Source organism: Convolutriloba macropyga, chromosome 14 (genome assembly GCF_964194025.1).
Source record: "Convolutriloba macropyga chromosome 14, txConMacr16.3, whole genome shotgun sequence".
NCBI classification, from domain to species: Eukaryota; Metazoa; Xenacoelomorpha; order Acoela; family Convolutidae; genus Convolutriloba; species Convolutriloba macropyga.
In genome coordinates this window covers 19,945,685-20,017,773 of record NC_134481.1, presented here as the reverse complement: position 1 = coordinate 20,017,773, position 72,089 = coordinate 19,945,685, and the positions used below count along the sequence as shown (strand labels likewise).

The 72,089-nt window shown below is 37.2% G+C and overlaps 1 protein-coding gene across 1 annotated transcript; it reads right to left on the bottom strand.

Moving 5' to 3' along the window:
* Positions 1 to 28,689: 28,689 nt before the first annotated feature.
* LOC142353264 (uncharacterized) lies at positions 28,690 to 60,630 on the bottom strand. Its single transcript, XM_075405495.1, has 5 exons — positions 60,392 to 60,630; positions 51,272 to 51,339; positions 35,416 to 35,637; positions 34,170 to 34,420; positions 28,690 to 29,035 (listed from the first exon to the last, which is right to left on the bottom strand). Exons 1-5 carry the CDS (start codon positions 60,568 to 60,570, stop codon positions 28,877 to 28,879), a joined length of 879 nt encoding a protein of 292 aa, XP_075261610.1. The 5' UTR covers positions 60,571 to 60,630; the 3' UTR covers positions 28,690 to 28,876.
* Positions 60,631 to 72,089: the final 11,459 nt, after the last annotated feature.

Genomic DNA, 72,089 nt, shown 5'->3' with positions numbered 1-72,089 from the left:
TTTACTCTGTCAGTTTTTTCTCTGAAAACAATTGACTGTACGTTGTTCTTTTCAATTCTTCGTCTTATTTCAGCTGGAAGGCTCTTATCCTTCAGTGACATCAGAACTGGTTCTGCACGCTTGGGCATAGGTAAAGGGGTTAGTTTCAGCTTTCGCATTTTCTCTTCCAAAGACATGGTACAATTGAAAGTACTCCAAAAGTGAAAGGTATTTCTTGAAGGCTTCTATTTCAGCTCCAGTACAGACAATTTGCTGTTTCCTCAGTACAGTTTGACCACGACTGTCAACTTTTTCCTCTTTGACAAATGTAGCTGTTAATTGATTTTCATCCGCTATACAACTGTAAACCACCAAATTTGGGGACAAGTTCACTTGAAGTAGAGACGATGCTGCTTTCTCGGACTGTCGATTCATTCGTTAGCCACAGGTAAAAAAGTGTAGCTTTTTTTCTTGCACAGTGTTGATTTCTTTGCCGCTTAGGACAGCTTAAAATATGTAAAGTACAAATTGGTGTCTCGTAAAAAAATTTCAAATTTTCAATTTTTGGACATAATAAAATCTCTAAATTGATAACGTCCTTTTTGAGAAGTTTCTGAATAGTTTCTGTTTTTTCTGTTCCCTTCGCATAAAAAGTTGCCAAGGGAAATCGAAGTGCTATGCTATCAAAAATTTGTTGCAAATAACAATATGGATAATCTCCACTCTCCCAATTCAAACCATGGAGATATTTTGACACCCAACTGTATGATCGTCTCTCACTCGAAGACAGTATGTTGAATGAAGTTGGGGGTAAAAATGACACAGTATCGCAATAATTTTCTGTCGAAACAGCTAGTTCTTTGATAATAAAACCAGACTTTTTATGTCGAAAGCCCTCAAAATCAAGAACAACTGGTCTTGATTTCAACATTCCAGCAAACTGAATAAATTGCTTTTAAAAGTCTTTACATATAGACAGAAGGCAAGTCCTGTCACGTGACCAAGATACTCGTTTGTCACTGGACACGGTAGGACATACGAATAGCCCGGCCCTTTTTCACTATATTCAAAGACAAAACCTGAAGCGTCGTGAAGTATAGCATGCAACCTCAAAATTTTGTAAGACTTGAAATACTTGTCCAGAGACGAATTATCAATACCAATCAGTCCACCATAGGGTCTCATTTTCATCGCAATATCCAAATCAAGATCAGGATCCAAGTACTGACATGTTGCCAAGAAATAAAGAAACCTTTCACCGTATTGAAAATAATCCTTTTTCAATTCCTTGTAAATTTCGTGAATAGCTTTCAAATCAACCGTCGCTAGAGTTGTCATGGCGGAAAAATGAGTTTCAAGGCCGCCTAATCCCCTTAATCCCTTTCCGTCTAGGATAACCCCCTATTATCCCATGTTTAAGTATCGTAGGATAACCCCCCCTCTCTTGAGACAGTATTTACTTACTACTGACGGAAAGAATTAAGTCAGAGTAAAAAATGCTCAAGCCTTATTGAATAGAAAACACAATGATAGATTTCCATTCAGAGACATTTGGCTCGCATTACACTTCTCTTCAAATTTAAAAACCACCCTCATATTGTCGAATATGACAAGGAGTCCAAAAGAAGAAGACATAACAGAAGAAAAAGAAGACATATGAAGCAAAATTGCTAAACACAATGCTTAAGAAATTAACTTTTTTTCTTCTAAAAAGACAGAGACAATAAGGAGAAAAAATCCGTCATTTTCACAAAAACTAAAAGAAAGTAGAATATCTTCACTAAATATATGCTCTGGGTTAGACTACAAACTTAATTTTCAGATCACGCTTTCACACATATATTTCAAAATCCTGATTCTTTTTACTACAATTCTCAATCTCAGCCTCTTTCTATTGCTTTCTATGAAATGAATATATTGAGCATAAGATATTCCCTTAGCACTCATTTTTTGTTCTGAGCAAATATGAGTCACGATAAAGTGATTTTTCATTGAATAACGGTATTTTTGTTCACCATGTACCTTTCAGTGTTTGACAACAAAATATTGCCCTGTTCAACTAGTTGACCTTTATCGTAGTAAACGATATTTTAACTACGACTTCCTCTTTTTCTTCAAATGGCTATTGATACGGTCAATATTTGTTCATCCCGGGTTGACCATCATAAATTAAACTTACTAATCATACAACACCATATAATGGTTTTTGCGGAATCTTGCTAACCATACAACAATCATAGAAAATTTTGAGTTCGCTTGGAAATCAGTCGAAAAAACAAATCACTGTCTGAAAACAACATTTCTGTAATTAGAATGTTCGAAATACGGAACTTGATTTTTATGGTTACTTATTTACCATAAAAAGCCATAAACGAAAAGTTGTATGGCCGTTTTATGGTATCAAAGTTTCCGTAAATAACTGACTTGGTCAGAATTGCACAATTCTTCGTCAATTAGGGCGCCTACATACAAAGACCCATGTTCGGACGCGCAAAAACAAATGATGCAGAAAATTCTTTATGGTAATTTACTTACCATAAAACGCCAAAAAAGAAAATTTTTTTGGTCCATTTCATGTTTTTTAAGTTTCCAGAAACTACCCACTTGATCAGAAATAGTCTAGAAAAAGAAAAAAAAGTCGCCTTGATCGCTATTTTCATTCGTTGTTCTGAATCAGTCGGGCAAAAAAGTTTTTAGAGTTTTAAGCTATTAAAGCTCTAAATGTCAAGGAGTTGTTCAGGTCCAACCAAAAGTGGTATGCGAGTCCCACCATGTATGTAGATTTCAAAAGTGAAAACCATTTAGCTGTAGCTTGCCTAGAAAAAAATTCAGAACTTCGTTGGTTGATAATCAAAATAAGCAAATTACACGGAATTAACTTTTTTCAAATATTGTTTATTTCAAAACGTCAAAGATTGTGTTGTACATAATCATTTATTTGGTGCAGTAAAATTATTATACGATGTATTAATTTATTGATCATACTTAATCCTGTGGGGAATGTGTCAAAGTCAAGTTTAGTTCACTCATTATTTCATGTGTTTGTCTGTTACCAATATTCCCGAATCGGGAAAACTATTGTTCATGCTTGTTGTGATTTCCTAGGACCCATTTTATACTCAGTTTTCATTCTCTTAGTTTTGCACCTCGAGTACAGTTGCTCAGTTTAATTTATTTCTTGTCATTCGTATTTTTTAGCTGAGTAAAATAGACAAGTAATTGACAATCGATTCGCTAAGCGAATTCATTTATAAACTGTGTTAAGTGCACTCGCCGCACAAGTAAGCAAAACAAAATTACTGACGTGATTTGCAGCTCAAGATCAAGTACACATTACTGATTGTGTACGACATGGCGCAGTCAGCAACGCAATATTGAACCCCACTTGGCATTTAACCTTTCTGGGAAAAACCGAGTGCTGATCCTCCATTGAAGTGGGAGAAATGGCGGATTCAGGCAGAGTTGGCCCATCTTGCGAAGGAAAACATTATATTAGACATTCTGCTTAAACGAAAATCCAAAAAAATCCAACTACCGCTAGAACCAATTTACGAGAACACAATAACGGGTTCCTCAGCTCAATCGGAACGAGAAGGGTTAGCAAGAAACGCGCAATGGAGAATGAATTGGGAAAATCGATGTGAAAAACAAATGGAGATAGGAATTATGTGTGGAGACAAGCCAGGCAGACAGAAAAACTGTATCAATGCTATACCTTAGTCAGGGCACTGAAGGAAGACGGATCATATGTAGCAGAAACTGGCATCTCAAAATGGACACACTGACAACGGTAGAGCTTTGGAATATCATAGAATCTACATTCATCCGTCAGGGTAACATTACCTTTGATAGGTACACTCTTCTCACGACCAAACAGTCGAAAAGAGAATCTATTGAGCATTTCTTTGGCAAATTGAAGGAATTGTCAGAGATTTGTGACCTTGGAGATCAAGAGGATACATTGATCAGAGATCTTTTTATTGCGAATATGCAAGATCCGGAAATACAGAGAGAGTTACTTAGAGAATCTTTTGACCGCCCCAAGCTTTACGCTTGGCCATAAACATAGAACTCGGACAACAAAACCAACTACAGATTTCTAATACACAACCCGCAGCGCATGTCAATGCAATACTTCCACAACGGCCATTTCGCCAATCAAATCAACGACCAACTACTTCAACCTCTACTCGACAGCCGAACCAATTGTGCCGTAATTGTGGTCTGACTTGGTCAGCAAATCACAAGGCTAGATGTATTGCGAAAGGCAAGACATGCAATAATTGTGGTTTGAAAATCATTTCTCACGAGTTTGCCGAAAGCCGAAGTCTACCACAAATAAGCCTACTCGTGCTATTGTTAACTCAATTGAGGAAACTACGACTGACCAGTCTGTAAATGCAATTCAAAATACTGATTAAAATCCTCAATGCGCATCTGACTATGATAGTTCAGATAATAATATGGTGGCTAGCATTGCTAGCAACATAATTCAAATCGAACCCAAGAATACCACTTTACAGATCGGTAATGCTCAAGTCGGACTTCTCATTGACTCTGGCAGTGTGTGTAGTATTTTGAATGAACTTCTCGCTACGGAAGTGGTCAACAACTCTTCTCTTGCACGATGGCTGACAACAACACCCGCTCAAGAAATTAAGACATTTGCTAATGAACCAAAACCTGTTATTGGAATGAAGCAAACACCGATCGAAAGTAATGGGTGGCGGATTAAGGATGCCGAATTTGTGGTGGTTAAAGACGGACTGAAACCACCGATCGGCAGAGACTTACTTGAAGCTCTTGGAATTTCAATCACCCAAACTCTACGTTTAATTGACGGTAGTATGGTCAACACAATCACAACTCAGTGCCCATTCAGAACTTGCATAGCAAATCAATTTCATCAACTTATTTCACGTATTGGCAGATCAAAAATCCACTTTGTCAAATCTAAGTTTCACAAAAATTTCAACCCAAACATCAAAAAGGTAGAAAAGTACCTATTAATTTACAAGACCGACTCATAAGTGAAATTAAAAAACTTCTTGAAGAAGGACACATAGAAAAATTTAATAATTGCTCTGATCGATATTTTATTTCGACTATTGTAATTACAGTTAAAAGAGACCAAACAATAAAACTAGCATTGGATTCCAAAATTCTTAATAAATCTATACATAAAAATAAGTATCAAATGCCGAATATTGAAACACTTATGGACTCCCTATCACAAATCACAACAGATTCGGAAACAGAACCAACCAGTGGATAAAATCTATATCTCTACTATAGATCTTAAGTACGCGTATAGTCAACTGAATCTTCATCCTGAGACAGCTAAACATTGTAACTTTAATATTGTGAGTGGTGACGCGACAGGCACGTTTCGTTTTAAAACAGGGTTTTATGGACTTACGGATATGCCTGCCAAGTTTCAAAAGGCAATTGACTATACGTTAATCGGCCTTAAAAACACATTTTGTTTTTCAGACGACATATCGATTGTAAGTAAAGGCTCAGAAAAAGATCATTTTAAACTCGTACTAGATTGCCTTAAGAAACTGGATGCGGTTAATCTTCCGATCAATCTTCCAAAATGTCATTTTGCGAAACAAAAATTTTCCTGATTGGGCTATAATATAAACCAATCAGGAACATCAGCACTCGAAACTAAAACCTCGGCAATCCCGTCACTACAACCACCTAATACACTTAAAAAATTACGTTCATTTTTAGGTTCGTTTCATTACATTTTGCACAAGCTAGCCCAACGTTGTCATCCACTCCGACCCCTTCTTCGTAAATCTACCAAATATATTTGGACTGACGAACACACTAAACATTTTAATGCAAAAAAACGCGAATTGCGAATCACAAAGAAAACATTTAACATAATCCGCAACTCGAAACACGTATAAAATGCGATGCTCCTCACTCTGGTCTTGGAGCATCATTAGAACAATTGAAAGTCAACGGTTGGAAACCAATTTCTTTCGGATTTAGATTTTTATACAGTAATGAAGAACGTTATAATATCAAAGAACTTGAGCTTCTTGGAGTGGTTTGGTCTATAGAAAATTTTAAAAATTAACTTTATGGCAAAGAATTTTCTATCATAACTGATCATCGAGCACTTCTTTCAATTTTGAAAGAGCACAGATCAAACAAAAGCTATAACAGTCGCTTATCACGATGGGTTGATAGACTTTTACCTTATCAATTTAAAAGAGAGCTTTCGCCAAGAGCAAAGATGGGACTTGTAGATCATATATCCCGCAACCCTTATCAACCAGCAAAAAGTATTTTTAAATATGACGAGGAATTTTTAGTTGCGACGTTATCGCGCATACACACTGATGCAAAATTACTCCAACAAAAACGCAATATTTCTGCCATTACGCTTAAAAAATTTTATTACTAAAAGAAATTTGACGTACAAAATTCTAGCAAGCAGCATTCTGAGCAAAAATAAAACATAGATTTCGTTGAGCCACAATTACAATCAAAAGATAATATGTCACTCGCACTGCAAAGTCATAGTGCAAAATCATCATTAAAACAAACTAATAATTTTGTTAGTGATTTCGTACAGCGCGTCCGAACAAATAATAACACAGCACTCGCTCTGCGAATGCATAGTTCTACTCAGCCTTCTATTAAAACTAATAATTCAGATAGTGAACACGCACCGCGCGCAACTCAACTAAAAATAAAGCATCCTTTGTCACGCAAATACGTAATCAAAATTCCAACAACGTTAATTGTCTAAAAGTTAATAGTACATACGCTTCGCGAGTAGATTTTCCTCAAAATCCGATAGCACCTGCCCAACAATTTCATAATCTGAAATCTAATAATCCCAGTACATTCTTTCTGATCATGATCTTGCTTCGCAAGTACACTTTACTCAAAATAAGTTAACACTCGCTGGGCAAAATCCCGATTTAAATAACCAACCGTATACTTCGCATATTTCAAATACCTTATTTGCAAATCGCACTAATAACCACTCATTTAATTCTAAACTCGCGTCGCATAGTACAAATACTCCAATTACATCACTACAAATTGAGCCTCAAATACCACTATTTGAGACACATAATAGCAAAAAGGCGCCACACGCTTACGAAAATCAACAACAATTCAATGAATTAAGCCACTTTAACTTGTCAATCGAGAATAAGCCTCAGATATCTTCCTTAATTAGCACTCAAAAGTCACATACCTCAAATAATTCACGTGCCCAATTGGTAAACAAAAAAAGGTCGCTTTTTGCCCAAACTCAATCTGAAAGTCAGTTGTCTTCTCTTTTCTCAATTAATTCAATTGGAAACTCAAAAACATCATCAACAATGAGCCAACAAGTATCATCAATGAAAAGCAAATCAGCCTCAACTCGATCAAACCGAACTTCGCCTTACGTTTCCTTCACGGACAACCAAACCCCGAACACGCCGCGCCAATCCTCATCTCACTCTAACATCAGCACCCCGCTCACCGATAGCCCTCAGGTCCTCTCCTTCGACAAAATGATTGGCAAAGGGTTCAAAAAAGGACTCATCGCATCTCTCACGAGTAAAGATGCGGTACGAAAAGAAATCAGAGACTGCGTAATCCGTTCAGATGAAGAACGCCTGAAAGCCCTAAACCCCTATCTACACAGCTACTGGCGGGATCTCCATGTAAGCAGTGGCTGTGTGTGCATGGACGAGAAGGTGGCCATACAAAACGCCCTTAAGTATGCGCTCGTCGAGGACCTCCATACCAGTCATCCGCATCCGGGTAGCTGGGGGATGATATGTTTGGCCCAGCATTGCTGGTGGTCATACATGAATCGGGACCTTTTTGGTCCGAGCATTAGAGTGTAAATCTTGCACTGCAATCGGTATAAAATTAAAATCTATCATCCCTGCAAAACAATTCCAAGCACATAAACCATGTATAGTCCCAAATCAAGAAAAACAAATAGATTTTGCAGGACCTATGGACCTATAAAAATAATGAGAAAAATCATGAAATTTACATTTTAACATGTATTGAGAGATTTTCAAAATATCCTTCTGCAGAAGTTTCTGATAATGCGAATGCTTCTAATGTTATAATATTTTTAGATAATTATATACATATGCACGGAGTCTCTCGTTCATTACCAATAGATCAAGCTCGTTGCCTCATAGGTAATCAAGTAAAAAAATTTTGTATGAAAAAAATATCACCCTCATACCAGCGCCGGGAAACAACCATAGAGCAATAGGTTTAGTAGAAAGATTAAATAGTAAATTAAACAAATTTTGGCATGTATAAAAGAGGCAAACAAAGAATTAAATCCGTTCACCATTAAAGCAGCATTAAAATCAATCTTATACCAGTTCTGCATATGTAAACATAAGACTACTAAGCTTTCGCCATTCGAATCACCCTTTGGACGAGAAGCAAATACCCGGCTTAGTAATATAAGTACTCAACCACATCATTCTGATTTAAGTTATGACAAAATTGTAAATCATTATTTAGACGAAGAGACGGTCACACCCAATGAGTTGCTACCGGAAGAACATTGGGGGAACTATCGTAGCGATGATGAGATAGAAAAGAACATGCGCAAGGCCGTAAGAGACGCTTCCACCTGCGAGCAATTTCTTATGACAGTGAATCCCGTTTCTTGAGCACAACAAAAGCACAGTGTCCAATACCCCTCAAGTAACACGCAGTGCAAATCAACATTGCTCGGAAGAAAAACCCGTATAAACGATCGAAAAAGAAACTTGACAGACTTTATGAGGTATTAGCTCCGGGGTCAGTAGTGCAAAAAGCTGACCAATACACATCTGTCATTCGTGAGCCTGGGAAGCTGGAAGTGAACGTCAGGAACAGAGACATCGCAAAATTTGGCACACGCGATGAACGAAAAGCCAAATTAATGGACTATATCAATCTTATAGGGCCATGTGTGCACGAAAAACCTACAGAGGCTAAAATTTTGAGCCATATAAAAGAGTCTACGCGTATTCAAAAAGCTTATCGAGAGATGAAGCATCGTAAACGGGAGACGGGAAGCGGAGACTCTTCCAATAGATCAAACATTGCTCGTGCAATGCGGGTTCCAATGCCCAAAGTACCCGAAAATTTTGCATCGCCAGAGACACCCTCGCAACAAGAAGTTAATCCTGAGCCGGAAATTATTCCTTCTGAGGTAATAATTGCACCACTCCAACAAGCCAACGAGCCGAATTAACCATACCCGCTACTGAAGCACCAGTCGAAGCTTTACAGCAAGTTCCGTCACGGGCAACTAAAAGAACACGCAAGAGTCGAAAGTATTATTGGTATGACAATGAAGATTCCTCTGGCGAGTCGACTAATTCTTGCCCACCAAATTTCCTCCAACCTCGCAGAAAACGACGTGCAGATGATGTAGCATCTGTACAACAGTCAGTCGTTCAGACGATTGTGGCTACCGCGACTCAAGTGGAACCTATTCTAAATCATTTTACCTCGCCAATCATAGGAGCGGTACCTCCAACTGATCCACGCATTCGGCCAGCAGACCAGAGTCCTTGTCATGAGTTAATAATTGATGAGGAAGATATGTAGTCAAAACTCAGAATGTTTTAAAACTCGATATTTTATTATTTATGACTAGCTATGATATCCAGTAAATATATTGTTGATAATTATGTAACCGGTGAACAAGTATTAATTTCTTATCAATATTGTTATTGAAACTTCATGTTATAAAATTTTAATTTTCATCAAAAAGGGAGAAATGTTGTACATAAACATTTATTTGGTGCTGTAAAATATTATACCATGTACTAAATTGTTTATCATACTTAATCCTGTGGGGAATGTGTCAAAGTTAAGTTTAGTTCACTTATTTTTTCATGTGTTTGTCTGTTACCATTATTCCCGCATCGGGAAAACTATTGTTCATGCTTGTTGTGATTTCTTAGGACCCACTTCATACTCAGTTTTCATTCTCCTAGTTTTGCACCTCGAGTACAGTTGCTCAGTTTAATTTATTTCTTGTCATTCGTATTTTTTAGCTGAGTAAAATAGACAAGTAATTGAAAATCGATTCGCTAAGCGAATTCATTTATAAACTGTGTTAATTGCACTCGCCGCAAAAGTAAGCAAAACAAAATTACTGACGTGATTTGCAGCTCAGGATCAAGTACACATTACTGATTGTGTACGACAGAATTGCTAAAATCCTACCAAATATGATGCGCCGGTACCATTATGTACTATTAATTTAGCTTGCTAATACTTTAAAATCAGCCAATTTTGTTTTTCATATGTTTTGTTTTGTTTTGGAGAGAGCTTTTTGGGCCTGGTTTTTTACCTAGTGCTGTGCTCATTTCTCCTATAGCTATTTTAAAAGTTACTCCGCCACTGCCGGTCCCCAGCGAGGAGGGTGAAAAACAGAGCATACTGGAAAATCTCAAAGTCGGTTTTTTAACTGAACTTGGGAAATTTTTCCGACATATATTAGCTATTATCTTCCTAATTGTTTTGTTTTGTTTTGGAGAGAAAAGATAAACCTACAAACCATAGAACGCTCCATAATGGTGACTTACCAATCATAGAAAGTTCCAAAATGGTAACTTACCAACCATAGAAAGTTCCATAATGGTATCTTACCAACCACAGAAAGTTCCATAATGGTAACTTTTCAGCCATAGACTTCCATAATGATATATTGCCAAACATAACACGACCATCATTAATTGATGGAAATTCACAAACCATGAAATGGACCATTATGGAAACTTATAAACCATAGCAAGTTCATAGAAAGAAATTTTTTATGAATCTCTATTGGACCATTATGGAACTTTTTATGGTTGGTAAGTTTGGTCAACCCGGGATAACAACATCATTAGAGTTAAATTTATTCAATGTAGAAAAAAACTTTTTGAAAACTGATCGGCTTGTAACTAAATTGTTTACATATATATATATATATATATATATATATATATATATATATATATATATATATATGTACACACACACACACACACACACACACACACACACACACACACACACACACACACACACACACACACACACGCACACACACACACACACACACACACACACACACACACACATATATATATATATATATATATATATATGTATGTATGTATGTATATATATATATATATATATATATATATATATATATATATATATATTATATACCTTATATCTATCTTATATCTATCTATATGTATCTTTTATAGGTTTGAAAATACTCTCTAGGACAAGCGGAGGAGAAACTTGAGAAACATCAGCATGACGAAGTTTCAATTGAAAGGTAGTTCCCCAGTCAACGCTACAACTATTTGACAAGGCGTTGTAATTACAAGAGGGAGAATGGGGTAAATATTGATATCAATTACTTGACGAAGACAAACACATGTTATTATTTCAACTTAATTTCATTTCATATCGCGAGCTAATTATTTCCGTAATTTTCAATTAGCCATGAGTAGTTTTAATAAACGGAATCCAATAAAATTTATTTCCTAAATATGAAGAATTGAACCATTGTGAAATGTTAAAATGGCCAAAATTTCAGGAAAAGCTTTAAAAATGCTTTTCCTGTGACATGTATCATGCATTCCGCAGCTAAAATTTAAAAAAAAGCAGAAAGGACGCTGTTAAATGTTAAGCCATGCTCGATTTGGGTAAATTTTGTTCCAGCCATTGCTGAGGACAAGTACTAAGGTCGGACGAAATTCTTTTCAAACTGATTATAGGCCGAGTATGGTCTATTCATGCCTAATATGATTGAGGACGGTCTCCTCAGAAGGGTTACACTGTTTTCTAAAATTTTCTATTATGACATTTTGTGTTTTGATCTTGACGTTGGCTAGTTTACAGATTGTATTTTCGCCACAGTCTATGAAGTTTCCTAGTCATACACTATGGTACCAAAAAGCTACGTACACCTAAATATTTTTAAAAAGCAATACAAATATCAAATAATATAAAATTTTGAGTTGAAATTTATTCTCCGATAACGCGTCATTACACCTTTAGTTTTTTTAACGTTCTAGTAGACGGTTTGTATAGTTTTCATGCAGGTTTCTCATGACGTCTGCGTCAATTTCATTCTAAAGTTCATACACTTTTTCTTCTAAATTTTATCAAAAAACTGTCTGTTTTCGTAATCGTTGCTTCGAAATCGCCCACAAGTTTTCAATAGGACTCAGATCTGGACTGTATGCTGGCCATTCTAGGAAAAAATTGCCGATAATCTTCGATTTATGTACAGGAGCATTATCTTGTTGAAAAGTCCAGGAAATGCATTTTTTCTTCGAAAATTTTCAAAATTTCCATATAACCGACAGCGTTTAGCTTGTTTGGACACTTAACAAGCAGTTTCCGTCCATCTGATTGTATTGCACCCCAAAACATAAGTGATCGTTTGTCCGAACTCAAATTTTTTGTATTTTTTTCAAAAAATCTCGTTCCATTTCTTCGAAAAACTCTAACAATTCCGTCGCTGGAGATGCGCACCCTTGTTTCATCAGAAAAAACAACATTCTGCCAGAAATAGAACGGCTTCTTGATCATATTGATACACCGTTTTGAACGAAAACACTTGCTTTTCTTCTTCGAACTGACTTTTTTGCAGCATTTCTTGAAACGCAATATTTTTTGAGAACTCGTCTAACTGTACCTCTGGAAATTGCATCGTTGCAAGAGAAAGCGTTATGATGCACTCGAATGTGCTCCAGTGAGGTTTTGGGATCTCTCAAAACATCGATAACTTACTTTTTTTCTGATTTTTTTTCTGATTTTTGGGCCTGGAGACTGTTATTTTTCAGGTAACGTTTATATGCATGCTGTGCACTGGATCTTGATTTCAAGTTGAGTTGTTCTTGTATTTTAGACCATGAAAATCTGACATCTCGTAGCGTAACAACTTGGCAAACGGTAAAAAGAACAAAGCGGTTTAACCATATTTTCTGTTTAAGCGGAGAAAGTGAGAATGAAATTTCTCTTAAAACTTCTAAATTTCACACCTTTTTTCACGCCTTAGCGCGATTCATGCTGATGAAGCACGAATCTTACTTTAAAAGCAGAAATCATGCTGTACGTAGCTTTTTGGTACCACAGTGTATAAACAGCCACGCCTGATCAAATAAGCCATCTATAATTAGGTTCTTTTAATAATAGTATGATAGTCATGACATCTATCTCAGATGCTTAAAAGATACTTCAATATGATCTAGCATATCAATAATTGATGTCTCATTTGGTACATGTCATGTGAACTATTGTGAAGTCCTTGTGAACGCTTTTGTGTTAGTCACATTTAGTTTTAGTCGTATCAATTTGCTCTTTTTGAGGTTACCCACTCTTATTTTTGATTTGCCCAGTAAACAAAGACCAGGTTAACAAACCAGACACGTTCAAATATAACTATGCTATGGTATGTTCATACTAACCATACTAACTACAGAGCCGCTTTATTACTAAATCATAACTAGATGAATTAAATTAAATCATGATAACTAACAAATTCTGTGTGGTGTCTACTTAATATGACAAAGGTGCATGTATTAAACATACTTGTGCTTATTATAATGGTCTGAGTTTATTCGGCTTTTATTTTCAATGATAAATCGATATTGGCAAGCCTTGTTAATTTGCACGTTTCATGTGCCTATATTAATCTTTGCTTATTGTCTGTCAGAAACTCGAAAGCAAATTTACAATTCAATCTTTGATATATCTGACTATTTCAAACTCCCTCTCAAAATATTGATTCATTTTCTATGCAAAACAGTCGTGAAGTTATGATGGTCAACAACCCTGACATCGAGTCAAACGGGTTTCAAGAAATTGAGCCCAAAACGGGTGCCGAAAATTTATCTCTCGCTTCAATCCAAGAAACAATTTGGTGCAAACCCAAAATTACAGTTGACGACCTTCAAGAGTTCGCGCTCAAAAACCGCCAGAGACTTTCGGAAGCAGATTTGGACCTAATCCAGCACGTTTCGGCAAATATCGCAACTTTATCGCCGCAATTTAGTTTACGACACGCCGAGTTAAAACTTGTATTTTCACATCCGGCGTCGAAAATCATTGTTTTCAGGTCTAGCAAACGAATATGCAATCGGTTTTTGGGAGTTATAAAACCGGGAAAAGGTGCGACTTTTGTCATTAGACGAAACGATTGTATATTTTCCTTGAAAAAGTTTATTACAGAAATGGATTTCCTGCCCTATGTGTGGTTTGTTGTGTGGACTGTAGCTGTTGTTGCAGCTGTTTACAGTTTGTGGGCGATTTTCAAAAACTTGAAGCTAAAATTAATGCTATCTGGGTGCTTAAATACGAAAATTGGAATGGGTTTATACAATCCGGAGTGCGCGGCCTCTTAGTGCTTTCGATTTGTGTATATATCATTTAGATAATGAGACGTAATTTAGAGTTATTTTTTGTCGTTTTTTTTAGTCTATTCAATTGCAAGAAAGTTGACAGTTTTTAAAATCGCATGCGCGATCCTGGCAAGTTTTCAAAAAATACGGTGTCAAGAAATTTATGTTGAAAAGTAGAACAAAGCGATCTTTCGCTACAGATTTTTTTACTAACTACATCTTAAATATCATGTGATAGTAGATAAAGCATAAAGCAGTTATAAGCTTTTTAAAGCTATTTAGACGAACATCATACAAAAATTTAACGCTAGATATACATTTTTTCTCCAGTAAAGTCGCCTCGATCTAACAAGATACAAGTTACAAAAAATTCTATTTGAAATGTATTTTATAGAAAATCTGAGTATTAATCACGCTAAATATGCCTCTATTCTCGCATAAAATGCGCCACCGGGACCTGACACTAAATCAAAACCAGAACTTGGCAAATTTTGTTGCAAGGTTCAAACCGGTACTGATTTGCTATGGTCATGTCACGCTTCCCTTAGCAGTCACGTTTCCCAGACGGTACTGATTGAGCTATTGTCATGTCACTTTTCCCTTAGCAGTCACGTTTCCCAAACGGTACTGATTGAGATATGTTCATGTCACTTTTCCCTTAGCAGTCCCGTTTCCCAAACGGTACTGATTGAGCTATGGTCATGTCATTTTTCCCTCAGCAGTCACGTTTCCCAAACGGTACTGATTGAACTATTGTCATGTCACTTTCCCCTTAGCAGTCATGTTTACCAAACGGTACTGATTGAGCTATTGTCATGTCACTTTCCCCTTAGCAGTCACGTTTCCCAAACGGTACTAATTGAGCTATGGTCATGTCACTTTTCCCTTAGAAGTCACGTTTCCCAAACGGTACTGATTGGGCTATGGTCATGTCTCGTTTCCCTTAGCAGTCACGTTTCCCAGACGGTACTGATTGAGCTATTGCCATGTCACTTTCCCCTTAGCAGTCACGTTTCTCAAACGGTACTGTTTGGGTTATGGTCAAGTCACGTTTCCTTAGCAGTCACGTTTCCCAAACGGTACTGATTGAGATATGGTCATGTCACTTTTCCCTTAGCAGTCACGTTTCCCAAACGGTACTGATTGGGCTATTGTCATGTCACTTTTCCCTTAGCAGTCACGTTTCCCAAAACGGTACTGATTGAGATATGGTCATGTCACTTTTCCCTTAGCAGTCACTTTTCCCAAACGGTACTGATTGTGCTATGGTCGTGTCACGTTTCCCATAGCAGTCACGTTTCCCAGACGGTACTGATTGAGCTATTGTCATGTCACTTTCCCCTTAGCAGTCACGTTTCCCAAACGGTACTGATTGAGCTATGGTCATGTCACTTTTCCCTTATCAGTCACGTTTCCGATACGGTACTGATTGAGATATGGTCATGTCACTTTTCCCTTAGCAGTCACGTTTGCGAAACGGTACTGATTGAGATATGGTCATGTCACTTTTCCATTAGCAGTCATGTTTTTCAAACGGTACTGATTGAGCTATGGTCATGTCACTTTTCCCCTAGCAGTCACGTTTCCCAAACGGTACTGATTGAGCTATAGTCATGTCACTTTTCCCTTAGCAGTCACGTTTCCCAAACGGTACTGATTGAGCTATGGTCATGTCATTTTTCCCTTAGCAGTCACGTTTCCGATACGGTACTGATTGAGATATGGTCATGTCGCTTTTCCCTTAGCAGTCACGTTTGCGAAACGGTACTGATTGAGATATGGTCATGTCACTTTTCCCATAGCAGTCACGTTTCCCAAACGGTACTGATTGAGCTATGATCATGTCATTTTTCCCTTAGCAGTCACGTTTCCCAAACGGTACTGATTGAGATATGTTCATGTCACTTTTCCCTTAGCAGTCACGTTTCCCAAACGGTACCGATTGAGCTATGGTCATGTCATTTTTCCCTTAGCAGTCACGTTTCCCAAACGGTACTGATTGAGATATGTTCATGTCACTTTTCCCTTAGCAGTCACGTTTCCCAAACTGTACTGATTGAGCTATGGTCATGTCATTTTTCCCTTAGCAGTCACGTTTCCCAAACGGTACTGATTGAACTATTGTCATGTCACTTTCCGCTTAGCAGTCACGTTTCCCAAACGGTTCTGATTGAGCTATTGTCATGTCACTTTCCCCTTAGCAGTCACGTTTCCCAACCGGTACTGATTGAGCTATGGTCATGTCACTTTTCCCTTAGAAGTCACGTTTCCCAAACGGTACTGATTGGGCTATGGTCATGTCACGTTTCCCTTAGCAGTCACGTTTCCCAGACGGTACTGATTGAGCTATTGCCATGTCACTTTCCCCTTAGCAGTCACGTTTCTCAAACGGTACTGTTTGGGCTATGGTCATGTCATTTTTCCCTTAGCAGTCACGTTTCCCAAACGGTACTGATTGAACTATTGTCATGTCACTTTCCCCTTAGCAGTCACGTTTCCCAAACGGTTCTGATTGAGCTATTGTCATGTCACTTTCCCCTTAGCAGTCACGTTTCCCAACCGGTACTGATTGAGCTATGGTCATGTCTTTTTTCCCTTAGAAGTCACGTTTCCCAAACGGTACTGATTGGGCTATGGTCATGTCACGTTTCCCTTAGCAGTCACGTTTCCCAGACGGTACTGATTGAGCTATTGCCATGTCACTTTCCCCTTAGCAGTCACGTTTCTCAAACGGTACTGTCTGGGCTATGGTAAAGTCACGTTTCCCTTAGCAGTCACGTTTCCCAAACGGTACTGATTGAGATATGGTCATGTCACTTTTCCCTTAGCAGTCACGTTTCCCAAACGGTACTGATTGAGCTAGGGTCATTTCATTTTTCCCTTAGCAGTCACGTTTCCCAAACGGTACTGATTGAACTATTGTCATGTCACTTTCCCCTTAGCAGTCACGTTTCCCAAACGTTAATGATTGAGCTATTGTCATGTCACTTTCCCCTTAGCAGTCAAGTTTCAAAAATGGTACTGATTGAGCTATGGTCATGTCACTTTTCCCTTAGAAGTCACGTTTCCCAAACGGTACTGATTGGGCTATGGTCATGTCACGTTTCCCTTAGCAGTCTTGTTTCCCAAACGGTACTGATTGAACTATTGTCATGTCACTTTCCCCTTAGCAGTCACGTTTCCCAATCGGTACTGATTGAGCTATTGTCATGTCACTTTCCTCTTAGCAGTCACGTTTCCCAAACGGTACTGATTGAGCTATGGTCATGTCACTTTTCCCTTAGAAGTCACGTTTCCCAAACGGTACTGATTGAACTATTGTCATGTCACTTTCCCCTTAGCAGTCAAGTTTCCAAAACGGTACTGATTGAGCTATTGTCATGTCGCTTTCCCCTTAGCAGTCACGTTTCCCAAACGGTACTGATTGAGCTATGGTCATGTCACTTTTCCCTTAGAAGTCACGTTTCCCAAACGGTACTGATTGGGCTATGGTCATGTCACGTTTCCCTTAGCAGTCACGGTTCCCAGACGGTACTGATTGAGCTATTGCCATTTCACTTTCCCCTTAGCAGTCACGTTTCTCAAACGGTACTGTTTGGGCTATGGTCAGGTCACGTTTCCCTTAGCAGTCACGTTTCCCAAACGGTAATGATTGAGATATGGTCATGTCACTTTTCCCTTAGCAGTCACGTCTCCTTTCCCAAACGGTACTGATTGGGCTATGGTCATGTCACTTTTCCCTTAGCAGTCACGTTTCCCAAAAACGGTACTGATTGAGATATGGTCATGTCACTTTTCCCTTAGCAGTCACTTTTCCCAAACGGTACTGATTGGGCTATGGTCATGTCACGTTTCCCTTAGCAGTCACGTTTCCCAGACGGTACTGATTGAGCTATTGTCATGTCACTTTTCCCTTAGCAGTCACGTTTCCCAAACGGTACTGATTGAGATATGTTCATGTCACTTTTCCCTTAGCAGTCACGTTTCCCAAACGGTACTGATTGAGCTATGGTCATGTCATTTTCCCTTAGCAGTCACGTTTCCCAAACGGTACTGATTGAACTATTGTCATGTCACTTTCCCCTTAGCAGTCACGATTCCCAAACGGTACTGATTGAGCTATTGTCATGTCACTTTCCCCTTAGCAGTCACGTTTTCCAATCGGTACTGATTGAACTATTGTCATGTCATTTTCCCCTTAGCAGTCACGTTTCCCAAACGGTACTGATTGAGCTATTGTCATGTCACTTTCCCCTTAGCAGTCACGTTTCCCAAACGGTACTGATTGAGCTATGGTCATGTCACTTTTCCCTTAGAAGTCACGTTTCCCAAACGGTACTGATTGGGCTATGGTCATGTTATTTTTCCCTTAGCAGTCACGTTTCCCAGACGGTACTGATTGAGCTATTGTCATGTCACTTTTCCCTTAGCAGTCACGTTTCCCAAACGGTACTGATTGAGATATGTTCATGTCACTTTTCCCTTAGCAGTCACGTTTCTCAAACGGTACTGTTTGGGCTATGGTCAAGTCACGTTTCCCTTAGCAGTCACGTTTCCCAAACGGTACTGATTGAGATATGGTCATGTCACTTTTCCCTTAGCAGTCACGTTTCCCAAACGGAACTGATTGAGCTATGGTCATGTCACTTTCCCCTTAGCAGTCACGTTTCCCAAAGGGTACTGACTGAGCTATGGTCATGTCACTTTTCCCTTAGCAGTCACGTTTCTCAAACGGTACTGTTTGGGCTATGGTCAAGTCACGTTTCCCTTAGCAGTCACGTTTCCCAAACGGTACTGATTGAACTATTGTCATGTCACTTTCCCCTTAGCAGTCACGTTTCCCAAATGGTACTGATTGAGCTATTGTCATGTCACTTTCCCCTTAGCAGTCTCGTTTCCCAAACGGTACTGATTGAGGTATGGTCATGTCACTTTTCCCATAGAAGTCACGTATCCCAAACGGTACTGATTGGGCTATGGTCATGTCACGTTTCCCTTGGCAGTCACGTTTCCCAAACGGTACTGATTGAGATATGTTCATGTCACTTTTCCCTTAGCAGTCACGTTTCCCAAAGGGTACTGATTGAGCTATGGTCATGTCACTTTTCCCTTAGCAGTCACGTTTCTCAAACGGTACTGTTTGGGCTATGGTCAAGTCACGTTTCCCTTAGCAGTCACGTTTCCCAAACGGTACTGATTGAGATATGGTCATGTCACTTTTCCCTTAGCAGTCACGTTTCCCAAACGGAACTGATTGAGCTATGGTCATGTCATTTTTCCCTTAGCAGTCACATTTCCCAAACGGTACTGATTGAACTATTGTCATGTCACTTTCCCCTTAGCAGTCACGTTTCCCAAATGGTACTGATTGAGCTATTGTCATGTCACTTTCCCCTTAGCAGTCTCGTTTCCCAAACGGTACTGATTGAGCTATGGTCATGTCACTTTTCCCATAGAAGTCACGTTTCCCTAACGGTACTGATTGGGCTATGGTCATGTCACGTTTCCCTTAGCAGTCACGTTTCCCAAACGGTACTGATTGGGCTATGGTCATGTCACGTTTCCCTAAGCAGTCACGTTTCTCAAACGGTACTGATTGGGCTATGGTCATGTCACTTTTCCCTTAGCAGTCACGTTTCCCAGTTGGTATTGATTGAGCTATTGTCATGTCACTTTTCCCTTAGCAGTCACGTTTCCCAAACGGTACTGATTGAGATATGTTCATGTCACTTTTCCGTTAGCAGTCACGTTTCCCAAAGGGTACTGATTGAGCTATGGTCATGTCACTTTTCCCTTAGAAGTCACGTTTCTCAAACGGTACTGTTTGGGCTATGGTCAAGTCACGTTTCCCTTAGCAGTCACGTTTCCCAAACGGTACTGATTGAGATATGGTCATGTCACTTTTCCCTTAGCAGTCACGTTTCCCAAACGGAACTGATTGAGCTATGGTCATGTCATTTTTCCCTTAGCAGTCACGTTTCCCAAACGGTACTGATTGAACTATTGTCATGTCACTTTCCCCTTAGCAGTCACGTTTCCCAAATGGTACTGATTGAGCTATTGTCATGTCACTTTCCCCTTAGCAGTCTCGTTTCCCAAACGGTACTGATTGAGCTATGGTCATGTCACTTTTCCCATAGAAGTCACGTTTCCCAAACGGTACTGATTGGGCTATGGTCATGTCACGTTTCCTTTAGCAGTCACGTTTCCCAAACGGTACTGATTGAACTATTGTCATGTCACTTTCCCCTTAGCAGTCACGTTTCCCAGACGGTACTGATTGAGCTATTGTCATGTCACTTTTCCCTTAGCAGTCACGTTTCCCAAACGGTACTGATTGGGCTATGGTTTGTCACGTTTCCCTTAGCAGTCACGTTTCCCAGACGGTACTGATTGAGCTATTGCCATGTCACTTTCCCCTTAGCAGTCACGTTTCTCAAACGGTACTGTTTGGGCTATGGTCAAGTCACGTTTCCCTTAGCAGTCACGTTTCCCAAACGGTACTGATTGAGATATGGTCATGTCACTTTTCCCTTAGCAGTCACGTTTCCTTAACGGTACTGATTGGGCTATGGTCATGTCACTTTTCCCTTAGCAGTCACGTTTCCCAAAAACGGTACTGATTGAGATATGGTCATGTCACTTTTCCCTTAGCAGTCACTTTTCCCAAACGGTACCGATTGGGCTATGGTCATGCCACGTTTCCCTTAGCAGTCACGTTTCCCAGACGGTACTGATTGAGCTCTTGTCATGTCACTTTCCCCTTAGCAGTCACGTTTCCCAAACGGTACTGATTGAGCTATGATCATGTCACTTTTCCCTTAGCAGTCACGTTTCCGATACGGTACTGATTGAGATATGGTCATGTCACTTTTCCCTTAGCAGTCACGTTTGCGAAACGGTACTGATTGAGATATGGTCATGTCACTTTTCCCTTAGCAGTCACGTTTTTCAAACGGTACTGATTGAGCTATGGTCATGTCACTTTTCCCTTAGCAGTCACGTTTCCCAAACGGTACTGATTGAGCTATAGTCATGTCACTTTTCCCTTAGCAGTCACGTTTCCCAAACGGTACTGATTGAGCTATGATCATGTCACTTTTCCCTTAGCAGTCACGTTTCCGATACGGTACTGATTGAGATATGGTCATGTTACTTTTCCCTAAGCAGTCACGTTTGCGAAACGGTACTGATTGAGATATGGTCATGTCACTTTTCCGTTAGCAGTCACGTTTTTCAAACGGTACTGATTGAGCTATGGTCATGGCACTTTTGCCTTAGCAGTCACGTTTCCGATACGGTACTGATTGAGATATGGTCATGTCACTTTTCCCTTAGCAGTCACGTTTGCGAAACGGTACTGATTGAGATATGGTCATGTCACTTTTCCCTTAGCAGTCACGTTTCCCAAACGGTACTGATTGAGATATGGTCATGTCACTTTTCCCTTAGCAGTCACTTTTCTCAAACGGTACTGATTGGGCTATGGTCATATCACGTTTCCCTTAGCAGTCACGTTTCCCAGACGGTACTGATTGAGCTATTGTCATGTCACTTTCCCCTTAGCAGTCACGTTTCCCAAACGGTTTTGATTGAGATATGGTCATGTCACTTTTCCCTTAGCAGTCACGTTTTTCAAACGGTACTGATTGAGCTATAGTCATGTCACATTTCCCTTAGCAGTCACGTTTCCCAAACGGTACTGATTGAGCTATGGTCATGTCTTTTTTCCCTTAGCAGTCACGTTTCCGATACGTTACTGATTGAGATATGGTCATGTCACTTTTCACTTAGCAGTCACGTGTGCGAAACGGTACTGATTGAGATATGGTCATGTCACTTTTCCCTTAGCAGTCACGTTTCCCAAACGGTACTGATTGAGATATGGTCATGTCACTTTTCCCTTAGCAGTCACGTTTTTCAAACGGTACTGATTGAGCTATAGTCATGTCACTTTTCCCTTAGCAGTCACGTTTCCCAAACGGTACTGATTGAGCTATGGTCATGTCACTTTTCCCTTAGAAGTCACGTTTCCGATACGGTACTGATTGAGATATGGTCATGTCACTTTTCCCTTAGCAGTCACGTTTGCGAAACGGTACTGATTGAGATATGGTCATGTCACTTTTCCCTTAGCAGTCACGTTTTTCAAACGGTACTGATTGAGCTATGGTCATGTCATTTTTCCCTTAGCAGTCACGTTTCCGATACGGTACTGATTGAGATATGGTCATGTCACTTTTCCCTTAGCAGTCACGTTTGCGAAACGGTACTGATTGAGATATGGTCTTGTCACTTTTCCCTTAGCAGTCACGTTTCCCAAACGGTACTGATTGAGATATGGTCATGTCACTTTTCCCTTAGCAGTCACTTTTCCCAAACGGTACTGGTTGGGCTATGGTCATGTCACGTTTCCCTTAGCAGTCACGTTTCCCAGACGGTACTGATTGAGCTATTGTCATGTCACTTTCCCCTTAGCAGTCACGTTTCCCAAACGGTACTGATTGAGATATGGTCATGTCACTTTTCCCTTAGCAGTCACGTTTTTCAAACGGTACTGATTGAGCTATGGACATGTCACTTTTCCCTTAGCAGTCACGTTTGCCAAACGGTACTGATTGAGCTATAGTCATGTCACTTTTCCCTTAGCAGTCACGTTTCCCAAACGGTACTGACTGAGCTATGGTCATGTCTTTTTTCCCTTAGCAGTCACGTTTCCAATACGTTACTGATTGAGATATGGTCATGTCACTTTTCCCTTAGCAGTCACGTGTGCGAAACGGTACTGATTGAGATATGGCCATGTCACTTTTCCCTTAGCAGTCACGTTTCCCAAACGGTACTGATTGAGATATGGTCATGTCACTTTTCCCTTAGCAGTCACTTTTCCCAAACGGTACTGATTGGGCTATGGTCATGTCACGTTTCCCTTAGCATTCACGTTTCCCAGACGGTACTGATTGAGCTATTGTCATGTCACTTTCCCCTTAGCAGTCACGTTTCCCAAACGGTACTGATTGAGCTATGGTCATGTCACTTTTCCCTTAGCAGTGACGTTTCCCATACGGTACTGATTGAGATATGGTCATGTCACTTTTCCTTTAGCAGTCACGTTTCCCAAACGGTACTGATTGAGCTATAGTCATGTCATTTTTCCCTTAGCAGTCACGTTTCCCAAACGGTACTGATTGAGCTATGATCGTGTCACTTTCCCTTAGCAGTCACGTTTCCGATACGGTACTGATTGAGATATGGTCATGTCACTTTTCCCTTAGCAGTCACGTTTGCGAAACGGTACTGATTGAGATATGGTCATATCACTTTTCCCTTAGCAGTCACGTTTCCCAAACGGTACTGATTGAGATATGGTCATGTCACTTTTCCCTTATCAGTCACTTTTCCCAAACGGTACTGATTGGGCTATGGTCATGTCACGTTTCCCTTAGCAGTCACGTTTGCCAGACGGTACTGATTGAGCTATTGTCATGTCACTTTCCCCTTAGCAGTCACGTTTCCCAAACGGTACTGATTGAGCTATGGTCATGTCACTTTTCCCTTAGCAGTCACGTTTCCGATACGGTACTGGTTGAGATATGGTCATGTCACTTTTCCCTTAGCAGTCACGTTTTTCAAACGGTACTGATTGAGCTATGGTCATGTCACTTTTCCCTTAGCAGTCACGTTTCCCAAACCGTACTGATTGAGCTATATTCATGTCACTTTTCCCTTAGCAGTCACGTTTCCCAAACGGTACTGATTGAGCTATGGTCATGTCACTTTTCCCTTAGCAGTCTTATTCCCTTAGCAGTTCTTTATCATGGAGAATATGTGCAATCATCAATGGAAATGCAGAGTAAAGTTGTAACTCAGGCTTACGGGTCTTGTGCCGGATATTTAATAAAACATTGTCGAGATTGGTCGAGATACTATAGTAAAATTGGTCCAGAAGATGTCTAAAAATCATGAACTTGTTAGAAAAGATCAGGAAACTGACAAACTCGGAATGAGAAAATTTCTAACATCTGCCTATTGTATGAAAACGACAAAATTTGACTCGCTTGACAATTATTTTACTGAGGCCATTTTTCAAACTCGCCAGTCTTCTGCACATATTTTGTAGGACTTGCAAAATGTCTAAAATGACAGGGCCTCAAGCTATCAAGAGAATCCAGACAGTTGTACTCCTTTATCTATTTGCCCTCGGATGGACAACTTCAACTTTTGAATTATCTGAATTCCAAATAAATTTTGTGATTTTGGCTATTAATGTAATGTAACAGCTGAAAGAACTAGCTGATAACGGTCGAAAACCTACTGAAAACGCTGATTATTGTCCCTTTGCAACTTCTCAGTTACAACAAATAGGGATCCAATTTAAGAATTTGCATGCCTTTTTAACCGGCCAGAACAAATACAATTGATCAAATTGCCAAAAATGTGGCTTTTTACCAAATTTTTAAAAATTCTATAATTTTGCGCGGAATTTTTTGAAAAATTAGTACTGACTTGAAAATTAACTTCTATGTGTTACACAAGTTTTGGCCAAGACTTCTCAGACTTGTATTATTACTTGCTAAGTTCCAAAAAAAACCAAACACGAATGAAATTTAGACTTGCATAGTGCTGACATAGACTTGGAGTTCGGTTTGGGATCATTTTTCGGGCACCCAGGGAGAAAGGGTCACTTATCTATCCGGACTGAACACCATAAAAATCTTAATCAAGCTAAGTCTCATACAATTCTTGATAAGCATATTCATTCATTCACGGTTCTATGGAGTCTAAGAGTACATACTAAGTTTAAAAATTATTCTTAGTAAACATTATAGGAGCATTTAAAATAAAAGAAACGTGAAAATTGCCAATACAGTTTTTGGTCGCAGAAAACAAATATTTCTAATATTAAAAGTGATATATGGAACAATTACAAAATTTCCTTAATACATGTATAATATAGTCAGGCAGTCTTGAAATCTTTTGTCTCAGAAAAGTTGTGATCTTTTGATCTTTTTTGAAAAACCAAAAATTGAAAAAAAAACTATTCTTTATAATTTTTTCGATCAATCACAAGCCAATCAATGCGTCTGGACAATCAATGCGTCTTAGTTTGCCTGATTTATGTGAAAGAAAGTACTGAGCTGTCTATTGGTAATTCAATTGCAGCACCAAATATGACAAAAATTTTACGTGGACGCAAATTTGCTTTTATGAATCTTAGCAACCGTAAAAGAATCATTTATGGTTCTGACTAATCATTTCAACTTCAAGCTAAAGGTAATTACAGATTCAGTTAGTATAATAATGTAGGATTACTGTTATATGCAGCTAAAACCACTTTCGACAAGTGCGACGAAATGGAAAAGAAATTGACAAGAAAAATTATAATCTTCGGGTAACATATTTTTGGAGCTACCATCAAAGTATGCGTAGAATGTGGATACCTTCTTACTCAGATCAAGTGAAAGCCATAGCATAAATTTCAGTGAACAAATTTTACACGTGTTAAGTTTTCTTCATCAATTCCTACACAAACAAATTAACAAATTACAAGTTTTACGTAGTTCAAGGATGGGAAACATTCAAATTTCTTTGACGGGAAGGACGGGAAACAAGGACGGGATGTTTCAAGGACGGGAAACATCCGAACCAAGTGGGTGCATTTTATTTGCATCCCTCTGACCTACGTACCAAATTTTTACTTAATGATTTACTATATAATGGCAGGTGCTCTTTAAATGGGGTGCATAACGTACCGGGGGAGGGGGGGGGGGGGGCACAAAAGGAAAAGATCCCATGCTGCAAAGTAACGATCAGAGTGTTCAAATTTTCTAACCATGGATCCCACAGAACTTGCATCCCAGAAGATATCTAAGGGGGTGAGTGGGTTGGATGGGGGCAACTTTTGAGACGGGTCGACCTCTAAGAACCGCTCTTTACACCATAAGTATAAGTCTCCAAAACAGTTTCTTTGAATGGCGTACTTGGAGACCAGTGAGCTGAAAGGCTCTGAGAGCAATTATTGCCCGATTGGCGTTACCTGCGTATCCCGTTTTTGAGGTCAAAAAGATAAACGGGTCAGACGAAAAATTGGTGAAGCGATAAATGGCAATAAAAAAGACCAACAGGACTAATATAATTGCTTCACGCTTCGTTTGAAAGAAATTGAACATACTGACCTCAGAAAAATTGCTCTCAGACTACTGGCAAACAATTGGCTTCGGTAGTGGCTAGCTTTGGTTTAGTGGATCTATTGTCAGCTTTAATCCACTTAAATCAATCTTCGCTTCGCCTGTTTATCTGTCTTGTTTTTAAAGACAAAAATTTAAAATAAAGGCAAGAAGTCAAGCAAATTTGCGTAAAAGAGCCGAGTTGGGTTCTCGTTGAATCCCATCGATGGACCATAGTTATTTCATAATATTTAATATACCCATCGATGCATCATAGTTTTTTCATAAAATCATCGATGGATCATAGTTTTTTCATGAAAATCAAGATATAGTTTTTTCGAATGAAAAATTCGAATGACATAAATTTCAGCATCACACGGAGTCAAAATGGCGACCTTGACTTAACTTATTGAAATAACTAAGAAGAAGAAGATTGAAATAACCGTCAGATAGCACTGATAGATCCAATATCCGACTGTAGATGTGAGAGAGTGGGGGGATTGCTATTTTACCAAAGCCACCCCCCAACCAAAGCCAAAGCCAAAGGATATCAACTGATCAATATATTATATTTAAAGTTCAAACCTCCTGATAAAGAACTTTCTGAAGAAGAGATTTGAAAGTTATGATATTTTGGTTTGATGGTGGATGCTATAACTGCGGGTGGTATAACAGGGGGTGCTATAACTGCGGGTGGTATAACTTATTTTTGACGATTTTGAAACCTATCTTTGACGTTTTTCGGACCTATTTCACCGTTTTTCAGACCTATCTTTGTCGTTTTCAGACCTTTTTCTTAATGATTTTGAGACCTGTTTTTGACGTTTTTTGGACTAATTTCAGCGTTTTTCAGACCTATTTTTAACAATTTTCAGACCTTTTTTGACGTTTTTGGGAGCAATTTCACCGTTTTTCACACCTATTTTTGACGATTTTGAAACCTATTTTTGACGTTTTTTGGACCAATTTCAACGTTTTTCAGACCTATCTTTGTCGTTTTCAGACCTATTTTTAACGATTTTGAGACCAGTTTGATGGATTTTCCATGGTCCAGTGAAATCCTATCGATGGATTTTCCATGGTCCAGTGAAATCCCATCGATGGATTTTCTATGATCCAGTGAAATCCCATTGATGGGCTTTCTATGATCCAGTGAAATCCAGAGTCTTCTCATCGATGGATTTCTATGATGCAGTGAAATTCAGAGTTATCTCATCGATGGATTTCTATGATGCAGTGAAATTCAGAGTTATCTCATCGATGGATTTCTATGATCCAGTGAAATTCAGAGTTTTTCCATCGGTGGATTTTCTATGATCAGAGAAAAATGGTAATGAACTTTCGTGTTATGAAAAAGTGGTAATGAATTCCATCGATGGACTTTCCATGAAATCTCTATGAATGATCGATGGGATTTACTGGGAGCCCAACCCGGGAAACTGCACGTCTTATATAACTGCTATAAACTTGCATATAACTAAGTGCTCATAATCAAAGTAAACACAAACCTGACTTACATTGCTTTGATTGCAACGACCAGAGGCTTTGACTTAATCTGTCCTAATTTTCTTCTCCGTATAGTCATGATGTGGGAAAATACTTAATCACAAATTCGATTATAAACTTTTTATTGAATGTAAGCTTTAGTATAATATTCAAATCATTTCTCTCTGAAAAATTGTACATCACCGTTAGTTTTTCGAGCCGTCCGTCAATTCACAAGAATCAAAGGAACTGTTTTCTTTTCCTCCTTTAATTTTTGTTTACTTTTTCTTCAACCTGTGTGAACATAACAGAGAGCTTAAAACACTCACGTGCACATTTTAAAATGCCGAAAGTCTGCAGTGCCGGAAGTTAAAACACCAGAAGTTTCTACTTAGCCAGAAGTTGACTTCCGTTGACTTTCGTCAATTTAAAACGTGCGCGTTTCGTGTTTTAAGCATGGTAAAGTGACTCTGCAGAGGTCACTTCGAAATTCTGACTTAATATCTCGAACCGCTTCGCGGTTCTCGATAAACGCCAGAAGTTCTCACTGACTTCAAGCAGAGTCACTTAACCATTACTTCTGTTCTGATGATTCCTAAAAAAAAATAAAACAAGTGGAACTGAATCCATTACAAGTTATAATTCTCATCATGAAGGTGTAGAAATTTAAGTTAATTTCACGGGGATTAACCAATAAACAGTTCCGAATCAAAATTAAGGTAGTGCTTCGAAGGCAACTCTGTAAATGAAATCCATAAGTTTCAATCTGTGTTCCTCGCAATAACTCATCAATGAAAATCGGCTGTGAATTTATCGTCGAGTTGTCCGCTCTTGAGCTTATTTCTGTCGTCTTCTGTTTCGCTCTTCTATTTCCTGTCTGGTCATTTCGGCTGCCACTATTTTGGCCGCTTTCCTGTGGGTGACACAGGCTGCTATAGATATAATTAACACAGCTATCTGGCATACCAGAATGAACACAACCAACACAATCAGAGGCTGTAACAAGAACAATGGCAACAGATATTATGTATACTGCCATCGGAATTCTTCCACAAAACAGTTTTCGGACCTATCGTGCCACATCTATTCAGACAACCTGCAAGCTTATCAAGGCATTTAACGTTGACTTCGCTTAGTGTTAAATATTTACACATTGACCTTCCTCGGATTTTAGACAAGAAAAGAGTAGGAGAAATAGTAACCTGATCATACACCAATTAGCATTATTCGGATTGTTATAGAGTTCGGTTAGCAAGAGAAAATTTTAACTGCGGTTAGCAACTTTTACATGAAATGAAAAGAAGGTTAAAGTTTTTCGTTCCAATAGATCTTTGTTAAATGTGATGTTCTAGATGAGAACACAAAACTCTGATGATTACTCAAATGTTCGGGTACTAATGTTACCAGCTCCACTTAAATAGGCTGTAATCAACTTTTAGTGAACGTTTTTGACAATTAAAATTTATCAAGGGATTGAAGAGGTTGTTTTTCCATTGAGATCAGTCAAAAGTATATCAAGCAATTACCACCAGGGCCTACGCAAATGAGGTTAGCAATTGACTTCTCAATAAAACGTTTGTAACCGATATTTGTAAGAGAGAAATGGAAGTCTCAGAGCAGTAGCTGGCTTAGATTATCTCGTTTGATTGGTTAAAGGAAATGATTTAAACAATAAATCAAAAATTTGAAAACAAAATTCTAATATTTTTTTTACTTTTTTAATTTTTGGGCTGCTGGTTAAATCGGAATCAGTTGCCAACTGTGAAAAGCGCAATAACAAGAACTTAGAAACAGAGAAAGAGGGCATAAATTCTCAGAAGTTTTATTTATGTCTTTAAATTGATGAACAAGTTAAGATTACGCTTTTCTCAATGGCTGCAAACGAAAACTTTGACTTCAAAACATAACTTAACAACTTCCGAAAAATTGCTCGCGAAAAACCAGTGGGAGCTCAAATGTATTGCAGTCTGCTTCAGGGTCTTTATGTGTGTGTTCGGCAGTCTGTTTCAACTTACTCCCCTGTTCTGTCAGTTTATCAGTTGTTTCGTTTCCGTCTATATCCACTTGACTTGGGCACCAGATCAAGAGCGAGGTTATCCTTCCATCGTTTTATTATTTGACGAGTAATATTGCTTGTTCTTCCAAGTGGCTCTTGGGGAATTAGAGTAGCAGAGTTCTTCCATTTGATTTACTACGGAGAAAGAGTCAGTGATGACTTTCAACGATTTGAGTGGGTTTCTCTCTTGGCAGATTTTTAGAGCTGTGTTGAGGGTCACTAACTTGGCCTGAAATGACGAAGTTAAGACACGGCTGGTCTTGCAACCTAGATTCTATCGTCACCAGCTACGATGAAGGCTCCTGCACCGCCGTTCCTGCTGCTTTAAACTGCTGATCCATCTGTGTATGCTGTTTCTTCAATTGGCTCTGACTTTAAGATCCTGACGAGGGTTTGGCGCCTCGGGGCATCTGGTGATCGATTTTAATTGTGCCCGCTCGTTCGGTTTTGCACAGTGCCCCCTCCCAATGTTTCATAGATATAGATTCAGGAAAGGGGCTGTCTCAATTTTGGTTCCAAAGATGTTCTTCCAGGATTCCGTAGCTTGACTTCGCCAGCTTTGCTTAGCAGTCCGCTGTTGTACTAATTTTTCGGATCGGTTCCTTCCGGGGTTGGTAGTTGTTTAACGAAAGCAATTTATCGAATGCGATTGTCGGTTGTTGAGTGGTAGTACTTTGAAGGGTACTGAGCTAGGCTTTGTTCAGTACTTCCTGGCCATTTTGGAGGTTGCGCACCATGTTTCACATCCCCGTTGCTTTTTTTGTCTTCTCGTCTTCCCCCCCCCAAATGTTCCGCTTATTCTCGGTCATCAGTGTTTTGACCCTTGTGTCAGCTTTTTTTGTACTCATCTGGCTTGTGGTGTCGGTCCGGCTTGTGGCTGTCCCTCTCCCAATGTTTCATGGATTCAAAAAAGGGGGCTGCCTCAATTTTGGTTCCAAAGATGTTCTTCCAGGATTCCGTAGCTTTACTTCGCCAACTTTACTTAGCGGTCCGCTGTTGTACTTGGTTGTCGCTTGTTGAGTGGTAGTACATTGAATGGTGCTGACCTAGGCTTTTTTCAGTACTTCCTGGACATCGGTTGTCTTCAGCTGTCCCGTAATTGCTAGAACTTCAAATCTAGGTCTCTTTTCTAGCTCTCCTTTGCTTGTTTTTGATATTCACGGTTTCCAGGCACGTCCAGCGTTTTGAACTACTGTTCTTCACGTTGCAATGTACGTGCGGCGCAAGCTGTGTCGTACCCCCTGTCAGTGCCCGCGAGGATGTAGAGAACTATGCTTTGCTTGATTCTTTTCTTCATAAATTCTCTGACATGTGTGTTGAAGCATAGTTGTCTGTCATATTTTTTGCCCAGGAATTTTGGATTCTCTGTTTGTTTCAATCTCGTTTTGCCAATTCACAAGTTCAGTTTCTGTTTACTTTCTCTTTTGTTGGTAGAAGGAAGATGCATTCACATTTCTCTTTCATGATAGAGAGTTTTGCTTAGAGGCTCCATTCACTAACAAGATCAGGTGCTCGCTGCACTTCCTGACTGGCAACTCCGATGTCTGTGTTTTGGGCATAGACAGCAATATCATCGGCGAAGAGGCTCATGTGTAATTCTCCCTCTGTTCCTTCTTTATGTCGTCTATTTCAATTTAAAAAAATAGGGGTTGTGACTGATCCTTGTCGAAATCACTGTTCAAAGGTCTTGATCTTTTTTCTGTTGTTCCCAAACTGGTCATAAGCGAGGCGATTGCTTAACCACCTTCGGATCCACCGCACCATCTGCCGACTGAAACCTTTTTTGGTCAATTTCCACAGCAGGGCATCTCTCCATAAGGTGTCGTATGCTTTGCTATAGTCAATCAACGCGAGAACCGTCCTGTCTATGGGTTTTTGCTGGAAGCCATTACTTATCTGCTAGGAGAGTCGTATCAGCTGGTCTTCTGTCGATCTCCACATCCAAAAGCCTGCTTGATCTTCGCACAGCAGAATGTTGGTATCAAGGTGATACTTCATTGTCTCACAGATCATTCGCTCCATGACATTGCCAATAGCCAATGTTAAGCCTACACGACTCTAGATTCTCTAAATTCTTGTTTTTCTTCGGGCTGGATTTTATATCCGATGTTCGCCACAATTGGGGATCTATGCTCTTGTTCCACACTGTGTTGGAGAGGCCCAGCAGTGTTGTTTTTGCTACTGGGCCCAGTTGTTCAATCTTTTTAGGATGGATGTACCCGGCAGCTTTGTTTGGTTTCAACTGGGTCAATGCTGCTTCCAATTCCTCCATTTTGAAGCTTTCTTCATCTGCAGATTTTTCGCCCAGGAAATCATTTGTCATTTCTTTGGGCCGCCTGTCATCCTTCCGTAGCTTGAGAATTCGAACTGACTTGTAGTAGCTGGAAAAGGCGTTTGGTTTCTCTCTATCTGTCTTACAGAGACTTCCATTGTGTAGGAGGGCTGTTCCTTTGCTGCTTATCCGAAGGCCATTTTGGAGATTGCGCACTATATTTCAGATCTGCGTTGCATTTTTTGTCTTCTCGTCTTTGCCCATCCAAATGTTCCTCATATTCTCGGTCATCAGTGTTTTGACCCTTGTGTCTGCTTTTTTGTACTCATTTGGCTTGTGGTGTCGGTCCGGCTTGACTTGGTCTCTATTCAAAATGACTTTCCTGATTTCCTTTGTGAGCCAGACTCTCTTAGTAGAGCCTACTTTCTTCAGTCCCATGTTCCTTTACCCAGCATTGATTATGGCGCTTCTGAACAGTTCTTCCGCTTCTGTTGGGAGTGATGTCTCTATCTGTTTAGCCGCATATTCCATATCTTCCCGGACTGACTTCCAGTCGGCATTCTTCCAATCCCAAGTAAAGCCGTCGTTAGGTTCCTGAGCTGCCGATCTTATGCGTATTGTGGTTATGCACTGATTGTGATCAGAGTTGAGGGAATTCAGTACCTCCCATTTGCTTCGCTCACAGATCCAGGATGGCATATTGTGCCTGCTTCAGTCCAGGAGGGGGGACTAAGTTCAAAAAGGAGGCTTCAAATGACAACATTATAGGTTAATATAAACCACTGTGACCCTTAATAAAAATTAAATTAAAAACGGAACCAATTTCGGCAGTTTTCAATTCATTTTTAGTAGTGAACTGCCGCCACTTGAATTCAGCTATCGAAATTCGTAAATGGGGGTGAAATTTAAGCCACCAAAATGTTTAGACCAAAACGGGCTTAAAAAATTCAAGGGCTTAAAAATCACTCCAAAACTCAAAACGATCAAGCAACAATTTAGATAAAACGAAATTGTTTACAATGATTGCTTTAAACTTCATTAAATTAATTTTCTAGTGATGGATTTCAAAAGCCGTTTAAAAATGTTGGTTTTAAAATTAATACGATATCGCGTTAATGCGATACAGCGAGATGATGATACCGCGTTAAACAAAAAATTTATTTCAAAAACGAAAATGTGTTCAAACACTCTTTCGTCCCTTTACTATAAATTTAAATTGAAAAATTTTGCGCCGGACAACTAATCAATTTTTTGCTCCCTTTACTTTTTTCGAACTTCAAAAATCACTATTTGCATTTAATTTCTCATTGACCTCAAAAGCCGTCGAAATGTGTGGACAGATTTAGATGTAAAAAAGGACAAATCCCTAATACAATTCAAGTTCTTTGGATAAAAAAAAATTTAAAAGCGATCCATAATAATTTTTCTGCAATTGCTTGATGCCTAGGAGCAAGTGATTACTAGGTTCTATATTATGCCTGTGAGTTGCTTATATGAATACATGATCATCAGTTGAAGCACTATGAGGGTTAACTGTAGGCACATTTTGAAATATTAATATAGAAATTTGCAAAAATTTATAATTTGATGCAGATGTAACACAATTATCGACCAATTTTGTGTTACAAAATGAACCAATTTTGCAATTATTCCTGAATTCGCTATTCACTTTCAAGCAGGTTTCATACGTCGTCACAAATTTTTTTTCACACTGCAATATAAATAAACCACGGCCGTTACATACCCAAAATAATGGTCTTTTCATAAATGGACCCCCAACTGTGGCAAAAAAACCTACTTACAAAGTTGTGCGTGTAGTCACTGGTAAGGTCGTCGTACACGGGATTGAGGGCCCCTTTCTCCATGACCTTTCGCTTTTTAGGATTCATAGGATCTTGCATGTTGTAACATTGATTGATAATTCTATCTGAATTTGGATTGAGCCTCACGAGAGGGTACACCTTCTCCGGCCAGGCACCGTACCTCGGCAGGTCAATATGGTAAACGTCAACGATTCCGATACAGCAAGTAAACGGAACCACTTTGTAGTCAACTAAACAGCGATCGAGTACGATAAGACTTAAAAAGTATGTTGGGTTGGTGGGCGGGGTTCAATATTGACCATAAATACTCATGATCCAACATTCGCCTTTTTCATCGCTTTTTTGTCGAGGGCTGTCTTTTCATACGTCGAAGAAGAGACCCGACTCTGAGTTATTTTTTGCTAATTTCTGTGCGGATGCTCACACAAAATTAAGGAACCACGAGCAAAACCAAAGAGCTTTCCATTGGGTAGTCTGACTTTTTTTGACTTTTAGTATTAAATTGCCGGCAATTGAGTTCAGCTGCTTGAAATTGTGATTGAGAGAGAATTTTAGATCACGCGAAACGCAAAAAGTCAAGGGCGTAAAAGTCACTCGGAAAGTCAAAATTGTGAAGCGAAAATTTTGCATAAAAAAGACACGCACATTTACAATAATTGCTATGAACTTCGTTCAAAAGCAATTAATAACTCAGATGTAGCAAGTAGGCTGTACAGCAAACTTTTTTGGCAGAATGGAACTAGATGATATAGCTATAGCCCCTAGTTATTAAAGAATTCAAAACTTGCAAGAATCTTGCAAGATTTGCAATTCTTTTGGACGGGTGTTAATGTTTTCTCCAAAATTAGTGTTCCAATTTTAAAAAATGGCATGGGTTTCATCGACATAAACATAAGTTTCCGACAGAGTCAATTAATCAGCTATAGTTTCTTTAAACTACTCGCGCGTTAGTCATAACGTCAGCTAACAGTTTTTAAATTTTTGCTTTGCATCGGGTCGAGGATTTTCTCTAAAAATAAAGGGGAAAAGAGTGTAAAGAGTGTAAAAAGAAGTTTTTTACACCGTTAGCTCTCTGCTTAATAATGGTAGAAGGATGTAAGTTAAATGTGTATATACGAAACATTTGATATTTATAATGTCACAAACATTTTTTCTCAATAAAACTTCTTGAACTGTAAATTTCAAGTGTGACCCTTGACTACACTGGCATGCTTGGGATACTAGCCTGTTCGAAATTTATACCAAGGCGTTTTTGTGTAGTCCCCAGGACCATTGACTCCACACACTTCGTATTTCATCTGGACTAGGTTCCAGGCCATTGAGTCCGGATTGGTCAGGAATTCTCCCTGGTATCTTTGCAGGCTGGAATACATACTGTCTTTCATCTCTTCCTTGTTTGCAAAAGCAGATAGTTGCACGTTGAAGATAATAACCAAGATTGCAGTCACTAAAAACTGTTTTAATCAAATCAAAAACGATTGGAATATGCTTGCCCGTTGCAGCAGACAGAAGATATTACTTACGAGATCAAAATCATCACCAAAACTTTTTAACAATTAGAAATTTCAAAATTATCTTCGAAACTTTTAACTATTAGAAGTATAGTACTAGCATTGCATAAAAACAAAAAGCGGCAGTGTAGAGTAAACTAGAAACTGAAACCTAAGCAGAATCAGAATTCAGATCTGCATACTGAACATGAAAGTTACCCAGTCTGTAATTTGCCAGATGTTGACTTTTGATCAGGTCATTTTTACTGACAAGAAGTGGATTCGGTTGCAGTTGAGTCTGATTAGAGGCAGTTTTGAGCGCAATTTTGTCTTAAGTGCAATTGGGTGCGATCAGAATTGAGTTCTGATCAAAGGGAATTTTGAATATTCCGAAAGTCTGCTCGGAGACAACATTAATGACACAAATGACTGAACAAGAGTCTGGGCCGAATCTGGGATGGGGTTGCAAAAAAGCAGATTTTGTTTTAACTCCAATCAGAGGTCACTTTTGTCTGACTCCTCTCACTAATTTTTGAATGCTTGACAGACACTCTAGTAGACCTGTTCTTACAATCATATCAAAACACTCAAGTACGTTATAAAATGCCGAAAGTCTGCCGTGCCAGAAGTTAAAATGCCCGAAGTTACTATATACAGAAGTTGACTTTCATTGATTTTCAGTCATTTTTAAACGCTAAGGATTAGCTTGTGCAATAATGTTGAAATTGCAATTTAATATTTTTTGAGTGTGTTATATCCTAGCGCACAACAGGTCGCAAGAAGTGAAGAACGTACCGCTCAATTCACTAACAGTGTTTTACTTTGGCTTAACATTGTTCTATTTTCAATATGGGCACCTCTTGCAGTTCACAAAGTAATTCAAGCGCTTTAGAAAATATAAACATAACCGACTAGCGTCGGATGAATTGCTCTCAAACGACGAACGAGCGGTTGGCTTCGGTAGTAGCCAGATGGGGCTTAGGGATGCCAGCATTAGGGGGATCGGAATGTGTGTATATATGTGTGTGAATGGGGGGTGGGCAAGCGTTGGGGGGGGGGGGGTCGAGCGATGGGGGTAGGGTTGCAGAGGCTATATGAGAGAGTGGTGCAAATCGACAGGCGGAGGAGGTGGAGAGGGTGAACAATGGGAGTGTTAGGAGGGAAGAATGGGGAGGAGGGTCAAAGCGCCCTTCGCACCATGAAACTGCTCACTAGAAACGGTTTTGGTGAATAGCATTCTTAGAGTATAGTAAGACTTAGGCTCACTCCCAGACGCACGTACTATATTTTTACAAAATTAGTTACTTTGCAATGACACGTGCTCTGTTGCTGAGGGGTTAACAAAGTCATAGAGTACGGGGGGGGGGGTAAACGAAAAAGATCCAAGAACTTAACGCATTCCGAACGCTACGTGTTTTTTTCCATTTTGAGGAGAAAATGTCTAATGGGTCAGACAAAAAGTCGGTCAAACGAAAAACCGCATAAAAACGACCACAGGACTAATATAATTGCTGCAAACTTTGTTTGAGAGTAATTAATTAAGGCTCCTACGATGATGACAAGTTATCTTTGCTGTACGGATTTTGAAAAATGAAATTCGGGTTTTTTTGCACCAAACAGAAGATAATTTATTCACTTTATGATAAAATCTGCTCCTAAATTGTGTTTCGTTCAAACAACGAAGTCACTGAAGACATACTGACTATTTTAATAAATGCAACATCACCGACTACGTCCCATAAATTGCTCTCAAATTAATGGGTGGACAAATCCATAGCCGCCCCCGCTTCAGTCAGGAGGCGTTTTTGTTGCTTCTTTTTTTTTGGGGGGGGGGGGGAGATTTTGCACAAGAAAGACACACACGTTTACAGTAATTTTTCAAATTTCGATTGAGAACAATTGCTCATTCAACCAATTTGTATTTGCACGTTTCTAATAGCTGTAATCTGATTGAAAATGCTGAACACACTATCTGTTTTTACACTTATGAAACATATACAAATACAATATTACAAGGCTAGCTAAGAAATCTTTAAATTTTTCGTCAAATAAATTACAGAAGGAAACAGGAGACGGTTACCGAGAAAAATTAAAAACAAATGAACACCAATTGACAAAGTAAAGAAATCTTTTTCATCGTTTCTCCAAATTTATTGATTACGTGGTTTTGGAAATCGATACATCAATGATGGTCATATGTTCCCCACTAATTTATGAAGAATTTTGAAGCACCAGTTTTCTCGAATTTCACCTTTGTTTATGATTCATCCTTCGTTCCTTATTTCTTTAGTTCATGTTTTTCCTCTGTTTTACTTTGGGTCAGCACATTCGCGTCCTTTCTATAATTTACATAACTGAAATCGCTACAATTTTTTTTCTTTAACTGCTTTTTTTTCGGCTCAATTCATTTCAAATAACACAATCTCTGCGGACAGGGAAAATGAACAATATCTCGAACTTTCTATTCTCAAAAAATTTGTCAATATTATTTAAACCAACTTAAATTGGTTAATTGCTGTTAAGAATTCCATTTTTTATTTTGTCGTCAAATGTCGCGCAAGGAGATGATCTCATTTTTTTTCGAAGTTCTACTGTAACAGTTACAATGCAATAATGTACTAACTTTCAGAACTAGTTTTTCTGAAGTACTGTCCCCATTATTAAATCTCTAGATTAGGGCGCTCGTTAACCGTCAGACCCAATCAGACAAAAACCAACCAAGTTGTTACACATTCATGGAAATATCAACCATGCTAAGACCCATGCAGACAATAATCACCCACAATCTGATTCATCCAGACAAAAATCAGCCATTATCAGAGACAATTTTATCCAGATTTTGACCAGCTACCTCCTTTGCGCTATAAAATAAGTATTCATCCCCCTCAATGTGCGTTTTTAATTGTTCAATGTTTAAAACTCACCTCAAATGTTGCCTTCGAATGAAATGGTCTGGAAAGTCTTTGAGCGCAATTTAGTCTGGACAATGGTATGAAAGTTGTCTGATATGTGATCACTTTGGTCTCGGACGGTCTGATCAGAGGCGGATTCGAGCGAAAAATAGTCTGATCAGGAAAAATTTTGAGCGCAATTGGGTCTGATCATAAACCATTCGGGCGCATTTTTTATTTCATTTTGCCTGCAATTGTTAGCTAAGAGATTTTGGCTCTACCATGAGGGGGGCATTGACTAAAAATAGGTACAGTAAATATCGACTTCGGTACCCTTTACAATTAACTTTTATTAATTGTAGACCAAGACGTTTTTGTGTACGTTCATCTATTCAGTCAAAATTATGCACCAATGCCATGCTAGATTTTTTTCAACACGGCTTTTTTCATTATCAATACTCTTAGGATTGGCTTTTCCTTAGTTGAATATATTACTAACATAGCCGGCAGATTGCCGGAATAACTGCGAAAGAATAGACCTGCGTGCCATATAATAGAGATAGAAACAGATACAGATCTAAATTGAACAAAAATTGACGCCGCTCAAACAACTAGGCTAAAAAACATTCAGCGATAAATTAATAAAGCTTGTTAAAATTGACTCCACAGAAGTCTCTTATTAGGGACCTTTACTGCACATGTGAGTACCTTTGACCTTAAACAAATTCCATTTAAACTTAAGTTTTAAAACGCAAAAGTCATTTTATTGAGTGAGGTAAGTCACGTATGATCAAAATCTAATCACGCAAATAACCTAAAAACTTTCGCTAAAGCGAGTGAGAAATGACGTCACACGCGCAACTGCCGTTATTGAGAGGAAGAAGTCATTCAAAAAATTTGACTTTTTTAGCTTTGCTGTGTGAACAAATGTAGAACGAAAAAAGAGCGTCAGACGACGAAACAAAAAACGTATCGGGACAAGTCCTGACGTACAATTCAAAGAATTTTCATTGACTAAACAGAAAACTAGACCAAGAATGGACTATGAATGGATTGGGAAAACCGATTAGAAAAAAATCCGATCCAAAAAACCGAAAAAAACTGTAAAAATCAAAGTGAAATTGCCCCCATGTGAACAAAAAACCACTAGCGAGAAAGCGAATTTTTGTTCAAACACGGTTTACTCACTATACTTTAACTTTAGAGCAAAAAAATTCACGCCGCAAAACCACTCGCTTTTTCGCTCCACTTCCTGTTTCGGCGTGACCAAAACCACTACTCCAATTTGGCTCCAAAAATCATGAAAATGTGTGAACAGATCTTAAAAAAAACATAGCCGGAAGAATTCCGGAAACGACTCGAAGGAGAAAATTGCCCATTCTTACGACTAAACAACTGAGCAACTATTGTGAAACCTGAACCTCCATAAATATCATGAAAAATTAAAGAAGAATAGAAACGGCATTCAAAAACAAATTGAACAAAAAAAACTATAAAAACATAAGTTTTTTTAACTTGAGTTTTTTATGGTACAAGGAAACATAATGCCGAATAAATTTCCTTTGCAATTAGAGCAAAGAAAAGCTCGCAAGTCATAAATGGGCAAGTCATAAAAAGATAAGAAACTTGTCTAAGATTAAAAAAAAGAAACCCTTCAAAAAATAAGAAAGATGGTTTTAAAATTTCTCAATTTTTCTGTCAATTTTCCTCAGAAAAAAATGAGTTACACCAAGAAATTTTTAGTCAAATGGTATCTGAATATTTTTTAACAGGTTTTTATCCAAATCCCACTTAAAGAATTAAAACAAAAAAAACAGGCAAAAAATCATTAAATTTCGTCTAAAAATCAGCAAAACTGATCAAAAATTTACAAATTAGCATTAAACTCAAATTTATTATACTTTTGGCAACACAACTAGGACAACTATTGTGAACCCTTAACCTCCATAAATGCCATTTCGTAATTGAACATACTCCTATCTCTCACTGAGAGGCTACAGGGTCTAGCATCAATACCAATAAGCATTATAGATGGTAACTAAAACTTATGATAACAAGTTCAAGTACCGGATATCTAAAAATGGGCTCTTTGGGTTTATACCGTTTCTATTTCTGACTCTGATTGTTCTTATACTGACTCTTTTTATTTTTAAATTGCTTTGCTGAGCAGCTGCTGTTTAAAAGGACTTGGAGCAGAATGACAGAAAAGTGAAACTCGCCTAGAAACGGCATTCAAAAACAAATTGAACAAAAAAACTATAAAAACATAAGTTTTTTTAACTTGAGTTTTTTTATAGTACAAGGAAACATAATGCCGAATAAATTTCCTTTGCAATTAGAGCAAAGAAAAGCTCGCAAGTCATAAATGGGCAAGTCATAAAAGGATAAGAAACTTGTCTAAGATTAAAAAAAAAGAAACCCTTCAAAAAATAAGAAAGATGGTTTTAAAATTTCTCAATTTTTCTGTCAATTTTCCTCAGAAAAAAATGAGTTACACCAAGAAAACTTTAGTCAAATGGTATCTGAATATTTTTTAACAGGTTTTTATCCAAATCCCACTTAAAGAATTAAAACAAAAAAAACAGGCAAAAAATCATTAAATTTCGTCTAAAAATCAGCTAAACTGATCAAAAATTTACAAATTAGCATTAAACTCAAGTTTATTATACTTTTGGCTACACAACTAGGACAAATATTGTGAACCCTGAACCTCCATAAATGCCATTTCGTAATTGAACATACTCCTATCTCTCACTGAGAGGCTACAGGGTCTAGCATCAATACCAATAAGCATTATAGATGGTAACTAAAACTTATGATAACAAGTTCAAGTACCGGACATCTAAAAATGGGCTCTTTGGGTTTATACCATTTCTATTTCTGACTCTGATTGTTTATATACTGACTCTCTTCATTTTTAAATTGCTTTGCTGAGCAGCTGCTGTTTAAAAGGACTTGGAGCAGAATGACGGAAAAGTGAAACTCGCCTAGAAACGGCATTCAAAAACAAATTGAACAAAAAAACTATAAAAACTTAAGTTTTTTTAACTTGAGTTTTTTTAATAGTACAAGGGAACGTAAAGCCGAGTAAAATTCCTTTCCATTTAGGGCAAAAGAAAGCTCGGAAAACAATGGGCTAGTTATAATAGGCCAAGAAACTTGTCTGAGACTAAGAAAAAAGAAAAACTGCAAAACTGCCGCTCGCTTAGAGAAAATTTTTTCACACATCAATTTCTCGCTCTCTCAAAAACAGCGGTATGAACAAAAACCACTCTCTTTTCGCTCCGAACTTAACTTTTGTTCAGCCCTTAAAATCACTCCAAATTTTTTCACGCGTTTCATTTCCCGCTTCAGAAATCACTCCAGTAAAATTGATTAAAAAAAAGGACTTCTCCAATACTCTTCTTCGAGTCGTAAAAAGACAGCGCCCCAATACAATTCGAATTCTTTGAATTGTAAAAAACCAAGAGCACCGCAATGTAGCTACGCTCAGCCTACAGCTTTGCAGCTATAAAAACATTATTTTTAAATAAACAGAGTATATTATAGCGATAATAAGAGAGTTGTCCAAATTTAAAATCATTCTTTAATAAGACTACTTCGGGCACACTTGAGTCTAATCAGAGATGATTTCAAGCGCACTTGATTCTAATCCGAGGCAATTTCGAGCGCAATTAGGTGTGATCCGAGGTGAGTCCGAGCGAACAGGAGTCTGATCAGAGGTGGTTTCCAGTGCACACTAGTCTGCTTATAGGCGGAATGGAGCGCACAATAGCCTGATCAAGATTAACATTCGTGCTCATGATAGTGTGATCAGAGGTCACTTCGGTCTGGGCCGTTCTGATCAGAGACGATTTTGGCCTGGACCTCAACCTGGGTTTCCTGCTTTTCCCCTAATATATTATGAGCCTCCATGATTGTCTTTTCCCCACCCCTATAATGGCGTATATAAATTGTAATGGAATACTATCCCTCATCGCATTACAGGCTCACTCATCATCTGGATCGGCAAAATTTGGCGACGAACCGAGAATAAAGACGAATCTGAAGAGAATGGCGAATTGAAAGCAACAATCGTCCACACAGTTTGACAACCTAAAATAAACATTTATTATAAGTCTTGTTCACATTAAAATGAACACAGTTTCAACTCCATCATCATCTCAACACTGAGAGCTTGGGTGCTAATGATCAATTTCTAAATGAGAGAACCGAGGCTATAATAAGAAGTTTTGTGACATTATGACATATGCCCTAGAGATTGAATTCGAAATAGATAACTATCTATCTCATGAACCAACAGCCAGGGCAAGTTCGATGCTAATAAACAAGACAATCAGCTTCACACGAGACTTTTCGATATAATTCTTGCAAAAAAATTTTTGATCATCGTTCCGCGAGTGATAAAAAAAGAAACGTACGAACATTAAACTGACCCATTGAGATAATTTTGGTCTTTTGAGGGCATCCCAGACCATCATATTATTGGAATAATTTTTCAATTTAAAGGAAAATTTGTGTAGGAAATTTTTTTCTGTAAAAGTTTTTAAGTTTTTTTTTAAAGGAGCTCTCTTTCACGTATTTAAAACAAGCTACAGGTGTTCCGAACACATCTCATGTTAACCACTAAGTTCTAACACGATCTTTGTTTCGAATTCAAGTTAAATTACAATTGCGGAAAATTTGAAAAAAAAGTTTTGAAAGTTTTTAGACATTTTTCCAGCGTTTTTAGTTATCCTAACCATTTCTATAGATTAAATGAGCCATTGCTCTTTTCATTTTGCGAAGTTTTTAAAATTGCAGCAACACTTTTCAGTTGAGATTGGTCTATACTTGCTAATATTTTCAATTTTATCTTTTAAAAAAATGCAAAGTTTATAAACATGAAATTAATGGAACTTTAAAAATGTTTGTCCTCATAATTTTTCGTTTTTAATAATCATCCGAAAAGGGTTATAGTGCAAAACTGATAACTATAAAAAATGACAGGCCATAGTACACTCCTGGATTATTGTTTTTGCACGCCTTTTTGTTAGTCAAACGAACTGAGATTGTAATGAAGTGTAGGGTTATTAATAGGCTGATATTTTTATACATAACCGACTAAACGTCGGTAGAATTGCAGAATTGCTCTCGAAGGAATAGTTGGAGCTCTAATCAATTGCTGCCTGCTTCAGTCCAGGGAAGGAGGAAGGGAGGGGGAGCCTAAGTGGGACTTAGATGTTCAATAGTGGGCTTCAATTAACCACATTAGAGATTAACATATACCACTATTAAGATATAAAGTAAAAAAAATGGCACCAGTTTTGGCGCACTTTTCATTTAACTCTTAGTGTTTAATTGCCGCCAATTGAATTCAGCTGCTTAAAATTGTGATTGAGATTGAATTTTAGATCACGCGAAACGCAAAAATTCAAGGGCGTAAAAGTCACTCGAAAAGTCAAAATTGTCAAGAGAAAATTGAGATTGTAATGAAGTGTAGGGTTATTACTGAGATTGTAATGAAGCGAGATTGTAATGAAGTGTAGGGTTACTATTGGGTTGATACCTTTATACATACCTGACTAAACTTCGGAAGAATTGCTCTCGAACGACTAGTTGGAGTTCTATTCAATTGCAGCCTGCTTCAGCCCGGGTGGAGGAGGAAGGGAGGGGGAGCCTAAGTGGGACTTAGATGTTCAATAGTGGGCTTCAATTAACCACATTAGAGATTAACATATACCACTAATAAGATATAAAGTAAAAAAAAATGGCACCATTTTTGGCGCATTTTTCATTTAACTCTTAGTGTTTAATTGCCGCCAATTGAATTCAGCTGCTTAAAATTGTGATTGAGATTGAATTTTAGATCACGCGAAACGCAAAAATTCAAGGGCGTAAAAGTCACTCGAAAAGTCAAAATTGTCAAGAGAAAATTGAGATTGTAATGAAGTGTAGGGTTATTACTGAGATTGTAATGAAGCGAGATTGTAATGAAGTGTAGGGTTACTATTGGGTTGATACCTTTATACATACCTGACTAAACTTCGGAAGAATTGCTCTCGAACGACTAGTTGGAGTTCTATTCAATTGCAGCCTGCTTCAGCCCGGGTGGAGGAGGAAGGGAGGGGGAGCCTAAGTGGGACTTAGATGTTCAATAGTGGGCTTCAATTAACCACATTAGAGATTAACATATACCACTAATAAGATATAAAGTAAAAAAAAATGGCACCATTTTTGGCGCATTTTTCATTTAACTCTTAGTGTTTAATTGCCGCCAATTGAATTCAGCTGCTTAAAATTGTGATTGAGATTGAATTTTAGATCACGCGAAACGCAAAAATTCAAGGGCGTAAAAGTCACTCGAAAAGTCAAAATTGTCAAGAGAAAATTGAGATTGTAATGAAGTGTAGGGTTATTACTGAGATTGTAATGAAGCGAGATTGTAATGAAGTGTAGGGTTACTATTGGGTTGATACCTTTATACATACCTGACTAAACTTCGGAAGAATTGCTCTCGAACGACTAGTTGGAGTTCTATTCAATTGCAGCCTGCTTCAGCCCGGGTGGAGGAGGAAGGGAGGGGGAGCCTAAGTGGGACTTAGTTGTTCAATAGTGGGCTTCAATTAACCACATTAGAGATTAACATATACCACTAATAAGATATAAAGTAAAAAAAAATGGCACCATTTTTGGCGCATTTTTCATTTAACTCTTAGTGTTTAATTGCCGCCAATTGAATTCAGCTGCTTAAAATTGTGATTGAGATTGAATTTTAGATCACGCGAAACGCAAAAATTCAAGGGCGTAAAAGTCACTCGAAAAGTCAAAATTGTCAAGAGAAAATTGAGATTGTAATGAAGTGTAGGGTTATTACTGAGATTGTAATGAAGCGAGATTGTAATGAAGTGTAGGGTTACTATTGGGTTGATACCTTTATACATACCTGACTAAACTTCGGAAGAATTGCTCTCGAACGACTAGTTGGAGTTCTATTCAATTGCAGCCTGCTTCAGCCCGGGTGGAGGAGGAAGGGAGGGGGAGCCTAAGTGGGACTTAGATGTTCAATAGTGGGCTTCAATTAACCACATTAGAGATTAACATATACCACTATTAAGATATAAAGTAAAAAAATGGGACCATTTTTGGCGCACTTTTCATTTAACTCTTAGTGTTTAATTGCCGCCAATTGAATTCAGTTGCTTAAAATTGTGATTGAGATTGAATTTTAGATCACGCGAAACGCAAAAATTCAAGGGCGTAAAAGTCACTCGAAAAGTCAAAATTGTCAAGAGAAAATTGAGATTGTAATGAAGTGTAGGGTTATTACTGAGATTGTAATGAAGCGAGATTGTAATGAAGTGTAGGATTACTATTGGGTTGATACCTTTATACATACCTGACTAAACTTCGGAAGAATTGCTCTCGAACGACTAGATGGAGTTCTAATCAATTGCAGCCTGCTTCAGCCCGGGTGGAGGAGGGAGGGATGAACAGTCAAAATGGGACTAAGAAGTTCAATAGTGGGCTTCAAATAACCACATTAGAGGTTAACATATACCACTATTAAGATTTAAAGTAAAAAATGGCTCCACTTTTGGCGCATTTTTCATTTGACGTTTAGTATATAATTGTCGCCAATTGACTTCAGCTGCTTAAAATTGTGATTGAGAGAGAATTTTAGATCACCTGAAACGCAAAAAGTCAAGGGCGTAAAAGTTAATCGAAAAGTCAAAATTGTCAAAAGAAAATTTTGCATAAAAAAGACACACACGTTTAAAATAATTGCTATGAACTTCGCTCAAGAGCAATTAGTCACACAACACAAATAGTAATAGTAGAAGACAAAAAGCATTTAGAAGAAACCAATATGATTCAAAATGTTTTTTGCGCGCATGGGATAACAAGTTTTTGAGAAAAACTTTTTCCGCTTGCATTATTTTAAATTGCCTTTTTACAATTTTTTCTCTTACCAATCTGAAATTAAAGGCAAATTATAAAAATTGACAAATGAATTCTGTAGAGTCTTAAACATAACCGACTAAACGTCGGAAGAATTGCTCTCGAACGACTATTGTGAGCTCGAATCTATTGAAGCCTGCTTGAGTATGGAGGGAGGAATGGGACTTAGAAGTTCACTAGCGTGCTTCAAATAACCACATTAGAGGTTAATATATACCACTATTAAGATTTAAAGTGAAAAATGGCACCTGTTCCGGCGCAATTTTCATTTGACTTTTAGTATAAAAAGGCCGCCAATTCAGTTCAGCTGCTTGAAATTGCGATTGAGAAAGAGTTTTAGATCACGCAAAACGCAAAAAGTCAAGGGCGCAAAAGTCACTCAAAAAGTCAGAACTGTCGAGCAAAAATTTTGCATAAAAAAGACGCACCCGTTTACAATAATTGATTCTCTACGAGGGCAATTAATAAAAAATACTCTTTTTTGAGTCTGCTATATTTAGTAACTGTTTTCAACGCCAATTGTTTGGAAAAGAATTAGGGAATTCGATTATTTTGCATTCATTTATGGTTACCTTTGAAGCTGTGTCTGAGTATCAGAAGTACCACAAGTTATCGGTTTCGCTTTCAGAATCAACTTTTTGTTATCCCATGAAGACATAACTCAGTCAGTTTGCTCTTCAGTCTTGTCCCTTTTGATGCTTTGTTTCCTTCAGGCTGACAAAAATTTTTGTGTGCTTTGCGATGTAAAACAATTTAAAACATAGCTGGCAGATCGCTAGAAAATAGCCGCAATATCTTTGTAGATCTGCAGTCTCTGAGCTGTTGTATTTTAAGAATATGTTTAACGCATTTGTTATTCTGTTAGCTGCCCTCAAACACCATTCAGTTAGAGTGACACACACTCATTAGACCTTATCTATTAGAGTGGCACACATTCAAGCCAATTTCAGAGCGAGGAAGGCATTTTTGAGAGAGAGTTAAGTCAAAGGTTATCAAAAACTTAATCATGCGAATGAACAAATTTACTCCACTAAGAGTGAAAAATGATGTCCCGCCCGTACTTCAGTTGAAAATGGATGAATGAATGAAAAAATGCATATTTGAAGTGATTGTGACGCCATATGGTCGTAACAAAAATCCTGTTGATGGAATAATAAAAACAAGAAAACGCCAATAATGACTTCAGCCAACGTTTTGTGGCTATTAATAGATGAAATTTTTAAGTACTTAGCTCTGTCTATCCTAATGCTAGAAGACTCATTTTTTGAAACAACATTGAACTTACTTTTTACACTTTGATTTCGGTTTACAAAGTCTTTTTGGCTTTTTTGAGTCCAAAGCAAGGTTTCCCCGCTTATCCTGTTATTTTCCCGGAAGTTTTTCCCGCGTATCCTGGTATTTTCTTGAAAAGTTTCCCCGCTTATCCTAGTTATTTCCTGGAAGGTTTCCCCGAGTAACCTGGTAATTTCCTGAAAGGTTTCCACGCTTGTCCTGGTATCTTCCTGGTAATTACCTTAATGTCCTGGTGTTTTCCCGAAATGATGCACGAATTTCCTGGTAATTTCTTGACAAAGTTCCTGCTAATCCCGGTAACGATGTCGAGAAATTACCGTAAGTTACCATTAGAGGTCATTCCCGGTGGGACTCCTGGTAATCTTCCGGCCGGGAAATTAGGAAAATTTATGGGGAAAATTACCGGAAAATTCCATTTTTACTTGGAAATGTTGCACTGGGCAGTGTGTGTTTTTTCAAAAATAATACTTGATCACTTTTCTAATATGTTTCTATAAATTAACGACGACGATTTTGTTCTGTACCCAGTGCAACGATTCTCGGTACATCCTGCCGGGAAAACCGGGAAAATTACCATTCCTTGTATTTCCCGCTAAAAATGCTAATTTCTGTCAGGAAATTACCAGGATTGACAGGAAAAAACACAGATTGCTGTGATGCCCAAGTTTTCTAGTATTTTCTTGACAAAGTTCCTGGTATTCCTGGTCACGATGTCGAGAAATTACCGTAAGTTACCATTAAACGTCAATCCAGCTGGGGTTCCTGGTAATTTTTCCGCCGGGAAATTAAGGAAATTTATTGAGAAAATTACCGGGAAAAATCAATTTTTACCGGAAACGTTGCACTGAGCAGTGTGTGTGCTTTTTCAAAAATAATACTTGATCACTTTTCTAATACGCTTCTATATAGTATTGACGACGCTTTTGTTTTGTAGGCTCTTACTCAATCGTTTCTGCTTTAATTTTTGTGTTGGTTAAACTGATTCAATTTTATTAGGAGATTCAAAACCTGCTATAATAGATGTATCATCCAGTTACTCAAGTCTATGCTTTCTTCGTCTGGTATTGTTGTCTGTCAGAGATTGCCGTCTAATGTTGCTTTTGATCAAACAATTTTTTTTGCTTTGCAGACTATTGCTAATGCTTCACTTGAATGTCTTTTTTAAAAAAAATTTTTTCTCTGCTTATTTCATTTTTTCATTTTTTACTCCTCATTTTTACTCCAAAAGAGTTGCTGTTTAATCAAACTGGTCAAAAAGCGCAACAATTTCTTGGTCTTTTGGTAAATTTGAGCTCCTTACAAAAATTTTTGATGCTTCTTGGTGCATTTTTTGCCGAACTTTGGAAACAAAATTTGAGGTTGCAGACTTTACACTGAACGTCTGGGATATATACTTTTTAATAAAATCAAGTTTGAGTTATCTTGATAAAGCATAAAACTCTTTAGTCATTAAAAAGTTTTTCCACAATATTTTTGGTACTATCTTTTTATCAAAATATAATGCCTGAAAAATGCCTAAATATTGAAGGATTTTTATTGGATTGCAAAATAACCAATTAATAAAAGAAATTGTCAAAATTTAGAGACCCTTTTAAAAGGGAAACACATACAGGATGAACTGTTAGCAAGATATCAATTAAACGCAGCGTTTGCATCATCAAAGATCTGCACATTTCTCTATTGGAAACTACAAATTTTTAAACCTTTTTTCTAACAAACACTAAAAAGGAAACGAACTATTAAACAAAGATCAGTATAAAAAATACTTGCTGAACTCTTTCAGTCGCTAACGAAACAACAATGCAAATCAAACCTTGCTAAATCGCATAAAGAAGACCGACTTCGTTTGAGAGCAATTAATGATTTATCGTGATTTTATGATATCTTGATCACATAACCAAGTTAGAAACAAATTTCTGAAAACAGTGGAGATTATAGAATAATTCAATCAAACCCTCATTGTATTTAGCCAGAAACAAAACAAAAAAAATGAATCGTTATTTTGAGAGAAATATCTGCCAGCAATATCAAAATACCTGGCAGATTGCCAGAAAATAGCCGCCGTTGATTTCCATAACTCTATTGGGGTTGAAAATAAAGAAAAAATCAACAAATATTGATTTTTGTATAAAAACGTTTTTAAATGCGATTTATTTTGATGTCATTTCGTAATTGAACATACTCCTATCTCACACTGAGAGGCTACAGGGTCTAGCATCAATACCAATAAGCATTTTAGATGGTAACTAAAACTTATGATAACAAATTCAAGTACCGGACATCTAAAAATGGGCTCTTTGGGTTTATACCGTTTCTATTTCTGACTCTGATTGTTTTTATACTGACTCTCTTCATTTTTAAATTGCTTTGCTGAGCAGCTGCTGTTTAAAAGGACTTGGAGCAGAATGACAGAAAAGTGAAACTCGCCTAGAAACGGCATTTAAAAACCAATTGAACAAAAAAACTATAAAAACTTAAGTTTTTTTAACTTGAGTTTTTTTAATAGTACAAGAGAACGTAAAGCCGAGTAAAATTCCTTTTCTTTTAGGGCAAAAGAAAGCTCGGAAAACAATGGGCTAGTTATAATAGGCCAAGAAACTTGTCTGAGACTAAGAAAAAAGAAAAACTGCAAAACTGCCGCTCGCTTCGAGAAAATTTTTTCACACATCATTTTCTCGCTCTCACAAAAACAGCGGTATGAACAAAAACCACTCTCTTTTCGCTCCGAACTTACTTTTTGTTCAGCCCTTAAAATCACTCTAAATTTTTTCACGCGTTTCATTTCCCGCTTCAGAAATCACTCCAGTAAAATTGATTAAAAAAAGGACTTCTCCAATACTCCTCTTCGAGTCGTAAAAAGACAGCGCCCCAATACAATTCAAATTCTTTGAATTGTAAAAAACCAAGAGCACCGCAATGTAGCTACGCTCAGCCTACAGCTTTGGAGCTATAAAAACATTATTTTTAAATAAACAGAGTATATTATAGCGATAATAAGAGAGTTGTCCAAATTTAAAATCATTCTTTAATCAGACTACTTCGGGCACACTTGAGTCTAATCAGAGATGATTTCAAGCGCACTTGAGTCTGATCCGAGGCAATTTCGAGCGCAATTAGGTGTGATCCGAGGTGAGTCCGAGCGAACAGGAGTCTGATCAGAGGTGGTTTCCAGTGCACACTAGTCTACTTATAGGCGGAATGGAGCGCACAATAGCCTGATCAAGATTAACATTCGTGCTCATGATAGTGTGATCAGAGGTCACTTTGGTCTGGGTCGTTCTGATCAGAGACGATTTTGGCCTGGACCTCAACCTGGGTTTCCTGCTTTTCCCCTAATATATTATGAGCCTCCATGATTGTCTTTTCCCCACCCCTATAATGGCGTATATAAATTGTAATGGAATACTATCCCTCATCGCATTACAGGCTCACTCATCATCTGGATCGGCAAAATTTGGCGACGAACCGAGAATAAAGACGAATCTGAAGAGAATGGCGAATTGAAAGCAACAATCGTCCACACAGTTTGACAACCTAAAATAAACATTTATTATAAGTCTTGTTCACATTAAAATGAACACAGTTTCAACTCCATCATCATCTCAACACTGAGAGCTTGGGTGCTAATGATCAATTTCTAAATGAGAGAACCGAGGCTATAATAAGAAGTTTTGTGACATTATGACATATGCCCTAGAGATTGAATTCGAAATAGATAACTATCTAGCTCATGAACCACCAGCCAGGGCAAGTTCGATGCTAATAAACAAGACAATCAGCTTCACACGAGACTTTTCGATATAATTCTTGCAAAAAAATTTTTGATCATCGTTCCGCGAGTGATAAAAAAAGAAACGTACGAACATTAAACTGACCCATTGAGATAATTTTGGTCTTTTGAGGGCATCCCAGACCATCATATTATTGGAATAATTTTTCAATTTAAAGGAAAATTTGTGTAGGAAGTTTTTTCTGTAAAAGTTTCCGAACTAATTTTGACATAATTTCCTGTCAATTTCGAAAAAAAATTTTAAGTTTTTTTTAAAGGAGCTCTCTTTCACGTATTTAAAACAAGCTACAGGTGTTCCGAACACATCTCATGTTAAAAAAGTTTTGAAAGTTTTTAGACATTTTTCCGGCGTTTTTAGTTATCCTAACCGTTTCTATAGATTAAATGAGCCATTGCTTTTTTCATTTTAAGAAATATTTAAAATTGCAGCAACACTTTTCAGTTGAGATTGGTCTATACTTGCTAATATTTTCAATTTTTTTTTAAAAAAAATGCAAAGTTTATAAACATGAAATTAATGGAACTTTAAAAATGTTTGTCCTCATCATTTTTTGTTTTTAAAAATCATCCGAAAAGGGTTGTAGTGCAAAACTGATAACTATGAAAAATGACAGGCCATAGTACACTCTTGGATTATTGTTTTTGCACGCCTTTTTGTTAGTCAAACGAACTGAGATTGTAATGAAGTGTAGGGTTATTAATAGGCTGATACTTTTATACATAACCGACTAAACGTCGGTAGAATTGCTCTCGAAGGAATAGTTGGAGCTCTAAACAATTGCAGCCTGCTTCAGTCCGGGGAAGGAGGAAGGGAGGGGGAGCCTAAGTGGGACTTAGATGTTCAATAGTGGGCTTCAATTAACCACATTAGAGATTAACATATACCACTATTGCGCACTTTTCATTTAACTCTTAGTGTTTAATTGCCGCCAATTGAATTCAGCTGCTTAAAATTGTGATTGAGAATGAATTTTAGATCACGCGAAACGCAAAAAGTCAAGGGCGTAAAAGTCACTTGAAAAGTCAAAATTGTCAAGAGAAAATTGAGATTGTAATGAAGTGTAGGGTTATTACTGAGATTGTAATGAAGCGAGATTGTAATGAAGTGTAGGGTTACTATTGGGTTGATACCTTTATACATAGCTGACTAAACTTCGGAAGAATTGCTCTCGAACGACTAGTTGGAGTTCTAATCAATTGCAGCCTGCTTCAGCCCGGGTGGAGGAGGGAGGGATGAACAGTCAAAATGGGACTAAGAAGTTCAATAGTGGGCTTCAAATAACCACATTAGAGGTTAACATATACCACTATTAAGATTTAAAGTAAAAAATGGCTCCACTTTTGGCGCATTTTTCATTTGACGTTTAGTATATAATTGTCGCCAATTGACTTCAGCTGCTTAAAATTGTGATTGAGAGAGAATTTTAGATCACCTGAAACGCAAAAAGTCAAGGGCGTAAAAGTCACTCGAAAAGTCAAAATTGTCAAAACAAAATTTTGCATAAAAAAGACACACACGTTTAAAATAATTGCTATGAACTTCGCTGAAGAGCAATTAGTCACACAACACAAATAGTAATAGTAGAAGACAAAAAGCTATTCGAAGAAACCAATATGATTCAAAATGTTTTTTGCGCGCATGGGATAACAAGTTTTTGAGAAAAACTTTTTCCGCTTGCATTATTTTAAATTGCCTTTTTACAATTTTTTCTCTTACCAATCTGAAATTAAAGGCAAATTATAAAAATTGACAAATGAATTCTGTAGAGTCTTAAACATAACCGACTAAACTTCGGAAGATTTGCTCTCGAACGACTATTGTGAGCTCGAATCTATTGAAGCCTGCTTGAGTCTGGAGGGAGGAATGGGACTTAGAAGTTCACTAGCGTGCTTCAAATAACCACATTAGAGGTTAATATATACCACTATTAAGATTTAAAGTGAAAAATGGCACCTGTTCCAGCGCAAATTTCATTTGACTTTTAGTATTAAAAGGCCGCCAATTCAGTTCAGCTGCTTGAAATTGCGATTGAGAAAGAGTTTTAGATCACGCTAAACGCAAAAAGTCAAGGGCGCAAAAGTCACTCAAAAAGTCAGAACTGTCGAGCAAAAATTTTGCATAAAAAAGACGCACCCGTTTACAATAATTGATTCTCTACGAGGGCAATTAATAAAAAATACTTTTTTTTGAGTCTGCTATATTTAGTAACTGTTTTCGACGCCAATTGTTTGGAAAAGAATTAGGGAATTCGATAATTTTGCATTCATTTATGGTTACCTTTGAAGCTGTGTCTGAGTATCAGAAGTACCACAAGTTATCGGTTTCGCTTTCAGAAACAACTTTTTGTTATCCCATGAAGACATAACTCAGTCAGTTTGCTCTTCAGTCTTGTCCCTTTTGATGCTTTGTTTCCTTCAGGCTGACAAAATTTTTTGTGTGCTTTGCGATGTAAAACAATTTAAAACATAGCTGGCAGATCGCTAGAAAATAGCCGCAATATCTTTGTAGATCTGCAGTCTCTGAGCTGTTGTATTTTAAGGATATGTTTAACGCATTTGTTATTCTGTTAGCTGCCCTCAAACACCATTCAGTTAGAGTGACACACACTCATTTGACCTTATCTATTAGAGTGGCACACACTCAAGCCAATTTCAGAGCGAGGAAGGCATTTTTGAGAGAGAGAGAGAGAGTTAAGTCAAAGGTTATCAAAAACTTTATCATGCGAATGAACAAATTTACTCCACTAAGAGTGAAAAATGATGTCCCGCCCGTACTTCAGTTGAAAATGCATGAATGAATGAAAAAATGCATATTTGAAGTGATTGTGACGCCATATGGTCGTAACAAAAATCCTGTTGATGGAATAATAAAAACAAGAGAACGCCAATAATGACTTCAGCCAACGTTTTGTGGCTATTAATAGATGGAATTTTTAAGTACTTAGCTCTCTCTATCCTAATGCTAGAAGACTCATTTTTCGAAACAACATTGAACTTACTATTTACACTTTGATTTCGGTTTACAAAGTCTTTTTGGCTTTTTTTGAGTCCAAAGCAAGGTTTCCCCGCTTATCCTGTTATTTTCCTGGAAGTTTTTCCCGCGTATCCTGGTATTTTCCTGAAAAGTTTCCCCGCTTATCCTAGTTATTTCCTGGAAGGTTTCCCCGCGTAACCTGGTAATTTCCTGAAAGGTTTCCCCGCTTATCCTGGTATCTTCCTGGTAATTACCTTAATGTCCTGGTGTTTTCCCGAAATGATGCCCGAATTTCCTGGTAATTTCTTGACAAAGTTCCTGCTAATCCCGGTAACGACGTCGAGAAATTACCGTAAGTTACCATTAGAGGTCATTCCCGGTGGGATTCCTGGTAATCTTCCGGCCGGGAAATTAGGAAAATTTATTGGGAAAATTACCGGAAAATTCCATTTTTACTTGGAAATGTTGCACTGGGCAGTGTGTGTTTTTTCAAAAATAATACTTGATCACTTTTCTAATATGTTTCTATAAATTAACGACGACGATTTTGTTCTGTACCCAGTGCAACGATTCCCGGTAAATCCTGCCGGGAAAACCGGGAAAATTACCATTCCTTTTATTTCCCGCTAAAAATGCTAATTTCTGTCAGGAAATTACCAGGATTGACAGGAAAAAACACAGATTACTGTGATGCCCAAGTTTTCTGGTATTTTTCTTGACAAAGTTCCTGGTATTCCTGGTCACGATGTCGAGAAATTACCGTAAGTTACCATTAAACGTCAATCCAGTTGGGGTTCCTGGTAATTTTTCCGCTGGGAATTTAGCGAAATTTATTGGGAAAATTACCGGGAAAAATCAATTTTTACCGGGAAACGTTGCACTGAGCAGTGTGTGTGCTTTTTCAAAAATAATACTTGATCACTTTTCTAATACGCTTCTATATAGTAATGACGACGCTTTTGTTTTGTAGGCTCTTACTCAATCGTTTCTGCTTCAATTTTTGTGTTGGTTAAACTGATTCAATTTTTTAGGAGATTCAAAACCTGCTATGATAGATGTATCATCCAGTTACTCAAGTCTATGCTTTCTTCGTCTGGTATTGTTGTCTTTCAGAGATTGCCGTCTAATGTTGCTTTTGATCAAACAATTTTTTTGGTATGCAGACTATTGCGAATGCTTCACTTGAATGTCTTTTTTAAAAAAATTTTCTCTGCTTATTTCATTTTTTCATTTTTTACTCCTCATTTTTACTCCAAAAGAGTTGCTGTTTAATCAAACTGGTCAAAAAGCGCAACAATTTCTTGGTCTTTTGGTAAATTTGAGCTCCTTACAAAAATTTTTGATGCTTCTTGGTGCATTTTTTGCCGAACTTTGGAAACAAAATTTGAGGTTGCAGACTTTACACTGAACGTCTGGGATATATACTTTTTAATAAAATCAAGTTTGAGTTATCTTGATAAAGCATAAAACTCTTTAGTCATTAAAAAGTTTTTCCACAATATTTTTGGTACTATCTTTTTATCAAAATATAATGCCTGAAAAATGCCTAAATATTGAAGGATTTTTATTGGATTGCAAAATAACCAATTAATAAAAGAAATTGTCAAAATTTAGAGACCCTTTTAAAAGGGAAACACATACAGGATGAACTGTTAGCAAGATATCAATTAAACGCAGCGTTTGCATCATCAAAGATCTGCACATTTCTCTATTGGAAACTACAAATTTTTAAACCTTTTTTCTAACAAACACTAAAAAGGAAACGAACTATTAAACAAAGATCAGTATAAAAAATACTTGCTGAACTCTTTCAGTCGCTAACGAAACAACAATGCAAATCAAACCTTGCTAAATCGCATAAAGAAGACCGACTTCGTTTGAGAGCAATTAATGATTTATCGTGATTTTATGATATCTTGATCACATAACCAAGTTAGAAACAAATTTCTGAAAACATTGGTGATTATAGAATAATTCAATCAAACCCTCATTGTATTTAGCCAGAAACAAAACAAAAAAAATGAATCGTTATTTTGAGAGAAATATCTGCCAGCAATATCAAAAATACCTGGCAGATTGCCAGAAAATAGCCGCCGTTGATTTCCATAACTCTATTGGGGTTGAAAAAAAAAGAAAAACTCAACAAAAATTGTATAAAAACGTTTTTAAGTGCGATTTATTTTGATGTCATTTCGTAATTGAACACACTCCTATCTCACACTGAGAGGCTACAGGGTCTAGCATCAATACCAATAAGCATTATAGATGGTAACTAAAACTTATGATAACAAGTTCAAGTACCGGACATCTAAAAATGGGCTCTTTGGGTTTATACCGTTTCTATTTCTGACTCTGATTGTTTTTATACTGACTCTCTTCATTTCTAAATTGCTTTGCTGAGCAGCTGCTGTTTAAAAGGACTTGGAGCAGAATGACAGAAAAGTGAAACTCGCCTAGAGAAGTCAAAAAGATTTCACGCAAAATGTCGAAAAAGCGGCAAAGTGGGTAAAGCGAAAAAAAAATTCGACGAAGTAAAAAAAACATAGCAGGACAAGTCCTGACGTATATTTCAAAGAATATTCATTGACTAAACCGACAACTATACCTAGAACGGGCTATAAATGGATTGGGAAAACCATTTAGTAAAAAAATCCATCCAAAAAATCGAAAAAAAAAACAGTAGAAATCAAAGTGAAATAGCCGCATGTGAACAGAAAAACCACTAGCGAGAAAGCGAATTTTTGTTCAAACACCGTTTTCTCACTCTCCTTTAAATTTAGAGCGAAAAAATTTCACGCCGCAAAACCACTCGCTTTTTCGCTCCACTTCCTGTTTCGGCGTGACCAAAATCACTACTGCAATTTGACTCCAATTATCATGAAAATGTGTGAACAGATCTTAAAAACATAGCCGGAAGAATTCCGGAAACGACTCGAAGTGAAAATCCATTTAAACGCCATCCAACTACTCACCAAACAAAACGTGCCTTCACTAATTTATGATTATCTTGAAACAAAGTCATGAAACCAAAAAGTAAAAACAATAAAATCAAATCTGTTAAAATATGATAAAAAATCTGATCAAAATTTGTTATAAATTGAGATCCCGAAAAAAATATCTCTGCCCAAATAACTTCATCAAAACAACTAGTACTTACAAAAAACCACTTATGTGAATTAGGAAAAAATACTTTAGGCTAAAATTATGAAAAAAACAGCTCTTAAAAACAACTTTCACTGAAAAACTGGAAAAAGTTACTAAATTTTTTAATATTTCAAAAATATATAAATCCAAAGAAAAATTACTTTCAGCCAAAAGGGTATCCAGTTGCTCGCAAAACAATAGGCAAGTCATACCAGGCAAAGAAATTTAGCTAAAAACAGAAAAAAAAAACGAAAAACTTCAAAAAATTAAGAAAAATAGTTCCAATTTTCGCCATTTTTTGTCAAATTTCTCATCAAAAAAATGATTCTTACCCACAAAACTGTAACAAAATGTTATCATAAATTTGCTCAAGTAGAAGGGGTTTCTTCAATACCCATTTGAGCCAGTAACATAAAATAATCGTCAAAAAACGCAAAAATTAGCCCGAAAATCAGCAAAATACATTAAAAACCTCCTAAAGACTTATCATAAAATTCACATGAATTTCCGAAAAACCTTCAAAGCACTACCGAAACCAGGCTAAAATTAAAACAAAATCATAACCAAACCTCTTAACCGAAAATAAATAAAAAAACTGCTTTAAAATGCCGCACGTGAATAAAAAAAAATCGATCGCTTAGAGAAAATTTTTTCACACATCATTTTCTCGCTCTCTCAAAAACAGCGGTATGAACAAAAACCACTCTCTTTTTGCTCCGCTCTTCACTTTTGTTCAGCGCCAAAATCACTCCAAATTTTTTCACACGTTTCATTTCCCGCTTCAAAAATCACTCCAATAAAATTGATTAAAAAAAAGGACTTCTCCAATACTCCTCTTCGAGTCGTAAAAAGACAGCGCCCCAATACAATTCAAATTCTTTGAATTGTAAAAAAAACATAGGAGAGCTATAATAGCCGGCTGAGAAGAGGGCGGCTATTAATTTTAGATAATAAATAGATGCGTTTCTATTTGCTCTGTGGATATTGTTTCTTCCAGAAGAAGAATTTTAAACTAAAAGCTGTCCAAGATTACATAAATTGTAGTTTGAATGCAAAACTTTGTTAACAAAAAGAGCACTCCCAATTGATTTTGCTCAATTTTGAAGATTTCTCAATTTTCAGTTGCAGTTTTCAGGTATTAAGGTACAAAAATTGTACTGGTTTTTTTGCACAATTTTCCGTGTGAGACAAGGCACTAATTGTTAACCGCCAGACAATATAAAACATAACATGACAAAGACGAACTTAGGATAAGCTGGACGGAATATCTCACAGTTTTCATCCTTACTAATCTGAACCAGCTTTAAACTACTCAGATCACAATCAGTCCATCAAGCAGTAGAAACATCGGACATAAATTGCTGTCAGATTAAATTAATTCATTGACGAGAAAGAAAATAATTGTTCTTGAAAATTTAGTTGCTCATATGAAACTAATAACATTTATGAAACTTGTTGTAGGCATCATTCTATATAAAAATACTAGTGCAGACTATATAAACACTGAGAATGTTCTAAACCAATTTTGTTTAGGTTTTCATAACTCTCATAACCTTATTGAAAAACTGTCATTTCGAAAACTGATTTATGCTCATTAGCAAAAAAAAAACAACGTAACTTACTGATTGAGACTCTGGGGAATCCTGGGGATCCCCTACTGATGAAAAGTTTAAAATCTTACAAGAATCTTGCAATAAATCTTGCAACGGAACGCATAGTTCTTCCTTTTTTCGTGCAAGAATCTTACAAGAGTTGCATCCATATTGCAAGGATGTTGCAAGATTTTGAATCTACATTTACTTCTTGTCCTGGTTACTTGGTTGCTTTTGACGGTCGGATGAGCTGAAATAGTTAATCAATTGTCGGGAAATCGACTGAAATCATGTTGAAACCTGACTTTTTTTTTAATTTTCCAGAATGATTTTTTGGTTAACTTTTTGAAAGTGATGTGAACTTTCTCTGGTTTGGCTGACGTCATATAATGTGTGGTTTTCTCTTTAAGTAGTAATTTTCATTCTAGAGAAACTGCTTTTAAGATTTTTAGCAGATCAAAAGCTTGCAAGGTTCTTTCAAGATTCTTGCAACACTTTTAATTTCACTAGGACATCTATGAGTTTTATGAAAGCTGTCTTGACATCACAATCGGTAGTTTGAATTACCAATCAAAGCTATAAACGACTTTTCAATGGTTTGGACAAGATTCATTTCTTACAAGATTCTTGCAAGAATCTTGCATTTTTTGAATCATCTTGCAAGAATCTTGCAAGAATTGAATCCGCCTATCACCGCGGTCTTCTATAGAAAATATATTTGGATTTCAATGTCTCCTAGACTCGATTAAAACAGCTGCTGTTTGTTTTTTTTTCTATTTTCAAATTTACAAATTTATATACTTTTAGAAACGCCAAAATTATGAAAGATCCGCGCCCAAAACGCCAAAAAAATTCAAGATCTACACTTAGAAACAATAAAATGAGGTAGGATGTACGCTTGGAAACGCTAAATTATGTAATATCAACGCTTAAAACGGTGTTGTGTTCTTTTCACCGTATTTAGATATTACATAAATTCAACGCATTTACCGCCAATGTTACATAATTATGCGTTTTTCTGCAGAGTGGCATATCGGCCCCGGTTGTTCATTTTTTTTAAAAAAAACTTAACCAGAATGTACATACCACAAAGCTATCTCGACAAGAAACGAGATGCAAGTCACAGACACGATTGCAATTAGCAGAGCGTTCGCCAAGTCTATTGGGTTTCTGTTCACAATGATTAGAGTGTACTCGTGTTCGTTGAAGAGGTCAGCTTGCATCCACAAGACTGCAGCACACAGTGCAATCGCAGCTATCATCATAATAAATGTCAGCACGAAGTGGGCTAGTTGTTTCTTCGGCAGTGAGCACGGATTTGTCTGTTGTTTGGGACCAAAATGCCAATCATTGTTTTTTTTTTAAAAAAGACTTGTGTAGTTTTTATAGTTATCAACTCGTCAAGATTTTTTTAAGCGCTTCATGTGCCAACATACTTACGCGTTATAGCTCTAATGATTTGCAGGACGCAGGTGCGGGTGCCTGGACTTGAGCTTTAGTTAGCAGAGCCGGTTTCGAATTGCAAAGGGACACTTTGCCCTTAATTGTGAGTATACCCACATCCCATCTTTAATACATTGGAAAAATCAGATAAGGCTGATTTTACGTACGCAAAAGTGTTGTCAAATCGAATGGGTAAGCGATATTCACAGGCCTTAAAATCACTAAATTTTTCAATTTGGTAACGGTTAGCTCTGTGGAGACCCATTATTCGGAAAATTACCAACCCGTACCGAATTCCAAGTGCAAATCAGTACTGATTAATTGTAAATGCAAGTCTCCCATGTAATATAATTTGCTCGTTTTCTGATTGAAATTCGCTTCTTTCAAGCGTATTTTAACGGCGCAAAAGACGAACGTTCAACAGTTGCGGTGGAGCAGAAAGGATGACAAAAATATTGTGAGCGAGAGATCGTCGGTTTGATCCGCGTACGGAATTTTATTTTCGCACTTGGCTTAGACTTGCCAAGTCTGACAAGTCTTAAACGTGCTCTGAATCAGTACTGATACCTAGACTTGGAATTAGACTTGACCAGTATCGGGGTTGAGATGTGAGCGGATGTGAGGGGAAAATTTTGTAAGAGATGCGCTGAATACGCTGAAATTTTGTAAGGAATACGCTGAATGTGCCGATTAAAAATTTTTTCAGCAATTGTCAACGCATTTCTTACACAATTTCAGCACATTTTTCAGCACTTCTCCTACAAAAATTCAGCACTTCGAAAACTCCAAATTCGAAACTTTCAAAACATTTCTTACATAAACTCAACACTTCAAAAGTTCAGCAAAATTCTTACATAAATTCACCACTTCAGAAAAAAAAGAACTTCAGCTCTTTAAGCAGATTGCTTACATAGAATTTTACGTGGAATCTTATTGCTCACAATAGCTTATAACGTAGTCAGTATTTAGGGTTCTTCATCTTTTGCAATTTTGTAGAGCCATTAACCAATTAAAAATCTGCTCTATTTTGTCAAATGATTACTCATATTTTTAAAAACCAGAACAACTGAAAAACGCCACACTTTCAACTTCTCTAACGGGAGGAAGATAAATATGCTTAAGTTGCCTGGTTTTATTCAATCGGGTAAATTGGCTATATAGTCCAGCTGCGATAACTGTTTGATCTTAAGAGTTGACAAAATTCTTAAGCCTTTCGGCAGACTTCCAACTGTTTTTAAGTTGGACTGCTCTAGTGAAATGTTGTTTAGTCTTGCTCTGGTGCTGCTTCTGTAATTACAGAAGTAGAAGAAATCAGAAGATTCAAAAATATGTAAGACAAGAGGTAAAATTGCCGAAATTGTGCACGGAAAGCGTCGAAATAATGTATGATAGGTAGTGAAAAAACTGAAATATATGTAACAAATGCGCTGACAGGCGCTGAAAGAAAGATTTTTCACCGGATAAATCTTACATAGTTATCCACTTAATGTGTTGACACGGACTGAAATTGTGTAAGAAATGTGTTGAAAATTCAGCACATTAAGCGGATAATTATGTAAGGTTTATCCACTGAAAATTATTTTTTTTTCAGCGCTTGTCAGCGCATTTATTGCATAATTTTTGAGAAAAATCTCTACTCGGGTACTGATATGGACTTACGTTTAAAAAAGGGGAAACTTTTGAGCTAAACACCATGTTTCTAGTCGACTAAACAGGAGACAAAAAAACGGAGACGGTAAACTATAAATACCAGTTGGCTTATAGTATTTATAGGACCACTCGTGATTTCCAATTAAAAGTATGAGTGAACATAATTGCATATATGCGCGCTTGAGTGATTTTGTCATAGTAATTTTTGCGAATTCAACTAGATTATTTTGGCTGAAAAACACACCTGACATAATACATTATTGATTGTCAATTTTCCTAGTCAATTCTCATAAATCAGTTATGATTTACAATGAAACTCGGGTATGAGTGGGAGACTGCCTGTGTTCAAGGCGAACTACAAAAATATCTTCTTCCCGTATCGAACGCCAAGTCAATATCAGTACTGGGCAAATCTAGTTCCAAGTCCAGGTACCAGTACTGGTTCAGAGCTATGATCATAACATAATTAAGACTTGTCATACTCGGCCAAGACTTGGCAAGTCTTTATCCAAGTCTTGGCAAAGACTTGGCAAGTCTTATTCCAGTCTTGGTCAAGACTTTGCAAGTCTTAATTTAGGTCTTGGCAAGCGAAAAAACGTCAGAAATAGCCGAAAAATGTATAAATTGACAAAAAACCGTAAAAAATGGCTGAAAATGGCCCAGGAACACCTGAGAACGACCCAATTTGACCTTCTCGGGTCCCCTGCCATCAGTTGGAATCAGCTGGCATCAGTAATTAACGGCAAGTCAATATCAGTATCAGGGTTGAGATTTTTCTCAAAAATTATGTTAGAAATGCGCTGACAAGCGCTGAAAAAAGTTTTTTCACCGGATAAATCTTACATTATTATCCACTTAATGTGTTGACACGGGCTGAAATGGTGTAAGAAATGTGTTGAAAATTCAGCACATTAATCGGATACTTATGTAAGATTTACCCACTGAAAATTGTTTTTTTTCATCGCTTGTCAGCGCATTTATTGCATAATTTTTGAGAAAAATCTCTACTCGGGTACTGATATGGACTTACGTTTAAAAAAGGGGAAACTTTTGAGCTAAACACCATGTTTCTAGTCGACTAAACAGGAGACAAAAAAACGGAGACGGTAAACTATAAATACCAGTTGGCTTATAGTATTTATAGGACCACTCGTGATTTCCAATTAAAAGTATGAGTGAACATAATTGCATATATGCCGCGCTTGAGTGATTTTGTCATAGTAATTTTTGCGAATTCAACTAGATTATTTTGGCTGAAAAACACACCTGACATAATACATTATTGATTGTCAATTTTCCTAGTCAATTCTCATAAATCAGTTATGATTTACAATGAAACTCGGGTATGAGTGGGAGACTGCCTGTGTTCAAGGCGAACTACAAAAATATCTTCTTCCCGTATCGAACGCCAAGTCAATATCAGTACTGGGCAAATCTAGTTCCAAGTCCAGGTACCAGTACTGGTTCAGAGCTATGATCATAACATAATTAAGACTTGTCATACTCGGCCAAGACTTGGCAAGTCTTTATCCAAGTCTTGGCAAAGACTTGGCAAGTCTTATTCCAGTCTTGGTCAAGACTTTGCAAGTCTTAATTTAGGTCTTGGCAAGCGAAAAAACGTCAGAAATAGCCGAAAAATGTATAAATTGACAAAAAACCGTAAAAAATGGCTGAAAATGGCCCAGGAACACCTGAGAACGACCCAATTTGACCTTCTCGGGTCCCCTGCCATCAGTTGGAATCAGCTGGCATCAGTAATTAACGGCAAGTCAATATCAGTATCAGGGTTGAGATTTTTCTCAAAAATTATGTTAGAAATGCGCTGACAAGCGCTGAAAAAAGTTTTTTCACCGGATAAATCTTACATTATTATCCACTTAATGTGTTGACACGGGCTGAAATGGTGTAAGAAATGTGTTGAAAATTCAGCACATTAATCGGATACTTATGTAAGATTTACCCACTGAAAATTGTTTTTTTTCATCGCTTGTCAGCGCACTTCTTACATAAATTTCGAGAAAAATCTCAACCCGTTACTGATATTGATTCGCCGTTAAGTACGGGAAAACTTTGTGCTGGACACCATGTTTCTACTCAACTAAATAGGAGACAAAAAATGGCGATGATGAACCCTTAATACCAGTTGGCTTATAGTACTGGGCAAATCTATTTCCAAGTCTAGGTATCAGTATTGGTTCAGAGCTATGATCATATCACATTTAAGACTTGTCAGACTTTGCCAAGACTTAGCAAATTATACTCCAAGTCTTGGCCAAGACTTCGCAAGTCTTAATTGAAGTCTTGGCAGGCAAAAAAAAACGTCAAAAACAGCCGAAAAAACGTCAAAGTTAGCCGAAAATCGTCAAAAATAGCCGAAAATAAACATTAAAAATAGCCGAAAAAAACGTCAAAAATAACAATAAAAAACGTCAAAATGGCTGAAAACGGCCCAATTTATCCTTCCCGGGTCCCTTGCCATCAGTTGGCATCAGTTGGAATCAGTTGGCACCAGTGTGCATCAGGCCCCCCGAGGAGAAAGTGCCTAAAAATTTATGCAAAAATCGTGGCACGTTGCAAATTTTTTTTGAATTCGAAGTTTTCGCTCGAAATTTTTTGAAAAGTTTGTTTTGACTTGGCAATCAATTTCCAAGTGTTACCCAAGTCTTGGCCCAGTGCTGGGAAACGAAAAAAAACTTAGATTTAGATTTGCCCAGTACTGATAGAGACTTGGAGTTCGGTACGGGCTGCTTGAAAAGACCCAAACTGCGCATGAAAAGTCCATTAATTTACTTAAATGAAATGGGTAATTTTTATTGGCCTAAAATTTGTCGTGCAAGTTTTACTCGACCTTAATTGTCGTGATGAACTTTTTTTATATTTAAAAATGACTCGCTCGGCTTTCGCTCGATCAAAAACCGAAATTACTAAAATTGGGTCAATTTACCTTGACTGTCCAACTTAGACACATTTTTGAAAACCTAATGAGCTTACGAAATTTTATACCACCCTGTATAAAGCCGCTTTAGTTTTCGGCAGCACCGTTTTCCAAGTTGTAGTTGACTAGTGCTCGCCTCTGCCCTATTAGAAATGAGTTTAAAAGAAACACCTATCGTATTGAATTTTATTTTTCACCCTTTTTAGTGGATTTGAAAAAAAAATCAAAATTATGAAAAATACAAAACGTAAAGGGCACCCAATATGCCGGTATCAAATTTTAAAAGCTCGGTACTGTATCTTTTCTTTCAGATATTTATTATTTAAATGCCTATAACAGTTATAAGAATTTTGCTCACGACAGTTCTCAAAGTTTTAGCTTAAGTTTTTGCACTTTTACGGCATTCATAAAAAGCATTCACCAACTACTTTCTTTGCTATTGTTTATTGTGTTGCTTTGATGATTGACTTTAAGAATAGTGTTGGCATCATTAAGGACCTTTTCAGTCAATGAAAAGTGCGCAAGGGCTCAAAGACCCAAACACGAATTAAAAAACACAAGCCTGGAATTCAAAAGGAAGGAAAAAACACGTATATATTTAAGAAATCTTAAAAATCAGTTTCTAACTGGACTCGAGAAATTTTATGACGATTTTTCAGCTTTATTATATGTACGTCATTGTGTTTTTTCTTTTATCTTAACTGTTGTTTTGTTTTGAGAGAGATCAAATGTGCGTTTTTACCGTAATCTCGGGCTAATTTCCTCTATCATTATACAGCAACCTGATCACTGGCAATCACAAATCCAGAATGAACTAAATGGAGTCAAATCTCCAAAATTCTAACAAAAGATAACCTCAAAATGTGACATTTTAACTTGACTAGACGTTTTTCTGACAGTTGTTTCCTCTTTTAGTGTCCACAGAAACCTAATGACCTACGGCGGTTTTGTAATCGTGGTAAGGCTTTAATAGGCAGTATATTAAAAAAACAAAAAGTTTAGTAGTTTTCCTATCCCGGGTCGAGGTTTTAGGGTGAATTTTCGTAAGAAATGCGGTGAATGCGGTGAATTTGCGTAAGAAATGCGGTCATTGCGGTGAATGCGGTGAAAAAAAATAATTAACCGCTTTTCACCGCATTTCTTACAAAAATTCACCATCAAATTCACCGCATTTCTTACAAAAAATCACCGCATAGACTATTATGGGAAATTAATGTAAGAAATGCGGTGAATGCGGTGAATGCGGTGAAAAAAAATAATTCACCACATTTCACCGCATTTCTTACAAAAATTCACCGCATATGGTTTCCAAAGTTTACTCAATCTGATTTAAATTCACAAGAAATAACAAAGAACTAAGTGACAGTTGGCGCAGTGGAATAAGCAGTTGAAGGCATGCAGGAGGTCAGAGGTTCGAACCCGTGTGAGCAAAATTCTTTTTTGTAAGAATACTGAGAACGCGGTGAAAAAAAATAATTCACCGCGATTCACCGCAGTCACCGCAAAAAGATGTAAGAAATACGCGGTGAAAATTATTTTTTTCACCGCATTTCACCGCATTTCTTACGAAAACTCACCGCCAAACCTCGACCCGGGATGCTGTAATTTTTCAAAGTAAAATATCCTAACAAAAATCTTTCTAATTTTCTACCCCTGTTGAGGTGCCAGACGAAAAGCGGTGTATCCTATCCGACCCTCATGCGGTGATGTCCAGACGTCCTCTTTTTTCATTGTTTCTAGACTATGTAATTTTGATGCATCTCTCGTGCCTTCACCTTCGGTCTTGACATTCTTGATTCCGTCTGAGACCTTATCTGAGGTTATGATTAACAGATCCTAACGCTGTACCCGGGTCGAGGAAAAATATGTAAGATAAGCAGTGAAAAGTTGTATTTTTCACCGCAAACTTCTTGCGGTGAACTCATGTAATTTCAACGCTAGAGAAAGCGGTGAATTTACAAAATATCACCACATTTTACCGCTTACTACAAATTACAGGCTTCACACGGATTCGAACCTCTCCCCTCTTTCATATCAGGCACTTTTCATTCCACTACGCAACTTCTCACTAATTACTAGCTTATTTCTGCTGAGTTTAAATCAAATTGACTCTACTTTTTGTAAAACATAAGCGTTGAATTTTTGTAAGACTTCCGAATTTAGCGGTGAAAATACATATTTCAGCGGTGAATTCTGGTGATTTCTTGTAAGATCACCGCTTACTCTAGCTGTGAAATTACATTATTTCACCGCATTCACCGCATTTACAGCCCAAGTGCCACTTGCTCAGAAAAGCCTCGAGTAATGGAGATTATCGCTCATCTTACAAAGCTTTCCGCATTCACCGCCCATTTTGCAAAATTTTTGAATTGAATGACGGTGACCCTCAACCCGGGATGTCCACGTGTGCAACATTAATCTGGCTATATTCTGCACAGCTGCAAAAAAGATCAACACGTTTATGGACATAGGCCGATAAACGCGTTCTACACGAAAAGAACTATCTAACCCAAAATTGCAGAAAAAACTGAAAAGAAATAAAACTAAATTTGAGAGGCGCTATCAAAAATTGCAGTAGAAGCGGAGATAGTTTATCTGTTGCCTCTTCAACGTACGTTATAGTACAGTAAGTATAGTACTCTAAGTACAGTCTCATTTATGTAATTTCACCGAATTCTCTGCTGATCTCAGACAATTTTAACACTTTTTTCTTAGCATTGAATTTATGTAATTTCACTGCATTCACTGCTTATCTCCCTTAATTGAGACACTTTTTTCAAAGCGGTGAATTTAAGTAATTTAACCGCATTCACCGCCTGATTTATGTAATTTCACGGCTTTAACCGCTTATCATACAATATTTTCCACATTCACCGCTTACTTTACGTAATTTTGCGTTGAATGGCGGTGACACTTTGACCCGGGTATTGCATGTTTAGTCGTTTCTTTCTAAGCAAGTTTACCTAAACTTTCTCAAGCGTTATTGATCTCATCATGAATTAGTTTGTGCTAATTTAAAAAGAAATGAATTTTACGCGATATCTTATCTGTTTGATAGTTAAGTGAGATTAAATAATCTTGGATCAATTTTAATCAATTGACGTGGAACCAAATTTAATGCCTAATACGAAAAACGTTCATTATCTACCTAAATTGACTGGGTTGAACTAAAAAGAGCTTAAATAGGAGCTCTTTAACGTATGAAACGGCAAAATGGGTTTCATAATTTTTGACAGTTAGATTACATAATTTATAATAGCTAGTCCACATTCAAATTACTACAAAAGATTACAGCAAAAAACCTATTTCATGATTATAGGCATTAGTTTCTTAATACGGGTTTATGAAAACAAAATTTTTATTTTCACTTCAAATGGGGGTCCGATTTGTTCCTTATTACAAGCAACTTTATGCAATTCCCGCGTCACTGATCATTCAATTTTCATTAATTTCGGATTAGATCATGTATGATTCGTAGTAATAATAATACGTCATATGATTCTGAGTAATCACTCTAGTTCATATATAATCTGTATGAGTGTTTAGTAGTCGTACAAAGAACATATATAAAATCTTTGGAATCATACAAAATTCATACACAAAAATTGAAGGCTTAAAAACTGTATAATCTCATTTTTAGTAGAGTTCAAAAAATTTTCATGGAAACCATTCAATGTCTTATTTTGTACGTAACACAATGATGCCAAAAATTCCTGTATAATGTAGTCAGAGGTCATTTAATTTTATTACGACGTATGTGCAGTCCACATTTGACTATTTGAAATGCTAAAAGAGTAACTTTGGATTTTATACCTATTTGGAGATTGAGTTCAAAGTTGGATGCAAAACAAAATTGAATGCTTCTCAGAATTGAGCATTGATAGGTATAAACTAGATTCAAATAATAAGAAAACTTTAGTCATATAGATAGGCTTAAGTTTTTATTGAGCAACCATTTTTATGATAGATGTTGCATTTCAGCCTCTTTTTAGTGGATCTGAAAGTGATGCCGGGGAATCGTATAAGTGATGCTTATTCGATAAACATGAAAACGTAGATCATAATAGGTAATCATACTAGGATGATACATGATTTCTTGATATATGATTCCTTTGGTTACATAATAGGCTTTTACTAAGAAATTAAGTACTGACAGTATGAAATCATATGTGATCCTTGTATAAAATCAAGGACACTTCCACCCTGGTTTATATGTCAATATTATTTACATCGATGTACGCAGTTTGTCGGCACAATAGAAGGTTTAAACTAGCAGCCTAATCATAGCTTTTGTTATGAAGTTTTTGCAACAATTTCCTAACTGAATATATGGCTTGATTACCGTTCCTTAAGTTTTCTTTTTTCCAAAATTCAAAGTGCTTCAAATTTGAATATCGTAATGATTGGCTTTCTTTATTTCTGTAAACAAAAGTTGGTAATCAAATATAGATTCAAATAAAATTAAAAAAAGAAAGTTAATTAAGAAAAATTGGTTCCGATTAACAATTCATCTGTAACAGAAGGTGAGCTTAAACAACGCAACACTGTGTCGCATCAATAAAGATGTAAACATTTTAAAATGGAAATTGCAAGATCAAATGTAAAACGTGTTGACCGCCGACAAAATATTGGTACTTTGTAAAGTCACCAGGCTGCATTTTTTACCTTTTATCAAAAATCAAACAATAGCGGAATTGTGAAAATTCCAGCTCCTTAACTACAAAACGACAAATTCACCTTAAGTGCGGGAAGTATAGCGATTTGCGTCTTTTGTCATCTATTTAGCGACGTTCTAACAATTTTATCAAGGAAAAACTTTCTATAGAAACTGCAGAACGAGCCAAGTTTGGCAGCAAAATCTAACCCCCAGCTTTGTATCCTCTCATCGCTATCTATTAAAATGAGAAAGATTCATAGTTGAGAAAAACAAGACAATCTTTTAATTGAGCCCCCATCTTAGTGAGTATATTAGTATTAAGGCCACAATAACGTGCAATATTAGTATTAAGGCCACAATATAGTGAGTATATTAGTATTAAGGCCACAATATTGAGTATATTAGTATTAAGGCCACAATAACGTGCAATATTAGTATTAAGGCCACAATATAATGAGTATATTAGTATTAAGGCCAAAATATTGAGTATATTAGTATTAAGGCCACAATATAGTGAGTATATTAGTATTATAGCACACAATAACGTGCTATATTAAAAAAAAGTTTCAAGTATGAGAGTAAAAACTATGGGGCCAAAACGCAACAGATCTGAAAACAAATTAATCTTACGGCAGTCAATCAGTAAATTTCACTTTTTTGTCTGATTTGGTTGGATCTAAAGTTGTAATTTAAAATGTAGATTTTTGGTTACTACTTTGCCATTGATAGCAAAATGCAAAAATAAACTCTCTAATTTTTTTTTGTTTTTATCAGACAAATTACTTAAAGTCATGGAAGAACCAATTCATATGAAACAATTTTCGTTGAAAATATGTTGAGTATGGGCCGATGAGTAAATGAGTATGCGCCGCTGAGAACGCACCTGCTCCGTCATTTAGACGTCAAGGAAAAAAACTTTTTTCCGACAACGAAATTTGCACCATAGATTTTTAACATACATTTTCCAGGAAAATAAAACTTGTGCATGTTTGATTTCTCGTGCTACAAAATTCTTTTTAGAGAATTTTACACAGGTATTAGAGCATTATGTAATAAATTCTTTCTGCTTTGATTTTTCCTTTTCATGATTTGTTTTTAGTTTTCGTCAGCTTACAAATTTCACGTCTCATAGACGATTTATGGCAATCTATTCGTTGACTTCTCTTTTCACAGGATGCAAAGTCTGCTTAGATCAAACTGCTTAATAAAAGAATTGCGAAGGGAGCGGATTTTGGTTTTGCAATATTCTAAGAGAGGAAAAAAAAGCGTAAGAAAATTTGCACAAAGCGGTCAATATTTTTTGAACACGTTCAGTTTATTCAAATCGGTTCTGCATCTAACTGTTTCTGTCAAAACTGTTTTTTTAAAATCATTTATGCTAAAAACAGTATGCTTGCAAACACTCTTTACCATCTGGGACAAACATTGGACTTTTAGAAGATCTTTTTACCATTCTGCCCTGTTGAACGCCTTTCAGCACTTTCTCAAATTTCTTCACTTTTTATTGGAATTGAGGTCTTTTTTGGTTGAGGTTAATTTTTTAAAGTGAATTTGGGAATCTCATAGTTTAATTGATATTGATTTTTAGTAGTGTTTGTTACAAGAATAGATAAAATTCTATCAAATCTTATAGAAATTTTGCCTAAAGGCAGTTTATATTATATAATAAAGGATACGATTTTGTAACTTATTCATGTTTGTTGTTGTTTGATTCTTTCATCATTGGTTGGCGGGTTTTTGACAGGCAGGCATTGGTCTGGTCAATGAATGAGAAGGTTTCACAATAATTGTTGGGAACCGCGGCAGCATCAAGCATATTGTTGTTTCTTTTTAGTATCTCGGTTTTCTCTTTGTGCACCGTTCTATATTTTTTTCAGTTGATGGTCGTTTCATTGAATGACAAGAACTTTTATTTGAAGTTTTTACTAATAATAATTTTGGGGATGCAAGTTGTGACGGTATTTTCTGAAAATTATTACATCATACTTTAGTAGATTCTTTTTTTAATTTAAATTTACCTTACTCTTTGACAATTAATCAAAAATTGTGAGCAGTTTAGTGAGTAGTTGGCTGGGGCCTAAGTAAATATCTACTTCGAT

What these genes read in the sequence shown, in the direction of transcription:
- LOC142353264 (XM_075405495.1), bottom strand. Translation starts at nt 60,570, where the DNA reads ATGATGATAGCTGCGATTGCACTGTGTGCTGCAGTCTTGTGGATGCAA. An exon ending in CTTGTCGAGATAGCTTTGTG is followed by an intron (nt 51,340 to 60,391) that starts GTATGTACATTC and finishes TGTTTATTTTAG; the next exon opens with GTTGTCAAACTGTGTGGACG. An exon ending in GTGACTACACGCACAACTTT is followed by an intron (nt 29,036 to 34,169) that starts GTAAGTAGGTTT and finishes TTCTTGTTACAG; the next exon opens with CCTCTGATTGTGTTGGTTGT.